Source organism: Mercenaria mercenaria, unplaced genomic scaffold (genome assembly GCF_021730395.1).
Source record: "Mercenaria mercenaria strain notata unplaced genomic scaffold, MADL_Memer_1 contig_2825, whole genome shotgun sequence".
Classification (NCBI taxonomy): Eukaryota; Metazoa; Mollusca; class Bivalvia; order Venerida; family Veneridae; genus Mercenaria; species Mercenaria mercenaria.
In genome coordinates, this window is record NW_026460908.1 from 12,528 (window position 1) to 74,365 (window position 61,838).

General features: G+C 35.3%; 1 protein-coding gene across 1 annotated transcript; it reads left to right on the forward strand.

Moving 5' to 3' along the window:
• Window positions 1-11,969: 11,969 nt before the first annotated feature.
• LOC128552466 (protein mono-ADP-ribosyltransferase PARP14-like) lies at window positions 11,970-60,397 on the forward strand (the record flags this gene model as incomplete). Its single annotated transcript, XM_053533505.1, has 13 exons — window positions 11,970-12,030; window positions 12,856-12,977; window positions 14,233-14,848; window positions 16,703-16,930; window positions 17,496-17,753; window positions 23,699-23,995; window positions 24,888-25,136; window positions 43,096-43,329; window positions 46,068-47,789; window positions 50,583-50,751; window positions 57,406-57,641; window positions 58,794-58,862; window positions 60,227-60,397. Coding segments are annotated over exons 1-13 (4,432 nt in total), but the record flags the coding sequence as incomplete, so codon positions are not given.
• Between the last annotated feature and the right edge of the window lie 1,441 nt (window positions 60,398-61,838).

A 61,838-nucleotide genomic window follows, 5' to 3' on the forward strand; every position in this document is an offset into this window, starting at 1 on the left:
AGGAGTTGATCAAAACGGATCATATACTAGGTCAATGGCTCTGAAATATAATCAGAATACACAGGGCTGACTAGGAAATACAATACAAATCAAGGTGATCAACCGTACTCTTCAGTCAAATGAAGTATTAATTTTGATCACATTATGATTTTCTTATAAACAGTAAAAAAGGATAAACAAGCATTAAAGAATGATATGTAATAGAGGATTCCTCAGTAAAATTTCCATGCAAGCATATACGACAGAAAAGAACAGTAACTGTTATGGCTTTTATGTCAGTACATTTTAAGATGAAATAACTTTTTAACTATGCAGGTCTACATATTTCATAGCATTTGTAAAACATAATATTGTTCGAAGCAAATAAAAGGGATAAAAGATTGCTTAACAAAATTATGTTCTACAGTTTTAATTTTTCTGTTGAAATTCTACACTTGTTTTGTTAAATAGACTTAATGACAAATAGACTATATTTTTTTTGGATATGAAATACAGAATACAATATAGTGCTAACTGAACTATTTGTGAAAGTGCTAGGTTTAAGCCAAAATTTAAGAAACTGTCATAGCCTTTTATTAGATTATTTTGTTTTTTTTTACCAACTGATTCCTGAACCCTCGACCTCTAATTCCAAATTTCTCTGACTTTTCCCTGACTTTTGCCCAATATCCAAATTTACCTGACCAATTACAAACTCCCTGACGTTTTTTCTGACCTTGAAAAAAAATGTCTTTCCCTGACTTTTCTTGACCGTGGGAACTCTGTGTGAAGACTCTGATCGTAAACATGTTTGTACTAATACAAAGTGAAAGAAAATCAATTAGCGAATATAAAACCTTGAAAATATTCATGTTATTCTGGAGAAAACGCTATTTATTTTATGCTTACTAACGAAATACTGTATTCTATCAGTTGAATATGTTCATATTTTATCACTCACACTGCGAACATATGAAATCTATATTTTCACACTGTGAGAGATATAGCTCCACCCATTTCATTACATTGTGTATGAATTTTAAATTATTTGCTTAAAACAGGATGAAAATTGTAGTCGCACTTCTTTAAAGTTTATTTCTCGATTCAAATTATTTTACTGAAAGAGAATTTCATAACATTATGCAGCAAAAAAGAAAAAAAGGGAACTTTATGTTGTACATGCCTCTTTATAATGTCACAGCACGTCTGACGTCATGTCTGTTTACGCGCGTCTGTTTCCCGCACTGAGATTAAAAATAGTTGCAAAATGCAAATCTCAAAGTAATTGAGCTCGTGAACACCATAATTTATATTTTCACTTTGGGCTGTGCCACTCGTGAAAATATTGCATTATAGAATTCACTCGGTGAAATATATTTCGATCGTACACTGAAACAAACAAATATCCTCTATGTTTTCTGTCTGATTTTTATGCAGATGGAACAGTCCAACAACTACTTTTAGGAAATATACAGCTTTGAAATCCATGACTGGCTTATATCTTTTAAACCGGTAATTATAGCCAATCTGAAAAATGACAACTAACTTCCGCTTCTGATACTGTTGACATGAGGTGGCCAATGTTTCCTTATTTTATCAAATGAGATAAACAGCATATTGTTGAATAATACAACATAGTATGTTAGAATATTACCAACAAATGTGCATATAATGCCCAGTCTTCCAACCCCACCCCCTTATAATTTATAGAATTTTATGCCGCATAACCAGTATAACCGTTTTGCTCTGTACTTTATTATGAACAAGGCCTAACATTGTTTTTACTTGGTTTATTGTTCAATTTGTGAAAGTTAACATTGACAAAAGGCCAATTACTGGCTCACTGAACTAGTTTAGAAATAAGATAGGGGTCACTGAAACAGGTCCCACAGAAAATCTGTAAGGCAGATCAGAGTTGGTTGTGATAAACAGTACCAAATATTTTTGCTGAATGATTTTCCACTCTATTTTACATCATCTGAATTGGGAAAGGGCTACACTATTGTAACCCATAAATGAAATTAGTTCTTCTCCAAGAATTTATCTAATTCTGCCAGTGGTATTCTTAGGGTCACTGAAACTGGTACCTCGAGGATATAAAGTACGATTTTTCACGAATACAAGAAAAAAACAGCTTCCGTTATTACATAGTAGACCTATAAATTGTATTAACTTTAGTATCCTTATGAACGAAAAAGATGAGGGTAAATTGACGAATATTTGTAAATTTATCTCTGTTGTTTTGAACCACTTTAAAACATCACCTGGCAATCAAAACTTGAAACTTTTCTAATGAATTCTAACATTGTTTCTATGTATGCTCTGTATTAACTATAAGTATGCGGAGTCTAAAGAAGATTTATGTATAGATCAATCTAGCTTTTACAAATATAACATTAGATCGCTTTCATGTGTAGGTGTCGTTAAATTTACACAAATCCTGGCCTGTAGCTATTGCTTAGCTATTGGGATCAATTTCGCACATTTTAAAATTTAGTCAGAATGGTTGCCTTGATGAAATCTAGGCCGAGTTCGAATATGAGTTGTCAGGGTCAAAAACTAGGTCACAGTCTACGTTAATTTTATACTAATCAGAGATGTGTTTTTTTGTGCATCTCAAACTTCCCTTTTTTTTGTTTGTTTGTTTGAACACACAGCCTGGCAAATTGATGTATATGTGTATAAATGTTTTTTGTACATCCTCATGTCACAATTGTATTTGTGCTGAGAGTATTAAATAAACTGAAACTGAAACTGATGTTTATTGTTTGAGAGCGATTAGCGGTTTTGCATAATTGAAACCGGTTTCACCTAGTAATCGAATCGGATCCGATTAACCGAGTAATTGTCCCAGTCCTACAATTTTTCATAAATAGTTTCACTCTGTATCTAGTCCAGAATCCCTTTTGAAATTCAAACGAAATTCAAAGACATGCCAGACCAAAACCAAAAAAAGTCAACACCTGAAAACCGGAAAAAAACTTATATTCATATTCTATAAAATAGTTCCTGACAACATGTTTGTTGTATTTTTTTCTAGCTTTTCGGAGGGTCTGTGTTTTAGCATATCTAGTGTAACAGAAATATTGCATAGTAAACAATATAACATTCTAGATCTCTGGCGATAATGCTTTTTATGTCTTTTCTTTAGGAAATTGCAAATGAACTGATTGCAATATACAACGAATGGTATCTCACATTTGACGCCACATCCCCGCTCCAATCAGGAAATCCCGTCATTACCATAATTATACTCTTACTCATACTTACATGTACTTTCTGCAACCACAGACAATGATAAATACACATTTGTCCAAAAAGTCTGTAGAATATTGTAATAGTCTTCAATATGGTAGCTTATTTGTGCCATTCCATTATTTCGTTCTGTCGCAGCAACACAAATACAAATATTGTTACGGCGCCTCGCCGAACCTCGCCCAGTCGAATGCCACCCCACCGAATGTCTAAAGGCGAACGTCGTTATGGCACCCCGACGAACGTCGGGCTGCCGGATGTCGCCTTGCTAAACATCTCCCCGCCGAACATTTGCTACCCCCTCCCCCCCTGAATGTCGCCCCGTCGAACGTTATCCCAGAAGGCTTTAAGACGACGTTTGGCGGGACGACATTCGGCGGGGCAATGTACAACGGGGCGACGTTTGTTGGTCGACCTTCTGCGGCCTGATTATCAGCGGGTCGACGTTCGGCGGGAAAACCTTTATCATGGCGACGTTTGTTGGGCAACGTTTTTCGGGCGTAATAGCGACGTTCGGCGGAAAGTCATATTAACAAACGTCGTTATGTTACTGAGACAGGGCGAAATGGCACAAGTCAGCCACCATACTTTAAGATGATAATTCATTCCTTCAAAACTTTGAGCAGTGAAATGCCAACAATACTGAGCTTAGTAATTCCATAACATGATCTTATCTATTTTGAATATGGTCAGTGTGGATAGTTATACTATCAATTCCTAAATCATAAGGATGTTGTACCGTAAATGAAGTAGGAAAACATACGACTTCATAAAAGTACAACCAACGCAAAATATAAAGCTTTTGTTTAAAGATCAAACGTGTTTTATACAATTTCAGTATAAAAATGTTGTACTTTCGAGTTAATTTCTTTTTAAAGTACCAGGTTTGCTTAAACACTCCTCAAGTTATCACCCCGTTGTGGAGAGAACATAAGTGATATTTAAAACAAAACTATTATGTTCGTATTACTTATCTAACAATAAAATTTCTCACAGTGGACTTTTTTCCAAATTGAAGTCATTTCCGCTTTCAATTGTAAGGCACCCTCGTCAAAGTTTTGGATAGCAATTACACATACAAAATGAATTAATACATTCACAATATTATATAAGTGAATGCTACAGAGTTCACAGTATAGTAAGTGATGTTATTATTTACATTGTGAGATTAAGTTTTCCTTGAACTGCATCGTCTAAAATTACGTTTACAATTTGCCTGACGAATTTTGTACTCTCGTATGAAAAGCAGGACGCATAATGAGAACGCCACTGGCGGGCGGACGGGCTGCGTCCGCAAAAGTTTTCCGAAACATATCTTCTTCATGCACGGAGAGTTTTCATGTACCTTGGTACAAATGTTCACCATTATTAGAGTGACTTGCGCAAGAACTTGGTCCCTTGGTCTAAGGCCAAGGTAGCACTAAGAGGTCAAAGGTCGAATTCAATAATGGCTTGGTGTCACGATACTGGTTATATGACCCAGGGAAGTGCCTAAGCCTTTAGTATCTTGAACAATGGTTTGGGTCCAATCGCTAAGGTGACTATGTCTTAGACTAGCTGACAAACGATGTAGAATGTCCTTTGTTAAAACGTAGAGCTGGTGAGACCAAATATCTCATATATAGAATTTTCCTCTGGCTACCTTGCCTAAATGATTCGTGTACTAATGATTCGTAAATGATTTCTATTATGAACTAGACAATTGCAGGGATCAGGCAAATCACTAAATGTTTCAAACTAACAATATTCAATTAAAAATTATTAGCTCAAACTCCTATAGGCTGGAGACTCTATACTTGACTGGTCTTTTTGTTGAAGTTCCCGTCTTTGAATCAACAACATACGAGTCCTATCGTATAGATGCTCGGCCTCTGTCCTCTCAACTCTATATGATTGCCCTGACTCCTGGATGCTCAGCGCCTATCACATGTAGCATTCAACTACCATAGTGGACGGATAGCTCAGTGTTTTGCACACTGGCCTTCCAATCCTGAGGTCGGGGCTCGATCCCCGGCAGCTACTCGGGAATTTTCAGAAACGCTTTTCAGTGTTTCCCACCCAACTAGAGGTGTACTGGTCAGGAACCCAGGCAATCCTTGCGTGTATCAGTGCTATACACTGGGCACGTTAAAGAACCAGGCTGTCTATTCGGAACGAGCTAGGCTAAGTTAGCCGGACAAGCCTGTATCTGATTTCTGATCTCTCTGTCGTGGGGGCTTTGTCTCACTCTGTCCCTCTGGTCAGATCACTCTGTGTCTGTACTAGTAGAGGATGAATTATGCGCCCTGTGTGGCTGCATTTGAACTATGTAAAGCGCCTTTGAACGTGAAATTGATCATGAAAAGGGCGCTATATAAATCTGGTATAATAATAATAATAATAATATATGTATATCCCCGATGCCTTGGCTGTACTTCGCCAATAATACCGTCTATAAGCTGGAACTCTCCTACTATATCAGTAGATTACCAAGCTCTGGGTCTCTGTCTCAGCTTCCCGATGCTCAGCCTATATATGCTATTGTCTATAGCATTCAATTACCTTTAAGGTAAAACTCCTATGCGCTGGCCCTATAGCTCGGAACCTTATCGAAATTCTGCTACTCTTCTTTAGTCTAAGAACTTCCAAAGTCTTCTTTTTAATAATTTATCCGCCCTGACAGGGTAACTGCAATAGTCTCCTTCTCAAGGTACTGGGATAAATTATTAGTTGAATCCTCGATGTGTCTTCTTCTACGGCTGGATACCGAATGAGCTCTCTGTCATCCATCTACCTATTTATACCCCAGCAGACGTGCTATTTTTAGAACTTGTTTCTGATTGGCCCAAATTTAAACATAACGTTTTACAACGAGTATTTGCTCTATCAAATATCTGGTTCCCTTTAACTTATGTATATGACATAATGTGCGAAGCTGGGACCCAGCTATAATGAACCCAAATCAACCATAAATGACCCAAATTCTATCAATAACAGCAATTCAACAAAAATTATAGCAATGGCAACATGAAAAGGGAGTCAAGCACTATCTGTGCTTATGTGTTACGTTATCAATATATTAAATATACAAATTATTCTGACAATAGCCCCCTTCTCAAGAAAATACTTTCAGTTTTTCAAACACTTAAGGAATAATTTGTGTACAAAACAAAATCTCCTTTTCTTTTTACTATTTCTCGATTTTTACAAATCATGTATCACTGCTATCATTAACATACATTCACTAATATACTGATTAAATCAGTATCAAAGATCAAACATCTCTAAAAGACTCAACATAAAGTATATGATCTCAAGGATATCATACAACGTTAATCCCCTGACCTTTTAATTTACTATCATCATTCTTTATGAATGATATTCATTTGTTTCTCTGATTGTGAGAGTACTTGTCATCTTTTCTGTTGACATAATAATTGTTTTCACCAAAACCTCCTTTTACATGATAACTCCTGTCAGACCTACGTATAAACTCTTTACCGAGATCATCTCTCATGTCATTTTGTCTCCATGACTTCTTATGGTTAGATTTATTTGGGCCATGGTCTTTATAACCCCTATCATCTCCTTGGTTACTATCTCTATCATATATACCCTTTCTGTTATGCCAACGTGATCCTCTGATCACGTACTTAATATATGACCTCTCATGATACAGGCTGAATCCTTGCTCATCAAAATTGTGTGACTCTAGTCTGTCATCAGATTGTCTCCAGTTTCTTTCTGTTCTATCATAATGCCTATATTCTTGCAAACCATGTCTACCATAACTGCTCTTTGATGCTAGGTCAGTCTTTACTTTCTGGCATACATCACATGACCGGCAAAACCTTGTAACTTCATTTGTGATGCCTGGCCAATGAAAACTCATTCGTATTTTATCAAGTGTCTCTTTAGCTGATAAGTGTCCCCTGGCTATTGACTTATGAGCTAATGTCATAACACTTCTCCTGAACTGTGTTGGGACTACTATCTGTTTAACAACTCTGCCCTTCTTCTCCTCGAAGATCCTATATAATACGTTTTTCCTCACTTCATAATGAAACCTGAAACCTTTTTGTTTTCAGTTTCGCCTTATCTTTAGCAAAAGTCCAAAGTTTCTGTAACGTCTCATCATCTTTCTGAGCAATTTTCATTTGCTCAACATTAAACGTTTGCTCTTAGATTTCGCAAACCTCAGAGGGTTCTGTAATACCTACATTTATTGCATGCTGGGTTTCCGTCATCCCAGTTGCAGCAATATCTTCGCCGGATGAAGACTGTCTTTCATCTCGGGTTTTCCAGTTTAGGTTTGGCTTATCTGAAACTCCCTTTATATTACCGATTATCAAATCGCATATCATATTTGACACAACCATTGCCTCAATTTCACCTGTAAAATATGGTGTATCAACTTGTATCTTTGCTGCAGGAACTGTCCTTGAACGTCCATCAATCGCAACCATAAGATACCTCTTATCCAACATTTGATTCTCTGATACGTGATCTTTCCTGACAGCCGCCAACTCACAACCTGTGTCTCTCAAATCCTGGACTTCTTTATCACCTATATATCCTTTCTTCAATATCAAGTTCCTTTCACCGTTTGTTGAATCAATGGAGCAGGTGCTTGCTATAACCGAAATGGATTTTCCATGTGCTAGCATAAGTCGTCCATCTTCTATGCAGTCTTTTAACCGTTCGTCATCTAATGATATAGCTATCACTGTGGCTGCAACTTTTCTGTCATCCGACTGTCTGTCTTTCTGCGCTTGGCCTTCCTTTCTTCAGTCCGTGGGTGTAGAATCTTGCATGCCATGCCTATTTCTCTGTCTTTCCTCATAGGATCCCCTACTAGCTAAAGCTGCACCACTTACTTTCCTCTTGGATAGGTCTCTGCATTCTCGTGCTTTATGACCTTCCTTATTACATATGAAACATATGGGCTTCTTAAAGGCTGGCTTTTATCTTTTGTGTAGGCTGAGACACTGGCTGAACCTCGGTCGAAGGCTGTGGCTCCTTGCTGCAAGACAAATTACTTCTATTCATCCGGTTAGATGTGATAGAGCCACCATGAGCTTCAATATATTGTTCTGCCAACTGTGTAATCTCAGCTCTCGACTTTGCAACTCTTTCCTTTAAGAATAAAGCAAGGTCTGTGGAACATGTTTGGATGAACTGTTCTCTGATCATAAGGTCTTTCAGCATTTCTGTCCATCGACTGAAATACCTGTCCAGACTTGCCATGAACTGGAAAACAGTTTCACCACGCTCTGGCTTGCATTCCCTGAACTTCAATCTAAAACCTTCCTCTGTCAAATGATAACGTTTCAGCACTGCTTTCTTCACTGCAGGGTAGTCATTGACTTGGTCTGGAGGCATGCTTGTATATACGTCCAGGCCTTTTCAATTGAGTAATGAACTGAGGTTTACAGCCCATGTCTCTTCTTTCCATCCTTGGCTTTTTGCAAAACGTTCAAATCGTTCGAGGTATGCATCCATATCATCTTTACTTTCTTCGAACTTCAGTAGTCTTGGCCGTAATGTTTTACTGCTCAAGTGCTCAGCCCCTTTATCAGCTCCTAAAGCTCCAGCTTCAGCCTTTAGTTTTAACATTTCAAACTCCTGCGCTTTCAAAACTCGTTCTTCCTCTTTCAAAGCTCGTTCCTTTTCTAAACGTTCCAACTTAAATAACCTTTTCTTCTCAGCCTGTTCTTCCTCATAATGCCGTAACTTCTCGGCCTGTTCAAGCTCAAACAGTCGTTTCTTCTCAGCTTCTTGAGCCTCAAACCTCCTTCTGTCCTCATCTCATCTAAGCATACGTTCCTCACGTTCCGTATACTCCTTCTCTTTCCTATCCACAAACTCTATGAGCTCTGAACCTGAGAGACCCATACGTTCACCCATCTCAACCCATTTATCGTAGTTCATCTTTAAGCTTTAGGCTGGAACTCTAAAATTCAACTATATGTGACTCAGACTACCTTCAGTCACAGCGCCTTCTGGTACACCAACAGAACGTTAAAACCACTAGTCTCTGTACCTCTTTGGATATAGATCCCGGACGAGTCCCCAAATTGTCAGGATACTGGTTATATGAAGCCTTTAGTATCTTGAACAATGGTTTGGGTCCAATCGCTAAGGTGACTATGTCTTAGACTAGCTGACAAACGATGTAGAATGTCCTTTGTTAAAACGTAGAGCTGGTGAGACCAAATATCTCATATATAGAATTTTCCTCTGGCTACCTTGCCTAAATGATTTGTGTACTAATGATTCGTAAATGATTTCTATTATGAACTAGACAATTGCAGGGATCAGGCAAATCACTAAATGTTTCAAACTAACAATATTCAATTAAAAATTATTAGCTCAAACTCCTATAGGCTGGAGACTCTATACTTGACTGGTCTTTTTGTTGAAGTTCACGTCTTTGAATCAACAACATACGAGTCCTATCGTATAGATGCTCGGCCTCTGTCCTCTCAACTCTATATGATTGCCCTGACTCCAGGATGCTCAGCGCCTATATGCTATCATATGTAGCATTCAACTACCATATAGGTTTATCCCCGATGCCTTGGCTGTACTTCGCCAATAATGCTGAACCGTCTATAAGCTGGAACTCTCCTACTATCTCAGTAGATTACCAAGCTCTGGGTCTCTGTCTCAGCTTCCCGATGCTCAGCCTATATATGCTATTGTCTATAGCATTCAATTACCTTTAAGGTAAAACTCCTATGCGCTGGCCCTATAGCTCGAAACCTTATCGAAATTCTGCTACTCTTCTTTAGTCTAAGAACTTCCAAAGTCTTCTTTTTAATAATTTATCCGCCCTGACAGGGTAACTGCAATAGTCTCCTTCTCAAGGTACTGGGATAAATTATTAGTTGAATCCTCGATGTGTCTTCTTCAACCGCTGGATACCGAATGAGCTCTCTGTCATCCATCTACCTATTTATACCCCAGCAGACGTGCTATTTTTAGAACTTGTTTCTGATTGGTCCAAATTTAAACATAACGTTTTACAACGAGTATTTGCTCTATCAAATATCTGGTTCCCTTTAACTTTTGTATATGACATAATGTGCGAAGCTGGGACCCAGCTATAATGAACCCAAATCAACCATAAATGACCCAAATTCTATCAATAACAGCAATTCAACAAAAATTATAGCAATGCCAACATGTAAAGGGAGTCAAGCACTATCTGTGCTTATGTGTTACGTTATCAATATATTAAATATACAAATTATTCTGACACTTGGTCCTTGGTATTTCTTCTTCGTGCATAGAGAGATATTGATGTACCTTTGGCACAATTGCTCACCATCTTAAGACTGAGTGTTATGCGCAAGAACAGGGTCCCTTTGTCTAAGGACAAGGTCACACCTAGAGGCCAAAAGTAAGCTACAAGAATGACTTTGTCCGGTGCATTTCTTCTTCATGCATGAAGAGATTTAGATGTAACTTGGCACAATTGTTCACTATAATGAGACGAGTTGTCATGCGTAAAAACCAGGTTCCTCGTTTATAATTACTTCCCTTTGTTGTTACTATAAATAGCTTATATTGTAACTTTTTATTACTGGTCGTAAGGGGATTTCGAAACTACTATTCTGTAGTACAACATGCATGTTACTTTCAATTTTGTGGTGTATTTTGACCTATCTCTATCTGGTAAGGATTTTTGTGTGGACTTAGAATTTATTTTTAAAAAACTTCCCTTTGTTGGTACTATAAATAACTTATATTGTAACTTTTTATAATTGACCATAGGAAAAAATCAAGACAACTTTTCTGTGGTACAACATAGGTGTAACTTTCAAATTTTAGGTGTATTTTAAGGTATCTCTTCCTGGTAAGGAGTTTTTATTTTTATTTTTTTGTGGGGGTGGGGGAGGGGGGAGGGGAGGGGTTAAAAGTATGTTTTAATTTACAAGAATTACTACACAAGTACAAAAATAAAATTCCATTTGCAAATACAGGTGCTAGTGTAAAGAATTTTGCTATAACGGGCGTATATTGTGGCATTCTGGCACTCTTGTTACGCGAATCAAAAGGAGCAGCCTCATGCAAAGTATTGTGAAAAAATATTTGACAGTGACATATAATAAGCAAAGGCATTGTGTTTAATGTCTTAACATTTTAAATAATTGTATTTAATGAATGTAACAATATGAACAATATTTGATGTATCGAATTTAGACACTTTGTTTCTACTGGATGAGATACTGAAACGATATTAACCAATAAAGCTTTCAAACATTAATTCATAGGAGGCCTACATTAATTGTCCACCTGTCGTCTTGTAATAAAGATGTTTATACCAATATTATCAGAGTAATTTCCATGAACTTTATGTATAAGAAAAAAAGAGGTGACTAGGTTTATTTCTATCGATTTCAGTATATTTCTATATGAAATTCCAATTTGATTTATGTCAGGATTTTTAAGGTTTAACAGTATATCACTAACCACGAATTGTTTTTTAGAAAACGAACAACATCTTTAAAAACAACCCTTCTGTCCAATACATTTTTACCATTCGGTCCCGTAGAACTGGATACTAAAATATTCTTAAAGAGTTGTTCCCCTTTAAAAAGGAATGCTATTTGTGAAGAAATAAAATTAAACAATTGTCAGAAACGATGTTTAACCAAGTTATGTAAAGTTTAATTATTGGTAAGTTGTTGCAAATGCATCAAAAAGGAGACATGTAACAGCTTTTTGAAAATGGTGAGTTTATAAAGGCGATGAACTGTCCAGAAGAGTGGCCCCTCCATACAGTCTGTCTATTACCGGAATCTAATAAGTGTATGTGAGTAAATTGACAATAGTTTTCTAGAATAATATAAATGCTTTATATGCTGTGTAAAATCCATATAAAACAATTCTTTAATTCTATGATTTGGTGATTTTCTAACTTTCTTTTCTCCGAAACATGGACCTAACTCTTAGGCTTATAATTATCAAACCAAAATGCAAGTTTTAAAACTGCGTGTGGCATCAGAGTTTATATATTCACAATCTGTATTGGTTGCGCAACCACAATAGTGAAAGGGAATTAATAACAACTTCTGAAATTTGCAGAATAAACAATCAAAGTAAAAACAAAAATAAATAAATCTACCACCAGTGAAAATCTAACAATAAGCGCTCAGTAGCAAACGTAAATGCAAAGGATCAGATGTTAAAGTTTTGAACAAATGAGCCGCATCATGAGGGAACCAACATAGTGCGTTTGCGACCAGCATGGATCTAGACCAGCCTGCGCATCTGTGCCGTCTAGTCAGGATCCATGCTGTTCGCTAATGGTTTCTCTAATTGCAGTAGGCTTTGAAAGCGAACAACATGGATCCTGACCAGACTGCACAGTTGCGCAGGCTGATCTGGATCCATGCTGGTCGCAAACGCACTATGCTGGTTTTACCATGGCGCGGCTCATATTACTTAACGAGAAACAGACTGACCACCTGTAACATTGACAATCTATGTAGTTTTACACGCTATTTGATAAAGATTAATAACAGATAGGCAGAAGGATATGGTCACATACATATATAGTTATATAGCTTTTTGTTTTTGACTATAATTATAAATATTTTGTTTGTAATACATATCTTTTATATCCGTAAACAGATGTAGTTCGTATATGTAGAGAGGTGAAGGAGGAAGAGATCCAGACAGAAAACTATCGTGTCGTTGTAAAATATGAGAGAGCAAAATCTTGTGTACTTCCGGAACGATGGAAAGATTTTAAGGTAATCAAATTTAATCAAATGCATAGTTTTTAACTTGAGAGAAAATATGTTTGGGTCAGAACCTCAAATGTCGTTGTCACAGCGACCGTAAGATTGAAGATACTTCTAATCAGTTACGCTTGAAATTTCAAATGATCTTAGTTGTTTCGACTTCACTCAGTCGAAGGTTCAAATCACAGTATACACGATATTTAAAAGCTCCAACAGGCCATTGCGTGGTCAAATTTACATACAGCATTTGTTTCATAGAACAGAAGTAACATAGAAGGAAAGGTAGAGAAAATGTATACTATTTTACTTTGTCCGTGTTTGTCTGCCCGTTGGTCCATTTGTCTGTTCGTCTGCTGTTTACATATGGTTGATTCTGCCATGTCATTTTTAAGTCATGAGACCATTTAAAGAAACCATGTTTATATATATATAATATTAAAATATAAGCATTTGTCCGCCAGTGTGTCTGTATGTTAGCCACTCAATGACAAAATATATGATGATACTATTTAATGCACAAAGACTTTTTTCAGGTAATACGACACTAAAATGTAATGAGGACATTTCTATTTTTCAGCAGAAGGAGCTGACATGTGACAAAAGTTGTTTTACTTATGTTTCGAATTAAACCTGTTGAATAAAAAAGAGGAAATGCTCTGCAAATCCTCAACTTCTATAATTATACTCAACTCTTGTTTAAATTATATATGAAGAAAACATCGTCTTCAAAGAAATGCATACTAGTAACTATAGTTTTAATACTGCGCACTCTTTGTTGAAACATTATTTTGTAGTGGTTAAACATCATAATCATAATTATAAGAATATATACTGGAGAATTTGTCTGACCAAAAACAACCGTAAATAATTTGTTTTCTAATATGGAAAAGAAAATATCTTTTGAGTATTGTACGTTTAATCAACCTGGCGGGGCGGAATTAATCTCTGACTTATGCAAAAAATGGTAATTTAAAAAACCGAGCAAAATAGATAGAGCAATATAATTGTTTAATTCAGTAGCCAACGAGTAAAATTGAGCGCTACATTGGTTATAATGTAAAGTAGATGGCCACTGAATAAGAAATCAGGTTGTCGAATATACTAACTATCCTGCGCAATAATGCGGTGGACCGTCGCAAAACTCCGCCCCGCCAGGTCGATTAAATCAGTTAATATGTAAAAATCGATAGGTGATAACACCATAATTACACAAAAGATACCGTAGCAAAATAAAAATCAGTTTCGCATATTTTTTTCTACACAGGAGCAACATATAGGACCAAAACTGCCTCCCAGGAGACCAGAGCAACAAAAGCCAACAGCGAGTAACCAACAACAGACATCACAGTATGCCTGGCCACCAGGACCCTATGGTGCTATGTCTGGATTTTATCAAAACATACCAGTGAATCCTCAGGGAGATGCAGATCGCATGCAAGATAGTGGTGATCAGAAAATGAAACAAGGTGGTATGCATCAAATGCATATGTATGCACAAGGACAGAAAGAACATGAACACCAGGAAGGTCATCCTTTAATTACGGATCCGCAACATAGTCCACAGCATAACTTTCAGTTTGGCCTTGCTGGTCATGGACAGTATCCGCCAGGTTTTCCTAGGTTTGCAATGCCTCCAATACCCCCAAATATTCAGTCTGACCGACATAATGCTCCAGGAGGACGAAACGTGCCATTTGGACATGGAATACATATGCCTGTACCTATGTTTATTGACCCTCAAACTGGCCAGATGCTCCCATTTCCTGGGCCAGGACTTTCTAAAAAAAGATACCAGCAAGCTGATATGGGAGGACATCGGCAGCATTCTACCAGAAAACCTTCACCGCACAATGGAGAAAAGTTCAAAGGCCAAACTCAAGGTTAGTGTGTGTTTACTCAGTCACCAACAGAAATGCCTAGCTCTGGTAAATTGTTTTGTTTCATATTTGATTGCTATATACATGCTACTCAGTTGTAAATAATGGAACATGTTATTTTATCAAAATTTAAGTCCTGGTCACCGGATGGCGTGTCATTGTGTAGGTTTAAACTGACCTAGGGATGGCAAGGCGCAATACTCGTGTTGTCCGCTGAATAATTTCCGTTGGTCATGCACAGTGGTATGTATAGTATTTCTAACAGGAAGATGTGTCACTAAAATACAGGCTTGATACAATATCATTTTACATTGCAATATGTTCCTTCTACATCCGACAAGAATAAGCTGAGTTTGAATATTACCATGTGACTATTACACCCAGCTTATTATTTTTTTCGTGCATACCTAAGGACGTAGCCTTTAAGGTTTGACACAGTTTTAATGAACGGAGCACGGAACATTTTGAATAACATTTTGTAAAACAGCAGAATCTGAATCGTGAATTTCTTCTCTATCTCTTTTTATCCTACCTTCATGCAAAATAAAGGCAAAAATCAAGGGGTCAGATAAATTTTGCTTTATCTGGTCAGTGACTAAATAAAGCTTGGCGGACTACTTTTTGGATTTTTTTTAAAACGACGCCATCTTGTTTTTGAGAATAACTGCTAAAAGACATATTTATGCAATTATTTTCATAAACGCGCTTTTATTAGGTATGTGAGACCATCACAAATGTATAGTGTATGCATACCGTACTTGCAATTACTACAAAAAGTTTTTATAACGGAAACGCACGGAGAAACGGAAAGTGACTCGTGTATAGCGTTTGTGCAGAATTTTAGCTTTCTACTCGTCAGTCTAGGAATATATTGCATCTGTAATGGAGTGTTATTGAATAAAATCATCGAGGAAACGGTTTGCCTATTCGTTTTGTCAAACGGCGATATGGCGTGTATATAAGTCTCGTCAATCGTTTGCTTGGTGAGGATGGGCAATCCGACATTCAACTGAACTTCGGACAAAACTTCACTTGGCAGCAAATTAAAATTATTCTTTAATGTTCAGCAGAACAGAGAAGTCAGACACAAAGCAGAACAAGGTTAGCCTTTGTTTTTCGGCTCTAATTTTATAATATTTTTATTTTAAAGACCTGTTTGTGTAATGGTGGGGCGTATTAATTTCTGTGCAAGACAGACTCAGATCTAGTTGGTGGTAAATTTTGAATTTTAATTAAAAAATGATTTAAGATCAGAAGGTAGGATAAATAGAACATTAGGTTACTGTCTTATAAATTTAAATTTATTAAGTTCGTCTACGAAAAAATAAAAGTCTCGGCAGAGCCTCGACTTTTATATTTTCTCCGACTCACTTAATAAATTTAAATTTATAAGACAGTAACCTAATATTCTCTATATCTTTCTCTCATCTTCTGTTGACGAAAATGCAGGTGCACGGAATTATGCATTTCTAACTAGAAGACGATGGTATGATGGTGAAAACGCGATGATACGATGGTGAAAACGCAATAGTATGATGATGATAAGGCGATGTAATGATGGTGAAAGTGAGATAATACGATGGTGATAACGCGATGGCACGATAGTGAAAACGCAATGATACGATGGTGAAAATGCAATGGCACGATAGTACTATGATGAAAAACGCGATTGAACGATGGTGAAAATGCAATTGTACGATGAAGAAAACGCGATATTACATCGACATATAACATCGTAACATCGCAACATCGCAAAAGTGCAATTGGGGTCGTAATTAATCTTAAGTTTACTCTCTAATTGCACTAATTGTTGCTCTTGTTATTTGTATTAAATTAGATTATCTCTTAACAACACAGAACATGGAACAATGAATGAAGAATCAGCTTATAACATAGAGGAACAAGATATGTCAGAAGAGACGCCAGCGAAAATAACGGTCAGCAAACTTCCATCAACTGTTGATGAACCCTTCTTAGAAATGTTTTTTGAGAATGTGAAAAAATTTGGCGATGGTATTACTGTTGTACATGTCGATTTGGATGAAGAAGATGCAAGTGCTATTGTGCAGTTTGATCAACCAGAAAGTAAATTTGTTTTATCTTCACTTCCAAGGTTGCATTAAGTTTCGTGTCATGTTTATTTGTTAAAGGTATAATATATGATGTGTATGTATAACGTACCATATACGATCAACGATGTTGGTTCGAACCTTATTTGGATGAAGAATTCTCTCATGTGAGGAAGCCATTGTGCTGGCTAACGGAAGTTTGTTGGTTCAAACCAGGTGCCTACCTGTAACTACAAAGCACGAGACTTCACCGCCGTGGGTTGGTAATATTGCTTGAGGTATAGAATTATGTCATGTGAAGAAGCTCTCAAGCTGGCTTTGAGTAGGTTGATGGTGTTACAAAAGTTTTCTCCTGTGCCTGAAACAATTCCCGCCGGGGCACGAAGGCCTTCACTTCTGGGTTAGAACCTTGCTGTGGGTGTAAAATACATTTATTTGATGTAGCCTTTCAGCAAGTTTCCATTCGGGTAATGTGCTGGGTTTTATGAACGTTTATGATGAAGTATATACATCTGTTAACATATTTGTTAAAATTGTTGTTTAGTCAGTTAAGTATAATATTTGGTATTTAACACTTTCAGGTGTTGATATCGTCCTTAATAAATGTCCAATTAAAATGATGGGGAAAGAAATTGAAGTGGTCGTATACAAGCCAAAGCCTTCTGTTCCACTGTGCACTATCGAAGTGACTGGTCCTCGCACTATAGTGTGTGAAGAAGAGCTAGAGGTATTGGAAATGTACTTTGGGAGTAAAAGACATTCCGGTGGAGGCGACATAGATGACATCAAATATGACTCTGAAATGAATATGGCCGTTATTACATTTGATAAAGCAGAAGGTACTGTTTGATAACATGGTTTATCATACCTTTCTTTTGCCTACAATGATACAATCCCATATATTTTGACTTTCAAAAACTGTTCAAACTTTCTAACATGTGACCAAGCGAAAGCGACTATCCGGTCATGTGACTGCGCTGATATTTTGAATGTCATATAACGGCAATAAACTGCTTCAGTTGTTTAGCTAAATGATTGCCTCCCTTTAATACGTGTAGAAGTGACATCACTATCCAATGTGTACACAGGTGATTACTGCGCTAAAGATGAAACTATTAATTTAAATGAAATAAAACATTTTTGAACATTTTTATAAATTTTGTTCAGTATAATAAAATAAATGTCATATGGCTGCGTGTGTGACATTGATATTGTACACCCTCGAAACAGAATGTCACCACTCGGCTTTCGCCTTGGGTGACATTCTGCCCTCGGGTTGACAATATCAATGTCACACACGCTGTCATATGATATTTATATATTATTAATATACTTTTCACCAATGAAGGAGTGACAATACAGCACAGAAGCTATATCTTGTGACACCATGTTCATCTGAAATAAGATTATGTTAAAAGTATAAAGTACAATTATGAGAACAGAACAGAACAGAACATACATTTATTTCCGATTTGTACAATAAGTACATCATCACAAATTACATAAATAATACAAATATATACAAAGTCACAATGGCAATATTAAGATATTCCTACAGATACTATTGAGAGGATGAACTGTAATTAATTATAAGTAATTGCAGTTCTATGAGATAATGCAAATTTTATATAACATGCTAAGTTTTTTATTGTATTCTTATTCATAGTATTCAACAGATCTATAAATTTACTAACGCTTGGTCTTACATAATAGAATCGTTTAATGTATTTTTTTCTAATATCATTATAAGAAGGACATATAAGTATGAAATGATATTCGTCTTCCAAATCATGTGTATTACAGTAAGTACAATAACGTTCATTCCTAACAACACTATTTATACCATATCTACCAGTATGAATACGTAGAGAGTGAGAAGACATTCTTATTTTACTGACAAAGACTCTTAAGTTACTAGGTAGTATATCTAGATATGCTTCATATGCAAAAGAGGCTTTAAGGCTTGTATACAAGGTTAAAACACCGTTATTCTCCTTGTCAACGTGCCAAGTTTGAATGAATGTATCTACAATTCTCTGTTTAAGAAGAAGTAAAAATGATTTACTATTTACAACAGCTGGATCATTCCAAACATAGTTAAAACCGTACTGACATAACAAATTCTTAACCTTAGTTAACCAGTTATTTTTACCATTATTACAATCATTTAGGCACATATTATACACTTCTTTGAGAATTATGTTGTCTGTTTCTAGTAGACGAAACCAGTACTTAATTATCTTAACATATCTTGCAATATACAATGGATAACGCCCTAGTTCGCCGTAAACGGCTGCATTTGAAGTTCTTATATTTACATTTAATATCTTTTTACAAAATTTCAAGTGCACCCTTTCAATTTCTTTAGATTTACTGTGGCCCCAAATCTCGGCTGCATAACTTAAAATAGACCCTACAAAGGAATCGAACAGCTGGCAAAGTAATTTTGGTTTCAATTTATATTTGTTACAATTGATCAATAAAACATTTAAAGCTTTCAAGGCTTTACCAACTAGTTGTTCTTGGTTTAATGCAAAATTACCCGTATAATTAAAAACAGTTCCCAAATAGTTAAAGTCATTAACAACTTCTATTTTCTTACCGTTATACAAAAACTCCTCAGAGCGCAATAAACCGCCTCTTTTTCTAATAACAACTACTTTAGTTTTATCTATATTAACATCAAGACTCCATTTGTTGCAATAACTATATAATAAATCTAAACTTCTGTTTATTTCATCAGGTGAATTTCCTAGTATAACCATATCATCTGCAAAAAGCAGTAGTATCAATATAATGTCATTTAATTCTAAACCACAAGTAGTATCCTGTTGTAAAAACAGCTCAAGGTCATCTATAAACAGAGTAAATAATATCGGCGAGATTACCTCCCCTTGTCGTAAGCCTACTGCATATTCAAAGAAATCCGAATATTTATTACATAATTTAATACAAGACTTGACTTTATTATACATATCCCTAACAATACGTAATAGTTTACCTCTGATACTAGTTTTATATAATTTCAGCCAAAGGGCATTTCTATATACACAATCAAAGGCCTTTTTAAAGTCAACAAATACACAATATAAACGCTTATTATCATTTATGTAATTCTGCACAATTGATGAAAGAATAAATAAAGCATCAATAGTAGATCTCCCTTTTCTAAATCCAAATTGAGCATCAGATAAAATACAATTTTCTTCACAATAATTACTTATTCTCTTATTCACAATAGAAGTAAAAATCTTTGATAGACAACTTACTAAAGTTATTCCCCGATAGTTATTTACATTGTTTTTATCTCCCTTTTTGTGAAGAGGAACGATTACTCCTTTACACCAATTTTCTGGAAAATAACCGCTATCAAGTATTTTATTAAATATATCACATAAATGAGACGACAAAATGTCTACTGACTCGATAAAATATTCATTTAATAAAAAGTCATTTCCAAATGCCTTACTTCTTTTCAGTAATTTCACAGCATCTACAATTTCATTAACAGATATTGGCTGATCTAAAATTTCATCAGCATCATCAGTACAATCAAAATCATGAGTACAAGAAAAATCTTCAGACTCCATATTCACATTCTGAAAAATATCATTTCCTAGCTCGGAAAAATATTTGAAAAAAGATTCAATAGAAAGGCTATTTTTGATAGTACTTTTCCTCTTAAAGTATTTCCAGAACAACTTTGGCTTAGAAAGTCTCAAGTTTTCAATTTCTTTTACTTGCTTAAAGTTATAACATCTACGCTTTTTCTTAACCATAGTTTTGTATCTAGACTTTAACAAGCATAGTATCTCCCTATGCGTTGTAGATTTGTAAGTGTTATAATTAGACAAAGCCTCAATATACAGCTGCCTAGAGCGTTCACATTCATGATCAAACCATGGTTTATGTTTTACAATATTTGTATCACTAAATGAAACATTTTTATTTACTGTAGTATCCTTCCGAAACAAAGGATCCGCAACATCATGCAAAACTGACGTAAAGTCGGTCAACATATTATCAATTGATATATGAGACTGAATGAATCATTATGACTTGGTGTATCATCTGAATAAACATTTGTTTCGACATTGTAATTTCGTTTATTGGACAAAATTAAATGATCTTCTCTCATTTTAAGTTAGATATATAGCATTTATATTTAGCCATACTAATCTTCTGTAGAAGCCTTTAGTGTATTAACTAAAGGAAACCGGTACATAGTGCCGAACAGTTTATCGGACATTATTTTACTATCCGTCCGTCCGTCTCATTTTCCTGGGTACTTAAATTTTCATAAATACAATGATCCTATATTCCGACGATATTGTACAAACAGTATTGCACTATACATACAAAAGTTTGGATTAAAATTTACTTATATAAAATGTTACAGTTATTGATTTCATATAAGATTTTAAAATATTTAAATGTATTTAATTTTGACAATATTTCATTTTGAAATTGTGGGAAATATGCAGAAATGTGAGAAATCATATTAAAGGGAAGTAATTCTGAAAAAAAAATACACCAACAATATTTTAACAGGGTTCATATGACACATGACTTTATAGTAAAATATATTACAGACTGGATTCTGGAGATCAAGGTTGTCTTTTGAAGTGTGACACTGACCTTAAAACTAGTGGTCTAGGAATTGCGCATTACACATTGTCTTCCTATGGAAAACATTGTCTCACGTAACATAAAAATCCCTTAATAGATGACAGAGCTATGGACCACACAGGGAAAACGGTATCGACAACCGACAACCGACTCTGCCCTTGACGTTTAAGTTAGGAATAAGGGTGTTGTGCAAGGCATGTTTTCTTATTATGGTGAACTTTTGTACTCGAGGTAATATTGAAATCCTTTAATGTATGACGTTGTTAAGGACCAGAAAAAAACTCTATATGTTTACATTTGTGCAAAAGTAATATTGAAACACCTTCATTGATTATCCAGCTCCAGAGCGGACAGGAGAAAAGTCCTGATAACATGTGACCTACAAGTATGACATTGACCTTTGAACTAGGGACTATGCATGACATACTGTCTTATCAAGAGGAATATTTGTTTCATGTAATATTTAAATACCGTTTTGCATGACAAAGTTATAGACTGGACCGGACAGGAAGGAAACCTATAGACATTTTATTTCATTGTTTGACCTTGACATTTGCGTAAGGGATCTGGGTGTTGTGCATGACTCGTTGTCTAATTATTTGAAACATTTATACCAAGTAATATTGTAATCCTTTGGTGGATGACACAGTTCCGGACCGGACACGAAAATGACACTGTTCATGCCACGTTAGCATCTGACTGCCAAGTGTTATCCAGAAGTTTAAACTAAGGTCTGGAAATGATGCATGAAACATCGTTTTTTTTTTATATGAGGTACATTTGTACTAAGTAGGATTAAGATCCCTTCATGGTGAGTTACAGAGCGGACAGGGAAAAGCTCTGTTGACATTTGACCTCCAAGTTTGACAATCATCTTTCAGCTATGCGGCCCGAGTTTTGCGCATGGCACGTCATCTCATCATAGATTTTATGTGTGTGTCAAGAAATTCAATTACCTTGACAGAGTTATGGACCGGACATATTATTTCGGACGGAAGAAATGACGGATAGACGGACGGAAAAGCGCAAACCTATAGTCCCGGAAAACGGTTTTCAACCACTAGGTGACTAATTATCGTCGAAGCCATTTTCTCAAGTATTTATAACGTATTTACAACGTTTAACAACTTAAACAAATAGTTAATTTAAGTTCTGTCATTTGGCTTTTACTATTTGAAGTAATTATATTTTGTCGAATATTCAAACAGTGAAAAAATTCGTATTGAACGAATATTTGTTATCATGTCGAAGTTTTACCATGAAATATAAAATAAGAACGTAGAACGAGTAGCACCGAGTGTCAGTATAACTCTGTAGTCAATGCATTTAACAAGAGGCTATCTCTTTTAACTCTTAATTGTTGTACATTTTAAATTTGTTTAATGAGGTGAAGATTTGTAATGTTCAATCGGCAAAGCCGTGTGTAATAACACAGAATATTAACCATTCAGCCCGCCCGCTTAACTCAGTAGGTAGAGCGTTGGTCTACGGATCGTGGGGTCGCGAGTTCGATCCTCGGGCGGGGCGCATGTTCTCCGTGACTATTTGATAAACGACATTGTGTCTGAAATCATTAGTCCTTCACCTCTGATTCATGTGGGGAAGTTGGCAGTTACTTGCGGAGAACAGGTTTGTACTGGTACAGAATTCAGGAACACTAGTTAGGTTAACTGCCCGCCGTTACATGACTGAAATACTGTTGAAAAACGGCGTTAAACCCAATACAAACAAACAAACAAATTAACCATTCAAACTCTCAACTTCATGGAAGACATAGTAAGTTTGCTTTCGTCACCGGTCTGACCGTCGTTCGTACACCACGACTCTCCTATAAGAATGATACTCATATTTCTAAACTTGTGCAAATTATATCGATCTCAATATTTAACCTTGAGTAAATATTTATTTGACAAAATTGCAGAGAATGTCTTGAGAAAAATATTAATTCTACCACTGTCTTTTATTGAAATTAAGAGAATGCTCCATATAAGACAAAGAATTTATGGCTGGTCTTCCACATATTCTAGAGATCTATCATGGTCCTATATCTAACCTTTTATGGATATGCAGCTTACGTTTTTAAATTGTTGTTTCGCGAACATAAGGTATTGTTTTGTAATATGAAAACTACCATTATCTGTTATTCAATTTCTAGACGCTCAGAACGTAGTAGAAAGAGGAAATCATATTATAAAGAAAGAAAAACTGAATGTTAGTCTGCATAGTCCTACTGGACAGCCCAAAAAGGCATACAAAACAGAAGAAGCTACAGAAAACAAGCCAGATAAACCAAGAACAATCAAAGTAAAAGGTGTGGACAAATCTACATCTAGAGATACTGTGGAGTTTTACTTTGAAAATCCAAGGCGGTCGGGAGGTGGAGAAATCGTAAACATCAGAAGTGATGTAGAGGAACGGGATGTTCTCTATATCACATTTAAAAACAAACAGGGTATATCTATATTAGTATTAGCTAAACAACTCCTTACAGAAGTTGGTTTATCTATAATGGAAGACTTTATCATAAAATCTTTTAAGTTTGTTATTATAGAACATTAAAGTAATGGACAAGTACTCTAGATATGTACGCTATCCTTTGAAGAAGAGTGGTTATTTTTAGAAAATGGTTTCCGTTAACCATTATGTTATTTTCCCACACGGGTCGTCATGAGAGAAAGCCATGCAGATGGCTGGTTTTACTTAGATTACCTAGATGTCATAAACTGGTTTAGTATAGTAATAATGAAACTAAAACAAGTCTCTGACAATAACTGGAAACTGTTAAGGCTAACTGACGAGAAATGTCAAAATATTAGTAAGCAGATGGCCCCTTACGTTTTGTAAAGTCCAAAACAGAAAATGTCATATTTTGTAACCTTGGAAAGGATTTCTTTCTGTTTTTGCCATCTAGTTTGGCAAATCAATGAGGGACAAGTGATTTGAAGTCAGCGACCATAACCACTCAGCCACGGAGGCCCCCAAAATAAATAGATATTATCCAAGAAAAAAATAACCGTTTTACCGAATAAATGCTTAACAATCGGCAGAAATAGGTAATATAACATATCAATGCTTTCATAAACTTTAAAGATTTAAGACATTTTTGGTCAGATGAAAGCCATTTTGTTGCGAAAGGGGTTGAAGGTTGCGATTTAAGCTAATAGATGTCCATTTGATAAACAGACTTACGTAGTGGAAACATATTTTATTAACTGCCAAAAAGCTCTTGATTGTCAAATAAAAAATAGCATTATGGTCCATGATTCTAAAATTTAATAATCCTATTGAAGTCATATTTTGTCTTATATTTTTTACTCTTAATGTGTGTAATGATGCATTTACAGACGCTATTAAAGTAGTGGAAAGAGGCCATCACAAAGTGGACGGCAAAGAGCTGAGTGTTTCGCTGTATGTGACTCCAACACTGCCACCGACTTATGAGAACAAGATTCTTATCAAAGGATTAAAATCAGACACAACACATGATTGTTTGTACAACTTCATACAAGCAAAGACAGGATATAAACCAGATTCCATATTCTGGCATGCAGAACAAGAAGATGTTGTCATGGTTACCTTTAGTGACAACCAAGGTATTCTCCTTACATAAGATTTGTTTGAAGAATTAACTACGGATATATCCTTGTTGTACCTGTAAATTCAATAGTTCAAACAAACGAGAATCTAAAACTCCTCACGCTTTAAAAATTACAGTTTTCTTAATGAATATAGTCATGATGCAAATGTTTACAATAAAAGCATTTAATAGAATTGAAATTGTGATAGACATTTGCAAATTAAGATGAATTAAGTGGATCGTAAAAACCTTGGGCGATCAAATTTCCGAGGGAGGCATTTTGAAATAATTTTATCATATTCTGTCGAAACTTTTTGTGTAAAATGGTGCCGACGTGAAAATGTTGATCCAAATGCATTATCATCTTGGAAACGTAATATTTTTAAAATTGTCGATTCCAGTATTAAATTTTATAAAACAAATGAGCACCTACTTCCACCTAAGCCCAAGCTCACTTTAAGACATCTGAAAAAAGAAATCCAAGAATTTCATTCTAAATATGTTTTAGTTCCAGCAGACAAGGTGGCTAACAATATTATCATTATTTGACGCTTACATTATATAAATGTTTTAAGGAACGAACTAAATAGTACCAAAACTTATGCACTGAGTAATTCTGATGAACAACGATTGATCACTGTTCACAGCACTGAAGTTTCCAGTTTGAAAGTTAGCATAGATGACCAGCAAATAAGATTTCCTACTATGTACTGGATTCCAAAATTACATAAACAGCCATATAAAGCTCGTTTTATCACTAATTCAAGCTCCTGTACCACCACAAATATTTCCAAGTTATTAACATCATGCCTTACTGCTGTTAAACCCCACGTGAAAAGATATTGTGACAAAGTATTCGAAAACTCTGGTAAAAATTATTTTGGTTGGTAAAAAGTTCTGGCGAAATCCTGGATAGATTTAGAATTAAAAATTACAAGGTGTAATCAGTCAGTACTTACGATTTTTCCACACTTTATACAACTTTACCTCATAACTTAATAAATGAAAAACTTACTGCCCTAATTCAAAAGACTTTTGCCAGGGTAAATGCTACTTTTCTCGCTTGCAATTTCGATAAAGCATTTTTTACTAGTTGCATTGTAAATGCTACTTTTCTCGCTTGCAATTTCGATAAAGCATTTTTTACTAATTGCATTGTAAAGAATTTTACTATGTGGACCTTTGACGAAGTAAAGCCCTTTCCTTTTTATTGAACAACATTTACGTCAGGTTTGGGAATGCAGTTTTCAGACAAGTAATTGGTATTCCCATGGGTACAAATTGTGCACCCCTTGATGCAGATGTTTTGTTTTGTTTGTTATGAAAGAGATTTTATGTTGAGCCTTTCTCAAGATACACAGGCAGACATTATAACTGCATTTGATAATACATCACGCTATCTGGACGATATACTTAATATGGATAATCCGTGTTTTGATCAGTTGGCGGAAAATATATATCCCAGGGTGCTGCAGTTCAATAAAACTAACAACTCGGATAATACTACTTCATTTCTTGATTTACATCTCTCTATTTACGACAATTTCATACATACCAAAATTTATGACAGGAGGGATGATTTTAATTTCAGTATTGTAAATTTCCCCCATATGGATGGAGATGTACCCAAGGCTACATCTTATGGGGTATATATTTCTCAGTTTAGTCGGTTTGCAAGAGCGTGTAGTCACGTTGAAGATTTCGATGAACGTAACTTATTTATTACAAATAAGCTTCTTCAACAGGGCTACCGTTATTATATATTACGTAAATACATTTTTTTCAAATTTTACTTTCGTAATTCAGATTTGATTTTAAAATACAATAGCAATTTAAAATCACTTCTGCGAGAAGGTATATCAAAACCCGCTTTTTATGGGGGTGTGGTTTACAAACTTCGTAAGATTTTGGGTCATGGCAATTTTCCAATTGTATTTAGTAAAGTAATTAAACGTTTTATGAAAAGAGGTTATGACCCAACTGTTTTGAGACACACCGCATGTTTGGTGTTCAACCCTTTTACAGTTGGACGCTACGCTTTCCTCTTTGATTGTGTCTGACGGATCAGGCGGAGGACTCTATGATTAGTAGTTCTTAAATCCCACCAGGACTGAGCTATTTTGATTTCCGTCTCCTGACCTGTTTCGTCGGGCCCTTAAGGGTGTTTCCCTTGTTGCTCTGTCTTCTGCAAAGGCATTGAGTACATGCGTTTAAGGTTCTTAAGGACTGCATTTTTATATTGTATCTACAAGGGCATCTTTGTGTTTTACATGACATACCGTCTGTTGCCTTTACGTATGTTAGGGTTTCACCTGGCGGGGATTACTTTTATTTACACGGTCTTGTGACTTTGGAACATGGTGGGGGTAAGAGTGAGGTTAGGTGCACCATAAACCGGTTTAAACTCCCAAGTGGTGGTTTTGCCACTGACCGTTCCAAGGCGGTGCCCCACTGTGTTCCTGTATGTGTTTGTTTTATCCTTTTGTGTTTTTCATTTTTTGTGTGTGGTGTGCGAGAGTTGTTCGTGTGTGTCTTTGGGAAGGCTGCGTTTTTTGAACGTGGCTTTCCCTGTTGGATATTCTTCCTTGTTTTTATGTGCGTTGGCACAAAATGTGTATAACGGTGAAAAGACCTGGCTTATTATGCCGCCAAAATGCGGTGGGGGTTAGATTTGGCTTCACCCGTCCAACTGACCGTCCGAGAAAAAGTGCTGAAATTGAGCTATTGTGGTAGCACTAAGCCGTCTGTCTTCGTCGTCGTCGTCCGTCGTTCACAATTTCATTGTTTCAATTTTAGGCCAGTCATAATGAAACTTATTCAGAATGTTGTGTTAAGAACATTTTGGCATATCTTGAAACTTTGTCTTTTGGCTCAAACACAAGGTGACTAGGTCATTTCGTAGGAACACTCTTTATTCTACTTTTCTAATGGATATATATATTAGACCTGGTTATATTATAATATTTTTCTTGCACACCGGACTGGCCTTTCAGGTGATTTTACCCATACCGGCAAAACCCATCTGGCACCAGCCCCCCCCCCCCCCCCCCACCCCATGCCAGATGACTCTCGTGCTTTTAATGACAACTAGTGGTACTGGCACTGATAATATATTTTTTTATTTAAAAATACGAAAAAAGCAGATACCTTGATAGTTTCTCTCCGTACCTTATAGTATATTTCTCGATTCAAAATACGTTAGTTTACCGTAAGACCATAACGTTACGCTACAAACGATAAAACTAAAGTGGAACTTTGTTATTGTGCGTAACGCAAAAACATGATGACGTCACTTCTGCTTACAGACGTCAATTTTCCGTGCTTTGTATTCATTCTCTACTATAAGAAAGAGTGCTACAAAGAAAGTAGTTCTACCTGTTATTTGTAAAAAACGGTATGCGAGAAAAATAATCTGCTAGAATAAAATGCTAACATGTATACGATATGCAAGAAGAAATATCAGTCATGTGTTTACGAATCGGATAGAAATATCCGTCCTTCGGCCACCTGCGCATGGGCGGTAATTTGGCAAACCTCATTACCACCCAATGCGCAGGTGCCCTCAGGACGGATATTTCTATCCGATTTGTAAACACATGACATAAATTATTAGTCTTTATCAAACTGGATTATCAAGAGTACAACAAAAATAATGTCATTTAGTAAAGTCATAAGAATATTGTTAAGGTAGTAGGCCCGGAATAGTAATGTTTAAAAGATTGCATTTACTTAATACAGTCTAAAAGGTTACATTGCTTCGCAATGAGTTGCATATTTTAAACTAATTACTTTTTAATTTCGTATAATGTATGATATTTCCTCAAGCTCAAATACAGACTAATTTCAAAGTGATAATCACTGAACAAAACCTTTGCACAGAATTCATTTTACCAATGATTTTGAAAAAAGAATCCTCTAAGTATTTACAAGTAGTTATAAAACACAAAATGAAAGTGTCATTATTTAGCACCAGCACTGAAAAGTTATAGTCAAATACTGTGATACTGTTTTGAATTTTGCCCACCACAGAAATAAGTATGGGGCAGAAGTAAAACCTACCCATATTTCTTTCACAGTATGTAAACTAAAGAGTAAAGGTGAAATAGAGAGCTTTTACCGTATGTAACTCAGTATTTTCAAAGATGTCTAACCCAGCACCCTTCTGTGTCAGAGGAAAAAATCATTTTAAACAGTAAAAATGGCTTATCAAATGAAGACAGAATCTAATTTTGCACAATAAATCAAATAAGTCTTGAAAAACAGTTTAACTTACTAGAAAAAAAAAGAAATAGAGAAATGGAAGTTTAGGAATTGTATACTCTTCAAAAGGAGGTGCACTATTAGGGGTCAAATAACACACTTGAGACACTTATTTATTTTCGATCTTGGTGAAACCTTGTTGGAATGTTTGACCTTATAAAAAACAGATCTGTTTCGAAGACTTAACTCTGGGTCATGAGGTTGTATCATAGAAAAAAAGCATTGTTAGCACTCAAAAGGCAATATTCGTTACTAGATCTTGTGAATGTTCATTCTTATCAAATGAAGATCAACTTTGAAACTTGATCAAACAGTAGACCACCGAGCTTAAGAACAGAAAATTCTTGTTAACATTCTAGACTAAATTGTTTACCTGATCTTGTTTGAAACATAGTCGTAATATTTGTCTTAATCAAGTCTAAGTATTGTTTAAAATTTGGTCACATGGCCTAAAAAGGCGGATCAGTAAAGCATAGAAGCGCATTATAAACTCTCTAGATGTCATATTTTCTACATGCAACTTAGTCAGGTCATTTCTCTTTATAAATTGCAGGTACTATCTAAAATATGGTTATTTATTATATGAAATTGGGCTAGTAGGCCAAATCACGGAAAATACTTCTTAAAACTCTTAAGTCCTATTTATTATCTGATCTACAAAACAATTTGTCAGAAAGTTTGTCTTTTGATAAATATAAATCAATTTTTACACTTGGCTATCTAGGATCAATAGCTAATTAAATCATAGAAAAACCTCGGCATATGTACAATACAGTTTTTCTCTGACGGACAGACGGACACACAAAGTCAAATATCCCCGGCAATAAGTCAGACGTTATCATTATTACGGCCGTACTTCATATAATTAATCGGTAATCTTTGGGCAAATGTCTAATAGGGGTATATTTTAAATAATTCTATGAATTTCATCTCGCTTTTTAGGACTTATTTGAAAACAATGATGAAATATTCAGCTTTAATGTAGGGATAATACACGTTTTTTTGTGTATTAACGTCTGCAGAAGCCCGCGGGATTGTTTGTGACCGAGACCGAAGGTCCTTGTCGCTATTCTTACAATTTGGTGGACACGATCACAATTTCAAGAATAATAACTTTTCATTCGAGTTATATTGAGTACGGACACGCAGTTGGAGTACGGATGAGTACGAACGTAGTTTCAAGCTTCAAAGCTGTTTATATAAATTCTTCGAGAAATTAGATAAAAACATACTGACTGATACTTACCAAAATCATAAATATGAATCCTAAAAACAAAGAATCGCACAGGTAAACACGCGATTCTTTAACATTCACGGTTGTTTACAAAATCTGAAATGACGCCGAGTTCTAAAAGGGGAGTAAACAAGGGAAGAAACGAGTACGAACAATGTTGGGGGCAGCGCATTTGGCATTAGTTACTGATGCAGTAAAACATTCTATGGTTTAGATTGCATTTTTAATGCTTCAAGAAGAGGTTTTTATGAAAGAAACAAGACGAAGATACCAGATGTCAATCTGCGCAGAATTACATATACGGCCCTGGGAAAGCATTTCAAAAATAAAAATTGGGTATTAACAGCACGTGAATTGCCTTGTTTGCACACGAATTTTCTCCCGTTAATACATGGGCGGATCCAGTGAAAAAAGTAGTTTTTATGCAAGAATGATAGTTTGATAACCATCGTCTGACAGTTGTCGTCCATGATTTCTTTTTTCTATGCCAAGTTTCACCAAACTTTACAAGAATGTTCTAGGGAGAGTCTATTTAAGGTTCCTTCATATCTAGGTTAATACATGCAGAAATGGCTTCAGACAATTTCAATTTGTTTAAAACATGGGAAACAGAGGACTGGTCTTATTTTCTGCGGTTTGCTCTATGAAAAACTTTGAAAAAAGTCTCCGAAACTACTGGTCCGATTCCAAAAAAATCTTACCCCTGGCTGACCCTGTACCGATTACTGAATTCATATTGATTTGTTAAAAGAACGTGCCCCCAAGTGGGTGGGGAAAATGTTCTGTATATTACTTTATGGAACATTTAGCTCTCTTTTCATTCGAAACCGTCAGCCTGATTCTAAAATGTTTCACACTTTTGTGTATTCTTGCATAAAAGCTACCTTTTCATTGGATTCGCCCTTGTATTAACATGAGAAAAGTTGTTTATTGACTAGCCAAATCACATAATTTTATTTTTAAAATGCTTTGCCAGAGACAATTTTGTAATCCAACAAAGGTGGGCATCTTGTATCTGCCTCTCGTTTTTCCCAAATAACTTTTTTTTTGCACACAACAAATCCAATCTTATCCATAGTTTTCTTTCATCAGTTACCAATCCAAACGCACTCCCCTACAGAGCTAACATTGTTTTTACTCGTTTATCCACCAGAGCCCCTTTTGTTTTGTCGATAACCGTAAATGTATTGAATCACGTGTAACTTGTGCTACTGTTTGTTTTTAGGGCTCATATTTAAGAATTTGGGAAGTATTAATCGGTATAACTATCTCATTTCTCACAAAGTTCATATAAATCTTGAAAGCATGTCAATACTTTCGGACGCCTCCGTTCTCAACTCAAAATAAGTCTGATTTAAAATTGTTATTCTTGAAATATAGTTCCTGTTACCGCAATTTCAAGTACTATGTAATATGCATGATTATGGGTAAAGTCATGTATCAGAAGCGAGAAATAAAATATATATGTAAACAAAATAACCGTTTCAAAGAACATCAAAATTGTAATCAAAAATTTTAACCGAATCTCAAAGTCATCACATATTAAAACAAGAGCTGTCGGAGGAATGCAACGCTCGACTATTCAAGAGCCTAGTCTATTGAATGAACACAAAAGTCGAGAAAGGGGCATAATTCTGTAAAAATGCAAAACAAGGTTATAGAACCTGCACAGTGCTTATCAGCTAATGGCAGTGGACAAGTGTGTGAAGTTTCTATCTATTCCCATTAGTGGGTACAGAGGTTTACGTATTACATGTTTACATATAAGAATTTAACAAAACTGCTAAGTTGAAAAAGGGGCAAAATTTTGTAAAATGCAAAGAACACTTATTTAACCTCTGCACTGCAAGTCATATCATGACAGTGACCAAATGTGTGAAGTTTCAATCCATTCTCGTAAGTGGATACTGAGATACCAGCTTACATACTTAGATAAAAAAAACTTAAGCAAAAACTGCTACGTGGAATAAGGGGCATAAGTTTGAAAAAAAAAATAAAGTTGAGTTATGGGATCTGCTAAGTGCATGTCAAATGATCACAGTGGACAAGTGTGTGAAGTTTCAATCCATTCCCATTAGTGAGTATTGAGATAAAGCTTACATACCAAACCTCAACCGATAATTTCTAAGTCAAAAAAGGGGCATAATTTGTAAAAAAGCATATGATACCTGTGCATTGTAAGTCAGTTTATCACAGTGAATACGTGTGTGAAGTTTCAATCCATTCACACAAGTGGTTACTGAGATACTAGCTTACATACAAAAAATTTACCAAATCGGGACGCGGACGCCGAGGCTCGGGCAAGTCCAATTGCTCTACTATTCTACGAATAGTCGAGCTAACAAAACAATTAGTCTACGTGTAATGTTTTGACACAAGAAGAGCGGCAATTCGGCCTTAGTCACAAACATTCCCTCAGGCTTCTTCAGACGTCAATACACATAAAGCGTGTGTAGTACCCCTATATCTAGGGATCTTCTACCAAATTCCTTCAGATAATTTCTCTACCTGAAACGAGAATCATTTTGGAACCACTGGCCCGAGTTCGAAATAAGTATACTTATTATAAGTGTTGACAAGGTAACCTTGTGAAAATCCCTTGAGATGGTTTTGCTACGCTAAAATATTGACATCAGCGGGTCATGGGTTTTCTTATTTGTTTTATAGTGGAAACGTTTAAACATTTTAGATCATTTCCTTCTAAAGGCATGACCGTCATGGAATGGGTTACCAAAGATATCTAAGCAAAGTAGCCTCTTTGAATATAAGCAATAGGTGCAGTCCCATAAATGAAAGTAATATTGCTGTAGAATAATATGTCTAGTGAATTCGAACAAAAACATAAACTTATCATAATATTATATATAAAAGTAAATCAAAACAGTCAAACGGTCATCTTATCGATATATGGAATTCTAAAGGTAAACATGTAACTGTCCTTCTCTTCTCTGAATCACCCCACTCACTTAGTTATCTGTGCTTTACATTGATATTATTAACGGTAAAATAAATTATTATTATTATTTACCAGATTTTTATAGCGCTCTTTTCATCTATAAAATAAACGTTCAAAAGCGCTGTATAAACTACATATCACAGAATGATATGGACATACAATACAACACAAAAATAATATATCAACAATAAAAGGTATTTAGCCTGAATCAGGTTTTACTCTTCATTTTAATTGTACTAGATTTTTAAAGAACAATAAACAATGGGAAATAATTTCCATTGCAAAGCTTGTTTTTCAGTGTAAAGTGAGTTTCAATAGACCTTGAAGAAAAAGTGTGTTTACAATGATCGTTTGAAAGCATCCAAGCTTTTATCGTCTCTAATGGTAGCCGGAAGAGCATTCCATAACTTCGGTGCAGCTGATGAAAAACTACGACCACCGTACCTCACAGTTTTGCTTTTACTAGAGGTTTTGTAGCATCTGTATTTAGATATTTGCTGATGTGGCCTATTTGACGTAGCTGTCCGTACCCTGATCTACAAACTGAGTTAATATGTTTTTCCATGCTCATTTTGGAGTCTAGAAAAGCACCAAGATTCCTTACACATTTAGATGGTTTAATGTTCTCTTCTCCAATTTTCACAGTTTCAATATGTTTTTCGTTTCTTTGAGAGGTAAATACAATGACTTCAGTTTTATCGGCATTGATTTTCAACATGTTGCTGTTCATCCAAGATACGATTTCTATGAGGCAGTTTTCAACACAGCGTAAAGCATCCTTTTGAGAGACCGGATTTGTTGGTTTGAAAGATAAATAAAGCTGCCCATCGTCGGCGTAAAAATGTTGATTTAGTCCATGTTTCTTGCATATTGTACCAACTGGTTTAGTGTACATTGTGAAAAATTTTGGTCCGAGAACGGACCCCTGTGGGACATTGTATGTCATTTGCACTGGTTTTGACAATTCACTATCTATGGTCACTGTTTGGTAGCGGTCGCTCAGATATGAAGTTATCCATTCAAGTGGTTTCCCCGCGATACCAAAGTGGTCGTGGAGGCGGTGCAATAGTGTCTTGTGGTCGATGGTATCGAAAGCAGCCGAAAGGTCAAGCATCACTAACATTGTTACATCATTTTGGTCAAGGGAGTTGAGAATGTCATTTTGAACTTTCAGTAATGCAGTCTCAGTGGAGTGAAATTTTCTGTATGCAGACTGGTGTTCTTCGTGGAGACTGTTCAAAGACAAGTGGCTCTCCAAACCTGCATCGACTACCTTTTCAAGTATTTTAGACACGTACGGTAAATTAGATACAGGTCTGTAGTTCTTCAGAACATTTGCATCTAGATCTGACTTTTTGATGAGTGGTCTGATCAACGAACTTTTGAAGGATTTCGGTACATAGGCTTTCTCCAAAGAATAATTTATTATTTTAGTGAGAGATAGTAGCAGTTCTTCTAAGCATTCTTTCAAAAGCCATGTTGGAAGTGGATCTAGCTCACACGATTTACTTGCAGATTTTGAAATAACTTTTTTCACTTCATCCTGTGAGACTGGAGTGAATTCAACAAGTTTATCTATTTGCGTGTTCGAAATTTCTTCGGTGGTAACACCGGTTTGTAAGTCTGTTTCTGACTTAATTTTATTTCTAATTCCATCAATTTTATCGATGAAGAAATCGCTGAAAGTTTGCGCTAGTTCTTTGGAAGAAGAAGATGTTGGCAGCACGACCTCCTCGTCTCTACCAAGAAGATTCTTTGTCACTTTGAATAAGGTTTTCTGATCGCGTCCGCAGGACTCTGTTTTTTCAGAATAGAAATTTACACGTGTTTGTTTCAGCAATTTATTCACAGAAGCACAGTGATATCTGTATATCCCACGATCCACTGTCAGATTTGTTTTTCTCCATTTGCGTTCAAGTTTTCGTTTCAAATGTTTGGCTTCTTTATGGGAATGTGGTTTACAAACTTCGTAAGATCTTGGGTCATGGCAATTTTCCAAATGTATTTGGTAAAATTATAAAACGTTTTATTAAAAGAGGTTACGACCCAACTGTTTTGAGACATACCGCATGTTTAGTGTTCAACCCGTTTACAGTTGGACACTACGCTTTCCTCTTTGATTGTGTCTGACGGAAGAGGGGGAGGACTCTATAATAAGCAGTTTTTAAATCCTACCAGGACTGAACTGTTTTGATATCTGTCTTCTGGCCTGTTTCGTCGGGCCCTTAAGGGTGTTTCTCTTGTTGCTCTGTCTTCTGAAAAGGCGTTGAGTACATACCTTTTTGGTTCTAAAGGTTTGCTTTTTATATATTTATACACGAGCATTTTTGTGTTTTACATGCCATGCCTTTTTGTTTCCATTACGTGTGTTAGAGATTCACCTGGAGGGGATTACTTTTATTTACACTGTCCCGTGTCTTTGGAACATGGTGGGGGTAAGAGTGAGGTTGGGTGCGCACCATTAACCGGTTTAAGCTCCCCAGTGGTGTTTTTGCCACTGACCGTTCCAAGGCGGTGCCCCACTGTGTTCCTTTGTTTGTTCGTTTTGTCCTAATGTGTTGGCTTTTTCTGTGTGAGCGCGTGTATGTGTATGTGTGTTTGTGGTGTGCGCGTCTGCGTATTGTGCGTTTCGTTTTGGGGAGGCTGCGTTTTTGGTACGTGGCATTCCCTGTTTGATATTTGTTTTTGTTTTTTTTTCGTGTAGTTCTTCATTATATCATGGACAAGTCGGTCTAAGCACTATTGTTTTTTTAGTAAGCCAAGGGACGTGCTGGTCAACGAGTGATATCAAACTGTTGTTTAATGATTCCACGTGCTTGTCAACATCAGAAATTAACGTGTTCGTGTCAAGAATCTCCAAAGATTTTATTTCGTTTTTAAATGATTCAATGTCAATGGATTTTAACTTTCGGAAGGTCACAGTTTTCTTTATTGAAACACAGAATCGCGTGTCAACAGAAAAGAGACTGTCATCTGAAGACCATCTAAACTTAAAATATTTACAAGAGGAAACTGAACTGCAAAACATTATTATGTAGTTTATAGCTCACTGTTTACCTGAAATACCCTTAACAGTAAATACTAACCATGAAATCCTCGTACGAGAACATGTAAAATACCTAAACATTCCTAAAAAATAGAAGGTTTCTGGTCAAATGACAAGATTTGGCGGCATCTAAAAATAACTGGAGGTCAAAAAAGAAACAATTCTTCTAGCTAAACATATAAAGTCTATCCTAGTTACATATAACTAGTCCTACATGTATTTAGTGGACATAGAGAATATTAGGCTACTGTCTTTCTTAACTTAAGTTTATCCACCTGAAGCTTGCCGAGGGGGCTAAACCTTCCGGAGTCGAGGTGGATAAACTTAAGTTAAGATAGACAGTAAACTTAAATTCTATTTATGTTGCAGCCAATGATATCTGTGTATAATATTTATTTATTTATTATACCAGATTTATATAGCACCCTTTTCATGATATGATCAATTTCACGTTCAAAGGCGCTTTACATAGTTCAAATGCAGCCACACAGGGCGCATAATTCATCCTCTACTAGTACAGACACAGATCGATCTGACCAGAGGGACAGAGTGAGACAAAGCCCCCACGACAGAGAGATCAGAAATCAGATACAGGCTTGTCCGGCTAACTTAGCCTAGCTCGTTGCGAATAGACAGCCTGGTTCTTTAACGTGCCCAGTGTATAGCACTGATACACGCAAGGATTGCCTGGGTTCCTGACCAGTACACCTCTAGTTGGGTGGGAAACACTGAAAAGCGTTTCTGAAAATCCCCGAGTAGCTGCCGGGGATCGAATCCCCGACCTCAGGATTGGAAGGCCAGTGTGCAAACCACTGAGCTATCCGTCCACCTAAACCTATATAACATATATTTCCTTATAAAATGTTTTTTTCTATACAAAAATAATCCAGATGTTCTCTCGATCACTTGTAAATTCCTACGCCCTTGTCTGCTTGATCCAGTTACACATGATTCCTTACAATAAAACATTATTTCGTACCTCATACTTTGCCTTCTGAAGTTCTATGTATTATAAATCATCGTTGCTAATAGGGCATTCGTGTAAAAAACAAGCAGAACGGTTTTGACTCGGATAAAATACAGCCGAAAACCACGCTTGAGATGAATTCAAATGCCCGCAGTCTATATCGTAAATTTACTCCGTTTTTGTATAAGACAATGTGAGATAAATGAAATTCCTTTCACCATGAATAGTTTAGATCGAATAATTACAATAAGTCCTTACTATATCTTATTTTAACACCAATTTAGCAGACAACTATCTGTTTAAACAATATTTATCAAATGTATAAAATTACAAATATAATAGTTCCACACTTTGGATCGAGGAGAAAATACCAGTGTTGCTCATTATCCTCTGTTTATAACAAGGTATGTAAGAATAATAAAACATTCCAATTATTACAAAGTGATAATATTATTCTTAGAGAAGTTTATAACATTGCATAATATGATGACTGTTGTCATTGAAAGAAACTCTGGTTATCGACTGTTAATTATATATTGTCTACGTTTATTAATGTTTTCCATCTCTTCCACTATCCATGCAGTTGTGCTCTTATGTTCAAGTATTATGCTTCATTTAAAGATATCTATAATGTTCATGTATTTGTATTTATCTTCCAATGTTCATGTATTTATATTCAGATGTTCATGTGTTTAAATTGTATTCCAATGTTCATGTATTTGTATTCCAGTGTTCATGTCAATTTTCATATATTTATATTCCAATGCACATGTATTTGTATTCTTATATTCCTTTATTTGTATTCCAATTTTTATGTATTTTAGTTATATAATCCAGTGTTCATGTATTTATAGTCCAATGTTCATGTATTTGTATTTCAATTTTCATGTATTTTTAATTCACTGTTCATGTATTTTTATTCCAATATTCAGGTATTTTCTACATTCCAATGATCATGTATTAATATTTCAATGTTCATGTAGTTGTATTCCAATGTTCATGTATTTATATTACAATGTTCATGTATTTATATTACAATGTTCATGTATTTATATTCCAATGATCATGTATCTATATTTCAATGTTCATGTAGTTGTATTCCAATGTTCATGTATTTATATTACAATGTTTATGTATTTGTATTTGAATGTTCATGTATTTATAATCCACTGTTCATGTATTTGTATTCCAGTGTTCCTGTATTTTCATTTATATTCCAATGTTCTTGTTCATGTATTTACATTCAAATGTTCATGTATATGTACTTCAATGTTCATGTACCACGCTTGTGTTTAGTTTTTAAAAAATACATTGTTTTAATCGCACATTTTAATCGCATTTAAACAATTTTTTTACTATCATGCTATCAAATTTTCTAAAATGTTCATGCTTCAGAGATAATGTGTCATTTATTAGCCACGCAACAACAACAACTTTTTTGTTATGTTTGATTACGAGATAAAAATTTCTGTTTTTGGACTTTTGTAGGTGTATGAATGACATTTTTAAGTAACCATTTATTACTTTTGAAATTGTTAAAATAATTAAAAGTAATGGGCCATGATGAGATTTCCTCCTCGTGTTGATACTGAATTCTAATATGCTTGCCTCTGTTAAAACACTATTGCGCTAGAATGACGTCACGTTAACGTGCGGTGACGTCAATTTTTTTTGCGACCAAGAAACGCTTTTATATTTCATCTACTGTTTTAGATTAAGGGCATATTAGAATCGAAGTAGTTTATAGCACAACCGTGTTTTAACACTATTTATACACTCGGGTGGTAATACGTCGTACAAATAATTTCACCCGACGTATAACCATCCATCGTGCATAAAAAGTGTTAAATCACTCTTTTGCTGTAAATTATTTCTTATTACATGATCAATGGAACCGTTTCATTGTTATTGAATATAAAAAACAAACAATTCTTTTTGTAGTAAATATATCTTGAAATATATAAGTACAAAATCAGAACGCTCTCAATTTAATACCCTATTAGTTCTTCAAACCAGCCAAAATTTCGCCTGAAATAGTATAATAATATATATTACAGTTTGATATGAAAAACAATACATTTAGGTCTTAGATAAAAAATTTACATCTCATATTCGGTCTTTACCACGCATACACGAATATAACATTGATACAGCTTGAATGAATTATTTCAAATAAATACATTATAATGCTTCAAATCGGCCAAACTTCGCCTGAATATTATGATAATATATATTTTAGTTTGGTATAAAAAAAATAATTGATTTAAATCTTAGATAAAAAAATTACATCTCATATCCGGTCTTTACCCCGAATATGATATTTTAAGTGCTCGGGTGAATTATTCTCATTGAATACAGTACAACCTCTCCAGAGCGGCCCTCTCTTAAGCAAAAACCTCTTTATAACAACATCATCAAAATTTCCCGAAACTGAAATATACTATGAAATTTACCTCTCCAGAACAACAACATAACAGTCAATATTTGTATTTCCCAAAGGGTGTTGCTCTACAGAGGTTGCACTGTACCTTATAAATGCTTCAAATCAACCTAAATTACCCCTGAAATATTGTATTAATATGTTTTATTGTTTGATATAAACAAAAAATAATTTAATTTATAGTTAAAAATATATATCTCAAAATCGGTATCTGATCTCATATTCGGTGTTAAGTCATACCAATAACCGACTGCTTAAATCTGGCTATTTGTGTAAATTTTTAACTAAGATGAGTGAACGCCAAAATACACAAAGTCAAGGTCGATTCACCTAGACTTTAAAAACCGTCACCGTACCATTCCGTATTGAGGTTTACTTGAACAGAAACAACCAATTTTTTAAAAAAAAATTTACCGTGGCTATCCTCGTAAAATGATGAAATGTTTGAGCTTCGAACTCGCAGCCCAGTTTTCACTGCCTATAGCACATATACTTGAAAAAGTAGTCCGTCAGTAGACGGTATAAACCTGTATTGACTGAATAAACCTCAAATGTACACGGCAGGCAAATACCGACCTGATAAATACATAGTGGTAGGATAAAGATGTTCTGGTCAGCAGCCGCTTGTCCAGATTCCAATAACTGCATAGCTTTTTCTCTTGCGTGACGCTCTACCAAATATGTAAACAATTTTTGTCCATACTCCTTGGTTTGGTTGACAACCTAAATGATTGCTCCTGCTGAGTAATTGTTACAGATTTTAGTTGACTCTAGTAAAACATCGTCTTCTCTAAAACGATTACACCGAATGCCCTTTATCTTCACACATCTTTTTGGCATCTTAAGAAGATGACCTGACAGGACAATTTACATATAATACTAGCTTACATATTGTCAAAAGAAACTATTAGGCCAAATCTTTCCAAATCCCCCACACTAGTGTCAGACAGTATAAGATGGCTTCACATGAGAAATACGTAACTCTAGCTTTAGTTTTGTCAAAACAATAGCCTTGTTAACATCTGAATGATATTTATGTTTGCATGTCAGCATGATTCTAAAACGTTACAGCAGCGAATGCTTTAAAATCATTACATATCTGTTGCATCATGGGATGATCTCAAAAAGCAGGTCTCATAACTGTCCAGGGCTTACCTTTTAAAGCTCATCTGAGCACATAGTGCTCATGGTGAGCTATTGTGATCACGCTGTGTCCGTCGTCTGTCGTGCGTCCGTTCGTCCGTTCGTCAAGTTGTCCGTCCTTCGTCAACAAACGACATCTCCTCGTTATGTCACCCTTTACCAAGAATGTTCAAATTTTACCTATTTGTATAAAAACATGGCCACCAGGAAGCATGGTCACTTTTTCGTATATGTATATAACGGAAACTTTAAAATCCTTCTTATGTGAAACCACTGGCCAGACTTTAAAATAATTTTACACAAATGGTTCTTGTAAAACTATGACTCTCTACCAACATTGTTAAAATTGCCAGGGGGCGTGGTCACTTTCCCCTATATGTTTATGCTGGAAATTTAACAAATCTCCTTGTGTGAAACTGCTGCCCAGATTTCAAAATAATTCTACACAAATTGCCCTTGTCTGTCCTTCTGCCAAGATTACTCAAATCATTTTGATTATTAAAAAAAACAACAACAAAAAACACACACACAGCCGCCAGAGGGCGGGGTTACGTGATTACCTTTGTCTGTATATGATGGAAACTTTAAAACTCTTCTTGTGTGCTAACTGCTTGTCTGATTTTAAAATAATTTTACACAAATCGTCCTTGTCACTTTTCGTCAACAATTTCTTCAAGTAACATCTCTTCCAAAACCGCTGAATGGAATGGATTTTGTTTGATTAAACTTTACACAATGGTCTCTAGGTAACCCTCTTTCAAAGTTGTTCAGATAATGGCGGTTCATCGGATATATGGGTCTTTTTGGTTAGAAATAGATTTTTAGCTATCGGACTTTAAAAAATCTTTTTTCTTTAGAGCTTTGATATTTGGCATGTGATATAAGGTGTGAGTCTCTATCATAATGGTTCAAGTGTTTGACCTAAGGTCTAAATGGCCGCGCCCTGTGTGTGTCATCTACCTACTTTAGGCTTTTACATAAGAAACTTGAAAATCTTCTTCTCTGAATCAATAATAGCTAGAGCCTCGGTATTTGCCATGTGATATCAGAGTTGTACTGTCTACCACAGTCGTTCGAATTATTGCCCTAAGCTTATAAATGTTTGTGACATGTATATAATACGTTCGAGCCTCACTCGGGGCATTGAATTCTTCATGTGAGGAAGCCATCCAGCTGGCTTACGGAAGTTCGGTAGTTCTACCCAGGTGCCCGCTCATGATGAAATAATGCACGGAGGGGCACCTGGTGTCTTCCTCCACCATTAAAGCTGGAAAGTCGCCATATGACCTGTCATGTGTCGGTGCGACGTTAAATCCAACAACAACAAAAATGTATATAATACGTTATACACTTGAATCCTTGTACACAGATGAGCGCTTTACGGTTAGTGACCCTCTTGTTTAAATTTAAGCCACTCTAACATAAAAATGTGATGAACTCTTTGCATGTAGAAAAGGTATTAGTAACTTCATACAGAAATGTTTAATTCCTTACATACTTTATTTTCGTCCCAAGGAGACCTCATATGATATGTTATATGACTATGGCTAACGGTATGAGAAATAATGCCACTGTTTTGATAAAATTCGGGTGAATGTTTGCATATAAGCAGGCTTCTCATGAACTATTTTACTGAATGCTTCAAAACTATCATTAAGTCTTATGAGTCATAAAATGACTGTCCTGGGTCAGGATCTTTTCTCAGACACCAGGAAGACACCAGGAGGAAGACACCAGGTGCCCCTCCGTGTATTATTTCATCATGAGCGGGCACCTGGGTAGAACTACCGAACAGTATAGTTTTAAGACATTTTTCCAATTATTTTTTTCTGCGGAAACTGTCGCAGAACTTTTGTATATATGCTGTTGTTATATGTAAATGTTTCAAATAGTTGAGCGCACTGTCATTCAATTGTTGTCTTAATACAGATTTCCAGAAACTCGAGAAGATATTCGGAAAAACTGAATTGGAAGGAGCTTCGCTGAAGGTTTATCAAGTTCCAATATCTAGCTGTATACTAGTGACTAACCTGCCGTCAGAAGTTACCAGAGACACTGTTGAGTTCTACTTTGAAAACACTCAAAAAAGTGGTGGCGGACAGGTTGAAAAAGTGGTGATGAATGATGATGACACTTGCCTTGTCTACTTTGCTGACTATTCATGTATGTTTTATTCCTAAGGTTTATTAGTCCCCTCCTGGTTGAAAACCATTTTTGGGGACTGTAGGATGGCGCTTTTCCGCCTGTCAGTCCATCTGTCATTCTGTATGTCTGTCTGCAATTTTGTGTACGGTCCATATCTCTGTTATTCATCAGGAGATTTTATCAGTACTTGGCATAAATGCTCCATAATAAGACGAAGTGTCATGTACCAAACAAGGAGCTTAAAGTTCAAGGCCGCACGTTGGGGTCAAAAGTCAACAGGGCTATTTTACTGAAGGGAATGTGAAGGGATTTTTATACATCTTGGCACAAATATACCCCATAATCAGGCGAAGTATCATGTATAGACCCCAAACTTAAACGTCAAGGACACACTTGGCAGGCAAATGTTAACATTGCATGTACAGGGTCTGTTTTGTGTCCGGGCCATAGCTCTGTCATTCATCAAAGAATTACATAGTACTTTGCATAAATGTTCCTTATAATCAGACGACGTGTAATGCACAACAACCAGAAACCTAGCTTAACGGTCAATGTCTCATTTGGAGATCACAGGTCAATAGGGCGTTTTTCCAGTGCGGTACATAGTTATTTGGCAATTTTAAGGGATTTGAATATTAGTTTGCACAGATACTCCCTTTCATGAGACGACATGTCATATGCAACATCATAACTCTTAGCTCAAAGGTCAAGGTCAAACTTTGAGGTCAAAGATCAGCATGGCTTTTTCTCCTTTCAAATCCGGAAATCAACAATATATAGGGGAATGTTCTTTATAATCAGGAAATGTGCCATGTGCAACACCCAGAACCGGGCTAGCTCAAAGGTTAAGGTCATTTAGATATCAAAGGTCAGTAGGGTTTTTCCTGTCCAGTGCATTACTTTGTCATGCAAACAAAATTTAAAAATCAGTTGGCACAATTATTTCCATAAGAAGACGTGTCATGCGCATAACATTGTCTCTTTTTTAAAAGCTCAAGGTCACACTTGGAGGTCAAAGATTAACATGACTTTTTTCCTGTCCGGTCTGTTACTCAACACTCCATAAAGGGATTTCAGTATTGCTTTGCACAAAATTTAAATGTACCCCATTATAAGACAACGGTCCGGGTCTCGATTTCCGACGCGGTTATCTTGTTTTCTTCATTTCGAATTTTTAAAATATTTTAGAAACAAGAAAAAAAACCACTCATATTCTAATGTTCATATTATGTCTATACTTCAATTTGAAAGAAAGATTATTTTTAGGCAAATCTGGAGGTCAGGGCCTTTAAAGTTTTTTATGCAAGATAATATTTCCAAAACAGATATTAGATTGAAACTCTATATTTTCACATTAAGGGTAATATTCATGCTTCTGCGACACAAATTCGAAGAGTCGAGCATTGGCTGTTTAACGGACAGCTCATTTTCCTTTCTGGTCCATAACTTCATCCATTAAGATATTTCAAAATTACATGACATAAATGTTCTCCATGGTAAGACAATTTATCCTGCGCAATAACCAGACCCCAATCTCAAAATTGAAGGTCAAAATTGAAGGTCATAAATCAATATTGAGCTTTTCCTGTCCGTTAAGTAAAATACTTTGATTTAAACTCATGTGTCATATGAATCCAAAATAAAATTCTGCTGGTGTATTTTCCTCAGAATAACTTCCCTTAAATATGATGATTTCTTAAATCTTCTCATACTTTCCAAACAATATTTTAATGAAATGTTATAAAAATAAAGATTAAATACATTTTTATTCTAAAAGATGTTATAACAATTAACAACTGTTGATAATGCAAATTTTAATCCAACTGTTGTCTTATAGCATATTGTATTGTGGTACAATATTGTTTATACATGTATATCATTGACATATATCATATTATTTTGTTATACTGCAGTAGAGAAAATTATTAGCCTTCTAGTAAGGGGCTTTGTATTGCATGGCAAGACTTCATTCACTTGTTATCTATTATATCATTGATGTGTTGGTAATTATCACATTAGTCGCATGTTCTGTTTAGCTGCATGTTGTATGTTAATTTAAACATAATTAGAAAGCGTAATCTTAGCACGATTGAATTGTAACAGAGGACTTTTCGCAAGAACCGGGTCAGTCGCTTTAGGTTACTGTTTTATAGCTCCTCTGATTTTTGAAAAAGTTATTGTCATCACTTGATCGGCGTCGACGTTGGCGTTGCCTGGTTAAGTTTTATCTTTAGGTCAAATTTTCTCCTAAACTATCAAAGCTTTTGCTTTAAACTTGCATTACTTGTTCACCATCAATAGCTGTAAGAAGCATAACTCCGTCATGGTTTTTGCAAGAATTATGGCCCCTTTTGGACGTAGTTAAGATTTGTGTTTAAGTCAGCTTTTCCCCTTAACGGTCAAAGCTATTGCTTTAAACTTGGATCAATTATTTGCTATAAAAAGTTGACTCTGTACAACAAGTACCATAACTCTACATTGCTTTTTGAAAGAATTATGGCACATTTTGGATTTAGAAATTCATAGTAGGACAATATACAGAGACAAAAAAATCAGATAAGCGTCTGAACCCGCAAGGTGGTGCTCTTGTTGTTGGCCTAAAATATCTTAACAAAAAGCAAATTTCAGATTATTGCACTTTTGGCATGTTATTCATGCCACTTCACACAGTAACTCCATCATTACTCCAATTGTTATGAAACTGAAAAAAAGTTAGACTGTGTTATATCAGCAGAGTATCAATTTTTTTTTTCAAGTAACTGAAACAGTCATTGGTAGGAAACATGTATTAAGTAAACAACAATTAGAAGTGAAACGATACCAGGAATGTCTAGGACGCCCTGAAGGAGAAGTCTGTAAAAGGAAACTAAATCTACCTGATCCTCTATATATGACAGATATTTGTCCTCAGAAACAGAAATGTTTAAAAGCTTCTAAATATTATCGTGAAACTCTAGAGAAACAATTGCAGAGCTGCCATGCGCGTGTTGTATTGCATACAGATGGTGCCGGCGTAACTTTGAAATGTACTATATCAAAAGATCTAGAGAACTGTTTTAAGCTGGTTAAAACATGGAAAATGGAGGCAGAGAAATGTTTTGACAATTTCTTAAACACAATTGTTGTCCATCAGATAAGTGTTTTGCAAGAAAGTTGGGACGAAACAGTGGAACGGTTGGAGTCAATTACAAGAAATGGTCGTGATGATGTTGCGGTGCTTTTAGAAAAGAATGATGGAATTGTAACAGTTGTTGGAAACAAACGCCCTGTTGAAAATGTTGCAAAGAGCATTTACGAAATATTACAGAAAATCGCCGAAGAAGCTCAAATAGTTAAGGAAACTTTCAATAGTTTAAAATCTTTAGAGACAAGATTGCTTCTTGTTAACAAATTTCCGACTAAGGTTGTTGAAATGTTTCCAGAAGTGAAAGTAAAAATCAATCAAGAGAAAAATGAAATATTGTTTGAAGGGTCTATAGCAAATGTACGCGATGCCAAGTTGAAATTGTATGAAACGAAAAGCAAATATGCGCAAAGGTCTCTTGAAAACATATCAACACTTTCAGGAGGACTTCTTAAAGCTAAGCAGACAAAAGACTATATTGTGAAAAAAATGAAAATACAACAGGTGACTGGAGTTTGGGAAATACAGGGTCAAGCACTGGTAATTATCAGTACATCAGAACAAACAATTGATCTATGTATAAGCATAATCCGTGAATCAATTAAGGAACAATGTATAGGATTAACAAAATCATCTGCGTCTGTTATGAATTCAGAGGCCTGGCAGTATAAGGTAGAAGAATGGCACTCTCTGTATGCTGGAAAGGCACACATTGCTGTTGATGATTTCATGACTAAAGTTGAGATTTGTTCTACAGATGATATCGCAAACGAACTTTTAGATAGCGTGAAGATTTTTTTGGGTTCCAACACAGTATTAGTGGAAAACATACCTTGTAACAAACATCTGCACAAACTGATAGAAAAGCACTACAAAAATGAAATCAGTCAAATTTGTAAACAGTTACAGAGTTACCATGTAAGCATAACTTTCTCAGAATATAATGGATGTAGGATATGTGGCACTGAAGACGGAATTATCAAGTCAAAAAAATTACTAAACAAACTGTTTGATAGAGTCAAGCAAAAAGATCGCACAGTAGCAAAACCAGATTTAGTTAATCAAATGACAACGCATTGCATTATGGACGATTTCAGTGCTACAGAAAGATCCATTCCTCATGTCATATCATTGAAAGATGGATGGGACAAAGAGCAAAATTGCAATACTTTAACTACAATCAATGAAAAAAGAAACAAAATCAAGGTGAAAGCTAGCTGTAAAGCGTATGACAACAGGAAAGTGTACACCGCAGTAGGTGACAAAGCTGACATGCCTGTACAAGTCCTCGTAAGTGCTGCTGATGAAACAATAAGTCTCAGTGAGGGCCTTGGGAAAGCATTGACTTTAAAAGGTAAGCATTCCACATATTTAAGGCTTTGGATTAAAAGAAAAATCAAATTTTCCTGCACTGAATTTCGTATAAATATGCAATTCACTGCTTACATAAAGTTATTCCACTACTTACTGTTTAAAATGATATAATAACTTCAAACAAATCCTTTTTGTAGAGTATATGGGGCCTCCCTGGCCTAGGGATAAGGTTGCTGACTTAGAATAACTTTATTTGTCGTTCCCTGTTATCTTGTATACTGCTCGTGGAATGCATTTTATATTAAGTAAACAAAACAAATAAGATTCGCTGTATCATTCTACAGTCAGAATTATTTTTAAACCGACTTTCATTCAGCATTTTGAGTTGTATTGTATAATTGTATATACGCCATATATATATTTTTAAAAATTAGAACATGTGCACCTGACCACGGAAAGGTATCCAAATACATGTATTTTTCTCTGTAACGTTGACAAAAACATAAATTAGAGTGCCTTTGCGATAAGAATAATTTTGATATGTGACAGGTGCACGATGGAAATTAATTTTTTATTGTTAAATATGCATTGTTACGTATTTACCCAACCGTACGTTAACAGGTGAGAAATGCATAATTGAATTGACCTTGTATTTCCACTCTGAGTACCATGGTTCTAACAGTGTACCAAGGTTTAGCGTATAAATGTACAATGACATTTTATTTCTGGTCTTGTGCCAGTGACACGGATAAGGAGTCAGAAGAAAAATGTACTATATTTAAACATTTGACCACTAGGTCTTCGCCTGACATTTACCTTTAAGGTGGGACGATAAATGGTATGCACTGCGAACAAGGACGTGGTGATTTATAATTAAAAACATAAATATCCTTTTTGTAATTGTACTAAGGGTATAGCAAAGTTAGATCAGGAAATTGCAATATTTTATGACCCTTTTGACTTGTCCTGATATCAATTTTGATGACGGAGTATTCACGCTGCACTCTGTAATGGCTGTGACTAAATACAGAGTTGGTGCACCTGTGATATATTACAGACTTCGGTATATACCGGATTAACTAAATTTGAAAGAAAATATCTTAAATGTATATATTTTGTAACCATGGTGATACTAACCCTAACCTCTAGCCAGTTTATTATGCATTTTATACACTAAATGCGTGCGAACATGCAAATAAGTGAGTAATTTTACCGTGCGCTCCAATGGATAATTTTTCCGCGCATGCGCAGAACGGCTGCACCAACTCTGCAATGAGAAATATTTCTCTGTAATACTGTGATGAGTACTTTTGTCAAGTTTTGATATAACAAGAATAGGGGTTACAAGCAATAACCTGAACACATTGCCCGTACAGGGACAGACAGGTGAACGGAAAGATGGACAAAGTGTTTACTACAGGACTACGGACAAAAGTCGGGCCTTAAATACATTAATTATGGAAACCAATATTGTCCTCATTTATGGTCATTCATGATCTTTGGGGTCCATTCATTTTTTCTGTATACTATAGCCGTTTGCATTTTTCACTATCTCTAGATTTTCACTATTTTTTTTCACTGTCGCAGATTTAACAAAACCGAGACTGCTGTTTTTCTGCTTGCTGCATTACGTGCTTTTTGCATTCTTTATTCTTTAGATTTTTTTAATTTTATAAGTGTAAAGGGAAAAGAAAATACATGTCAAGATAACACATAAGAAATGGGCATTTGGTGCCAGTTAGGTATGTGTTATATTATGCCGGACGTTCGATAGGTCTGTTGCTGTAATTGTTGACTCAAACTTTTGCCAAAATATATTTCTTCGCAAACAGTGTCAGCTTATGCTCGGTTATTTAGTCAGCAAGTTCGTTGCAAATATTTATGGTTCGAACTAATTTCACACTTTTAAAATGATTCTGTTGAACTTTATTCACATTGTCACCATGGAATTGAATTATGCATGGCTTTTTTGCATAGTTTATGAACACTAGACAAAAAGTGTACACTGTCGTAGTTGATTTACAGGAGTTTGGATTTTGTAGTGCAAACTACTTCAAGAGCTTTAAATTGATTCGATCAAAAGTTGTTATATGTTAATATATGCATATCGTATGATTTTCTGTTTGCTGAGACATTTCAGATTAAGATTATTTCGACTAGGACAAATTATGTACACTGCATCATTATACAAACTTGCTGAATGAACTTTTTCTGTAGTTTGATTAGTTTCAGATAATTAGATTTTATGCGTACTTGGAGATTATTACCTTGGGAGGACACCTTTAAAATAAAGTGTCCTTTGATTTGAGAACACAGAGGGGTTTGTGCGCAATTACTTATTTCAACTTTCTTGTGGTATATTATTGCCAACGACCGTACTAAAGTGGTACTCTCTGTGCGCCTTTCCTCGTTTTTGCTGTCCTCCCTTTCTGCTTTTTACTTGATATGCATATCAATTATGTATATACTGTAAGGTTTCTTGTTTAGGAGGCTGCATTCTGGGAATGTGGCTATTCCTACTGCATATTATACTAATTTTCAAAACAAATGATCACCATGATGTAAACATTCGCGTAGTTACAGGATCAGTTAAGACATTGCAGAAATATTCGTCTTTGGACATCAAACATATTGATGCATGGAGTAATGTGACTTGAACTAATTCTCCGTTTTCAATAGATTCCACGGAAACACCTATCAAGTAATCACAACTAAGTGTAGATGTGCGTTGATATTTTTAGGGTCAAACAAAACAGAGTTTAAATCCTTATGACAAACTTATTTGTTGTTGTTGTACTAATTACGTTTAGTAAAAGCTGCTATGTTTCTTCAGAAAAACTGAAAGCCGATTATATTGTTCATGTTATTGGTCCGGTTTGGAGGGGCGGAGAGAACAATGAGGAAGACATGTTGGAAGAGGCGGTATTTAAATGTATGCAGCAAGCTTCTGAAAAGGGTGCGACATCAATGGCAATACCTGCTATCAGTTGCGGTGCATTTGAGTAAGTATTCTAATAAATAACATTTACATATATTATTACATGACTCCTTTATAAATTGATAGCTTGCTAGCAGTGACTGAGAGCCTGACAGACATAGATTTGGGTATGGCAAATCATTACTGTAATGCAGTATTCTACACCATTAATGTTGAAAATATATCAATAGATACACTGACACAATTGCCGATGCCATCATTTCATATTAAGAAGTCTCAATGAATATTTGGCTGGTCCAAGTCATTTTATTGTTTTCTGTTATTTTGCGTCTCCGAATATAGTTTAGTGTAATAGAATAAGGAAACAAAATGAAAAGGAGAAAAATGTTAAGACTCCAACGATTAGTCACAGTATCTGTTTTGGGCCAAGGATGGTTCGCTTTCAGCAAGGCATTTAATGAGGTCATCCCTGTTTTGTGGCCATGTGGTCAGTTTGTGGCTAATTTGCTGTCCACTGCGGAATTTATGATAAAGGTTAATTAGTTTTTATGATATGATATACAATGTTATACCATTTATCGTTTCAAACAGTTCAACCAGACAATAAAATCTGAAACAAAAAGATCCTTTGGAAGCAAAGAATGCAACCAAGAAGAATAATAGCAGACGCGGTTTGATTGAGTATGTTCACACTAAATTGCCTGATATCTTTTAGATGATAGCGCACTAAACGGTTTAGGCTTAGCACATTCGTTATGTTTTGCAAACAAAGCGAATGAATGAAAAATAGTGTAAGTGTGTTTCTCTAAAATTAATTGCGTTGTTCTCAAATGATATTTGTTTGTATTATTTGTGGTGACGAGTTATTACTTTAATATGATTTAATAAAATAGCAGTTGCAGTGAAATGTTTGGATAGTTATTTTATATCTTGAAAATGAGATTTTAGGAGAGTCTTCTATGCGTTAAAGGGTGTTTTATGAACAATAATATGACAAAAATAGTTAAGTTATTTACATGCAGAAAGACTTTATTGACAGTAACAATTGTTCCATTTTTAGCTCGACTTTTCGAAGAAAATGTAGAGCTATTGCACTCGCCCCGGCGTCGGTGTCGGCGTCGGCGTCGCCGTTGGTTAAAGTTTTTGGTAAAGTCAAATATCTCTGTTGCTATCAAAGCTATTGACTTAAAACTTAAAATACTTATTTACCATCAAAGTCTACACCAGGAGAAATAATCCCCTTAACTCTGATTGAATTTTGACAGAATTATGCCCCTTTTTAACTTAGAATTTTTGGTTAAAGTTTTTGATAAAGTCAAATATCTCTGTTACTATTAAAGCTATTGGCTTGAAACTTAAAATACTTATTTACTATCAAAGTCTACACCAGGAGAAATAATCCCCATAACTCTGATTTGAATTTCGACAGAATTATGTCCCTTTTAACTTAGATTTTTTTTGTTAAAATTTTTGATAAAGTCAAATATCTCTGTTACTATTAAAGCTTTTGACTTGAAACTCAAAGTAGTTATTTACTATCAAAGTCTACACCAGTAGACACAATTCTCATAACTATAATTTGAATTTTAACAGTTATGCCCCTTTTTAACTTGGATTTTTTTTTACTGGCAAAGCTCAAATTCAGAGTCAAGCATAGACTGGCATCAGTCGTTAGAGTCATTAAATGTAAAGCACTTGGCCATAAAATCCTCTCTGATACCACTTTCTGATAAAATTTACAATATCTCTAGCCTCTGTCTCTAACGACTTGACAAATGCGATCCTGAGCCGGACAAATTTCATACCCGCTGATAATCACAATCTCATTAGAAATCATTGCAGACATGTTCATGATGTAATGTGACCTTTGGCCGACTGCCCCAAGGGTTCAATAAACAGGTGCTTTGCTTTTATGACTTGGTGAATAAGCCAGAGAGGGATCAATTTTCACTAATTGTAAAAATCCCAGTAAGTGTATGTAAAATACAATTTAAATTTGAAATATATAGAAAATGTATTTATCAAAATAGTATCAATTTAATTCTATTTATGAGTCGTTTGAATCCTTGATAAGAAAAAAATGAGGGAAGAGATTTGAAATTGAAAGAAAAAAACATTTTGAAATATTTTTTCAAGATACCTTCAAATCATTTTGTGAATGAATTAAAAACAATTTATTCAATATACCTTGTAAGACTTTTTATTAATTTATATTATAGGGTAGATTAATATCTGCAATAAATCACAAAAAGTTTTTTCCTATCTACAGTCCCTGTAATTTCATATCTGATTGCAGATTCATGTTAATTAGACTTTAGTGGTCTCTGTGAAAACATGCTGTGCACCAGGGTGCTAAGTAACAAAATGTAACATATGGCTTGAAAACTGACCAACAATAATTCTAATATATATAGACATGTACATGTAGTTGGCAACTTCAGAAAATCATATCAATCTGAAAATTTATATTTATATGCGCAGAATTTTTTTCTCTCGATCATAGCTAAAATTAAGCCTATTTAATGATAAGGTAATTTAAGGGATGGGTGGTTTAAGGGATGTGATTTTAACTTTTTCATGAAGATTTTGTATGTAATATGGAAGAAGTACTGCAATAGCGTATGGACTACAACAACTAGGATATACAAATATTCGTGAAAATCAGAAAGAAGTAGTAGAAGGATATTTATCTGGAAAGGATGTATTTTTGTTCCCCAACTGGAAGTGCATAATCCTTAACATTCGAAATTGCACCATTTGTGCAAAGCTACCAACAGGACAGTAAAATTCTGCCTAAAATATGTTGTATTGTTGTGTCACCTCTTGTGTCTTTAATGAAGTCGCAGGAAAAAAGTCTTCTATCCAGAAGAATAAAGGCACTCTACCTATCTGACCTGGATTCAAAAACCACTAACCATCAGGTCCCTAGTGATGTGTCGAAGGGACAGTACAGCATTTTACTCAGCAGTCCTGAGAGCATACTGGGACCTTATAGAAATATTGTGTCTGACTTACAAAGAAAAATCTACTTGGTTCAGTTTTTATTGATGAAGCTCATTGCATCAAGAAATTGTAAGTAAATAATTATAACTCATATCACTGAATATATATTTTTTAGAAGTAAAACAATGATATTATAAAGGGCGTGTTTCCAACTGGAAAAGTAAAGATGAAAAGTAAGTCATATTACATGCTGATATACTGACATAATACTGCTACAGAAGTTGGTTAATTCTTTTTTTAATTGGAAAAAACACAAGTCAATACATTATAAGTTCTCTAATTTTCATATTTTAAAAGAAACTAAATTTTTACATTTCTTCTTACATTTTTATAACCATTTGTACAATAATTATCCAACTGATATAATGTAAAACAAATATCAAGTATGGAAGTAGCATACCCCTACCATTTGTCATACACTTACCTCACCTTTAATATTCAAGAAACTTTGTTTTTCAATCTTTACAAGAGAAGATAACAAGAGATCACAGAGTGATCTTGGCGCCCACCAATGTGCCATTTTTGAGTGTTCCAAATTTCAAGACTTATTGACTAGCTCAAGGTCAAATTTCATTTCCGTACACAACACTGTGCATGTGGTCCAAATTCGAAAGCTGTAGCTTGAGAAATGTGAAAGTAGGTCACTAGATCAATTTCAAGGACAAAGTTCTTTGTACACAAAACTATGCATGTGCATCAAGTTTGAAGGCTGTAGTTTGAGAAATTTGGAATAGGTCACTAGGTCAATCTTAAGGTCCACAAAACTATGCAAGTGGTCCAAATTTGAAGGCTGTAGCTTGAGAAATGTGAAAGTAGGTCACTAGGTCAAAATCAAGATTAAATTACACTTCAGAACACAAATATATGCATGTGGTCCAAATTTAAAGCCTGTACCTTCAAAAATGTGAAAGTAGGTCACTAGGTCAATGTCAAGGTCAAAGTTTGTTTCGGTACACAATCCTATGCATGTGGTCTAAATTTGAAGCCTGTAGCTACAGAAATGTGAAAGTAGGTCACTAGGTCAATCTTAAGGGCAAAGTTCATTTCGGTACACAAAACTATGCAAGTGGTCGAAATTTGAAGGCTGTAGCTCGAGAAATGTGAAAGTAGGTCACTAGGTCAAAATCAAGGTCAAATATTATTTTGGAACACAGGACTATGCATGTGGTCCAAATTTGAAGCCTGTACCTTCAAAAATGTGAAAGTAGGTCACTAGGTCAATGTAAAGGTCAAAGTTTGTTTCGGACACAAAACTATGCATGTGGTCCAAATTTGAAGGCTGTAGCTACAGAAATGTGAAAGTAAGTCACTAGGTCAAAATCAAGGTCAACTCATGTCAAGGTTCATCTTGCCACTCAAAATCATACATGTGGTCCAAATTTGAATGTTGTAGGTTATTGACAAGAAGATTTTAAAAGTTTTTCCCTATATAAGTCTATGTAAACCATGTGACCCCCGGGGCGGGGCCATATTTGACCCTAGGGGGATAATTTGAACAATCTTAGTAGAAGACCACTAGATGATGTCACATACAAAATATCAAAGCCCTAGGCCCTGTGGTTTTGAATAAGAGGTTTTTCAAAGTTTTTCCCTATATAAGTCTATATAAACCATGTGACCCCCGGGGCGGGGCCATATTACACCCCAGGGAAAGAATTTGAATCATCTTGGTAGAGGACCACTAGATGATGCTTCATACCAAATATGAAAGCCCTAGGCTCTGTGGTTTTGGACAAGAAGATTTTCAAAGTTTTTCCCTATATAAATCTATGTAAATTATAGAAATAAACAAAGGGCCATAACTCACTAAACAATTGTTGAACCAGTCTGATTTTCAGGGGGACACAACTAGGGTACCAATACATCATTCTGACAAAGTTTGGTCAAAATCCCCCCAGTAGTTTCTGAGGATATGCGATAACGAGAAATTGTTAACGGACGGACGGACGGACGGAATGACGGACAGACCACGGACGCAGAGTGATTTCAGTAGCCCACCATCATGATGATGGTGGGCTAAAAATGTAAAAACAGTAGATATATATTTCTAGTTTCATTTTTCTTTCACTGATTACTTTTAAAAACTGTAATAAGCTACATTTTTCAAGTTAGTATAGTTATACCGTCTATTTTTCCAAACGCTCAAAGTATTCGTGGTGTCGGTTTTTAAATAATGATGAAAATGGTACTTCCGGTCTGGTTAACATGCTAAAGTATTAACATACACAAATCATAAAAATTCTTATAATGCTTATTTTTCCTGATGTAAATCGAGATGTTTTAAGAGAACAATGTAACTGAATTAATATAATGTATAATTAGTAAATTTTTCAATGTAGAAATATTTGTACCAAGAACATTTTCGTAACATTCAGAGGTTAAGATAACACAAAACTTATTGTGAATCTATTGCCTCACAGTAAATATAGGATGCAGATGAAATATTTTTAAGAAGTACTTGATATAATTATTAATTGTCTGTTAAAAATAGGCACCTTGTCAATTATTGATGTTCATTCCATTACCCCCGACTACAGACATTTTATTAATCATATATATATAAATATTCACAAACATTTTATTTTATTTTATGTTTTAAAACTAACCCAAATTTCATTGACCGAAACCGTTCATCATCTTTCAAAACATATTTCATGTTTAATGGCTAGTGGGTTTTTTCCCAATAAACATAACTGGATTCTTGATACCGGTTTGGTTGGTGTTTTAAATTCCATTTTAGTTTCCTTACTATCTTAGGCAGTCAAATTCCATAATAAATGTTTCAGAAACAATGATATGAAATATGTAAATACACTTTCATGTTGATTTTGTTAATAAAATTGCAAACTTATATATGAATTACCTATATATTTTATTCTCCATTGTTTTGCACATTTCTTCAAGGAAACACAATCTAGTTTAATATTCACATAAAACTTATATCTTGTTTATGGAGCAGCGGAGTTTATTTTCTCTCAGCTCAACATCTGGCTGGAGTTTTAAGCCTCATTTATTACCTTGTGGTCAGTGGTAATGGCATAACACTGACTTGTTCATTGGGCAATAAATCTTTGTACTGTTAGGACACTGATGAATCCTCATCGAGGTTATGTAAGCCGAAATCGCATTTTATAAGTCTGTTGAGATAAGCCACAGTAAAAGAGAGCCACAGAAAAGTTGATATATATTTAAAAAAAAATAAGATGGGAAATGTTTAATCTCAACAGACTGTGTAAGTCTAAGTCAAGCACTGAGAAAAGTCGAGAGCGCTGTCTTACGGACAGCTCTTGTTATGCATATATTTATCATGCATGTTAATATTACAAACGGGTAGGTAATTTTGTGCACCTTCTGTGCTGCTGTTGCGGCCAATCAAATAAGTGTGTCAACAATTTTTTTTATACAGCTTGAGCAAATATGTTAAAAAATTGTATTTGCAGTATGTAGTATATGCATTTTTGTCAAGCACTGGTCGCTTATTAACCTGAAGTGATTGACCTCTTCGCACTATATTTCTTCAGCTAGCCATATCCTGTCTGAAATATGTTTATAATGCGGATCTGTGTATCATTCATGCATAGTCCCATGAAGTCAAAAGTTTCATATTACATACGTGCTCGATTTAGATTAGAGTTGATATAATCGCCATTTCAGTCCATAATTAAAGTCTTTGTTATTTTACCTTAGGTACAAAGAAACTATGATGTATTTCCAGATATCCAGTTAAACAGGGTACCAGAACAATAGTCAAAGCTATGAAAAACTTCTTTAATGAAGTCCAAGAGAGCCATATATCAGATATATATCTGTGTGATGTGAAATGTAACACAGTCGATAGCTTCACGGACGCCTTAAAATCGGAATTTGGCAACATACAGATTGTGGATGAGTCTGAAGAGGAAGATAATGGATCATATTTAGGCTTATCCCCACAATACAGATCAGTCTACTGTAAGTAGTTTGATTTGATTTGACTGTATATATCTTTATTAATGATTGCGGAAGTGTTAGAAGAACCAATAAAAGAAAATAGAAGAAAGCAACGTAATATTTGTAAATATGTTATACCATGTCGAAAGAAACGATAATTGTCTTTTGCGGCTGCACGTATGAGTCTGCAAATACTTATTCTGATTTGAGACTGTGTTTATTCGAAATATTATAACCTCCGCTGTCGGGCGGTTGATGTCCACTTTTTCTTTTCTAGTGTAGGACTGGAACATGAAATATACACGACTTATGCAGGGAAATATTGCGCAGTTTTAGCGTTGTATGGAGAAATTTGAAATGTGCACGAGTTCTACAGCGGAACTATTGCACAACTTCAGCAGCGCAATACAAATTCAGATAAGAACAAGTTCAGATGTCTTGATACATGTTTCAATTATTAGTTGTTTCATTATATACGTATCTACACAGTCGTATATATATTGCACAAATATTATGAATTTGTTGAATAGCCTGAATAAAATAGACAATACTGATTTTAATAAAATAATAACGCGTCGACACATTAAAATGATATGCATCCAATATGATTTTCAGGCGTCTATATGGAAAAATGTTGACGTTTCCGGTTCCATTGTAGCTTAATGGAGAGTAAACACGAGCGCGTAATATAGAACTTTGCTGTCCTTAAAGTTTTTCCCACAGAAAACGTCCATATTAAACTCATTATGTAACCGTATATGTATAAAATGATAGGGCTTATTGTGCATCTTACTTGACTGCCTGCGTAAGACAGGATTTTCAAACCCGAGGGATGGCTGGGAACGAAAAACCTAAGATATACTGAGGTTTTTTATTCGCACTTTCCCGAGGGTTAGGTAAGCATCTGTTTTACACATGCGGATAGGTAGGATCAGTGTTCTAGCCTAACACTGCCGTACCTTCAGGAACATTGTAATTTTATGCAAGTGTTCATGTATTTTATAACGCCATAATGTGCATGAGTGGCTTGTCTGCTCCCGTTAGGTAGGCAAGAACAGATTCAAAGTTGTCTTTTGGTATATAAGCTCGGAGATAGTAGTGAAGTAAAATTATTCAGACTTTTCTTTCCAATTAAGATGAATGATGTATGCTTTACATTTCTTCTAATCCTAGATTCACGCCAACAAATGGCAGAAATGGGTAGTGATGATGTGCATGATGATGAGTATTACACAAGCTCAGGTGTGTATTAAGAAAAACACCCGATGTGCAATTAGAGGTTTGTTACTTCATTAGAAGAAAAGGTGCTCAAGCTCAAGGGTTTTATGTGGTCATTCAGTGTCAGACGTCAGTCTCAAGTTGGCGTCGCCTGCCTAAATATTCTCCAAACCAAATCTGCTCTGGAAGATTTTGTGATAAAATGTCTTGGCATGGATGGTCCTTGGATGCTTTTTATTTCAAAATTGTTTAAACAATTCTGTATGTCTGCATATAGGAGCTGCCTGAGCTTAAAGTAGAACCATTTCCAAGCAACATCTCATCAGAAACCGCTGTTTCGATTTTGAAATAGTTTCAAAGATATAAATCATTATTATCGATGAGTTTGTCAAAAGCATTACAATTAGAGTGTGTTATTTTTCGTCAAATTTACACAGAAGAGGAGGCTTTTTATCAACTATTATACTTCTGTATACATGTTCCTTAAGCGACCATCCGCACAAAAGATATGAAACAAATCCTAATATTATGAATCAATATGCATGTGTTAGAATCGGTAGATCTCGCCAGTCATTCGCCCGTCGTCTCTAGTTTCTTTAAGATTTCAACAAATTTTTATTTTAACATTTTTTGGGGGGTAAAATTATTTTGCAAAAATTCCTACGGAGACCCTTGACATTTCGTACATAAGATCGCAATATGATGTTAATATGACAAAATTGGTTTTTTTTATCAACAATTCGAATGGATTCCATCGAAATTTCATACATATAAACATCATGTATTGATGTGCGTGATATAGGTTTTCTGCGTTGGTCATACGTTTGGGCATCAATACACAAGTTTATTGAGCAATATTCTTCCATGGATAATGTTCAATTCAGTTACGGACTTACAAGGGTGTGTGTGGGTTCGTGTTAAACGTCTTGTTTTTATTTTTCAGTCATATAAACGACGGTGTCTACATATAGCAGTGAGCACAATGCCCAACTTTATAATGCTGCCTCACTGGAATATCGCGCCGTATTCAACCCAGCCACATTATACATGTTGACACCGGGCTGACCAGTCCTAGCACTTCCCTTTTAATGCTGAGCGCAAAGCGAGGAAGCTTCTAGCACTATTTTTACGTCTTAGTTATGACGCAGCAAGGGATCGAACCCACAACCTCCCGCTCTCGAACGGACGCTCTACCAATTGGCTACCGAGGCGTTCCTACATGGGAAAATGAATGATTGACAAAATGCTTGAGCTCAAACACGGAATTAGCAGTCCAAATTAATATGTTGCTGTCATGTATCATAGTATAGATATTTCGTCTAGTAAGATTTCATAACGATGCAGATACATTTGTGAAGAGTTAAATGTTTCTATCTGTAATCCTCTAGTACCAGCACCATCATACAAGAACAAGATTCTTATTAGAGGATTAAAGCCAACCACAACACAGGATTGTTTGTTCAACTTCATAGAGTCAAAAACAGGATCTATACCGGATACAATGGACTATCATGCAGAACAAAAAGATGTTGTCATGGTTACTTTTACTGAAAATCCAGGTATGAGTTTTATTATGCTCCCTGAAGTGGGCATGGGGAAAGCTTATAGTCTCCGCCTTGTCCGTCTATCCTTATGTCCGACCGTCACATTTCTTGTATGGAGGATATTTATAAAAATATTGAAGGTACCAAGATTTAACTTATACAAAGATATATGCCTATTATATTACAAGAAATCATTTCAGACCCTTAAGCTATTTCCAACGTAAAGTTTTATTGATGATGTGTCATCTCGAGTTACTTGCGAGGTAAAAAGTCCTCAAAAACGTCCAGGTCAAACTTTGAAAATTAATTGATATTTAGTAGTAGCTTCCTTGAGATTTTAATTTAACAATTTAATGCAGTTCACGATACATAGATAATTGCTGTAACTGGTATAAATTTCGACCAGTATCAATGTTCTAGTACTCCACCCATCTGCAGTAACATTGTGAACACAGTTTTGTTTTACAAATCCCCCATGGATGTTTTTTTTCTTGTTTCTTACTTTGAGATTCACTAATTTGATGTTCAGCCCCTTTTTACACATATGTGGGTGTTTATTTTAGAAATATGTTTGTATAACTTTGGTTACAATTTCTCAAATTTTCTGAATTTTGACACCTATGTTCTGAACTTTGACATCCCAACGCTTTTTTGGATGGTAAAGTTCTAAATGTAGCCAACGAGTACTTGCGAGAAATTTTAAAATATTTTTTTCTGATATTTAAAGCAAACATTTATGCTATAGGCTTTGAGGGCTCAATGCGAAACTAGTCTATCTGCTTCTGTTTCTGTATACACTAAGACTAGTTTCGCGTTGAGCCCTCGATCGGTAGTAAACAAATAGATATATACAGAATATGGTACATAACAACGGCCACAATACAGATTACACATTGGATCTACTTCGAAATTCCAGATGCAATATTTTTAAAGATATTTTTGAAGACTGTTTTCCTGTGTTTCTTTTACTTACATGCTCCTTATTCCACACCAAAACGTTTATGTTGGATTTAGTTTAACTCTTAAATCTGAACGGGCCAGCCTAGTAGAACTAAAAGGGAGTTTAGTGACAAGGAACCATAAATATAGGTGGTCCCATTTGTTGAGTTATATCCCTTTTTTGAAAACCTTGTTCGGGGCATAACTTGAATACTATATAAAGTATTGACTTTATACTTAATATATTGATAAAGGTTAGTGAGAGAAATTGCAGTGACAAGGAAACATAACTCTATGTGTTTACATTTTTTAATGATCTACGTTTATCTTTTCTTTTAATTTGTCCGGGGCATAAATTGAATACTGTGTCAGTTATTGACTTGATACTTTTTTTACATGTATCTAGATACCAGTGAGAAGTAGTGCAGTGTTAGGGAACCACAACTTGACAGCTGTTACTGGTCACAATATTTCTTAGCCCCTGATGAGTGATCAGCTCAAATCGGCGTTACGGATC